The sequence below is a fragment of the Manacus vitellinus genome, unplaced genomic scaffold (genome assembly GCF_001715985.3).
Source record: "Manacus vitellinus isolate BGI_N305 unplaced genomic scaffold, ASM171598v3 scaffold_66_pilon, whole genome shotgun sequence".
Lineage (NCBI taxonomy): Eukaryota > Metazoa > Chordata > Aves > Passeriformes > Pipridae > Manacus > Manacus vitellinus.
In genome coordinates this window covers 2,882,586-2,953,978 of record NW_021940729.1, presented here as the reverse complement: position 1 = coordinate 2,953,978, position 71,393 = coordinate 2,882,586, and the positions used below count along the sequence as shown (strand labels likewise).

At 41.3% G+C, this 71,393-nt stretch overlaps 3 protein-coding genes and 1 long non-coding RNA gene across 4 annotated transcripts in view; 3 read left to right on the top strand and 1 right to left on the bottom strand.

The window, feature by feature from the left end:
* Positions 1 to 4,872, top strand: part of LOC108641519 — a 7,643-nt gene extending 2,771 nt beyond the window's left edge. The window contains exons 2-4 of the long non-coding RNA XR_001922037.1: positions 1,113 to 1,193; positions 3,014 to 3,157; positions 3,917 to 4,872. This is a non-coding gene — a long non-coding RNA (uncharacterized LOC108641519). The remainder of the gene's footprint in view (positions 1 to 1,112; positions 1,194 to 3,013; positions 3,158 to 3,916) is intronic.
* Positions 4,873 to 14,766: 9,894 nt separating this feature from the next.
* On the top strand, positions 14,767 to 37,319 carry ARFGAP3 (ADP ribosylation factor GTPase activating protein 3). The gene is made up of 16 exons (XM_018083681.2): positions 14,767 to 14,893; positions 15,513 to 15,631; positions 16,536 to 16,608; positions 19,837 to 19,968; positions 21,129 to 21,215; positions 22,428 to 22,509; positions 22,900 to 22,956; positions 23,553 to 23,599; positions 25,645 to 25,790; positions 28,283 to 28,408; positions 28,866 to 28,988; positions 31,246 to 31,380; positions 32,379 to 32,502; positions 33,485 to 33,575; positions 35,184 to 35,305; positions 35,973 to 37,319. The coding sequence occupies exons 3-16, from the start codon at positions 16,582 to 16,584 to the stop codon at positions 35,988 to 35,990; spliced, it is 1,317 nt and encodes a 438-aa protein (XP_017939170.1). The 5' UTR covers positions 14,767 to 14,893; positions 15,513 to 15,631; positions 16,536 to 16,581; the 3' UTR covers positions 35,991 to 37,319.
* Positions 37,320 to 56,972: 19,653 nt separating this feature from the next.
* Positions 56,973 to 59,713, top strand: A4GALT (alpha 1,4-galactosyltransferase (P blood group)). The gene is made up of 2 exons (XM_008931073.3): positions 56,973 to 56,988; positions 58,602 to 59,713. The coding sequence occupies exons 1-2, from the start codon at positions 56,973 to 56,975 to the stop codon at positions 59,711 to 59,713; spliced, it is 1,128 nt and encodes a 375-aa protein (XP_008929321.2).
* Positions 59,714 to 61,901: 2,188 nt separating this feature from the next.
* Positions 61,902 to 68,030, bottom strand: ENDOU (endonuclease, poly(U) specific). The gene is given in 7 exon segments (XM_018083627.1): positions 61,902 to 61,975; positions 61,978 to 62,146; positions 62,566 to 62,719; positions 64,105 to 64,217; positions 64,303 to 64,424; positions 66,534 to 66,645; positions 67,890 to 68,030. Coding segments are annotated over 7 exon segments (885 nt in total).
* Between the last annotated feature and the right edge of the window lie 3,363 nt (positions 68,031 to 71,393).

Sequence of the window (71,393 nt, the reverse complement as noted above, 5' to 3'; positions counted from 1 at the left end):
AGCTAATCTGGTGATTGAGCTCTTTTGATAGTCCAGCAGACGAGAATTCTCCACTACTGAGGCGAGGAAGGCAGAGAAAGTAATTTGCCAGGCATTTTCAGACTTTTGAGGAAACCCACCCTGACAAGATTTTTTGTGCTGTTGGTTGTAAAAATCTTGTAATACACAGTGAAGCACTTTTTTTACTGGGTGCAACCAGGAGTGTCACAACCATTCCAGTGGTTACTGGGGCATAGGAGGGTTTTCTACTCATTGACCACCAGAAAGGGAATGGGAAGATCTCTGTCCTGTCACATTTGAAAGCCTGATGTAAGACTGTAGAAAGTTCTGAAGTGCCTGCCTCAGGCTCCATGCATGGAAAGCAGTGACTGGAGGAAGATCATGTGATGACCAGCCATTAATAAAAATCTCATTTAAACACATGGAAGGATAAAATTGAGGAAGAAAAATCCGTGGATGAAATGAAAACAGTATGTTTATATTTTACATACATTTTAAAATTATGTTTCATTCATTAGGGATGGGAAAATAGCCTGTCTTTGCTCTATGCACATGCTTTGTTCCAACAGGAATTGTGCTCTTCTTTGTGAAAGAGGAAACAAGACAAAAAGCATATTTTGTAACCATGTACAAGATCTGAATTCAGTAGGAAAAAGTTTATTGAGAAATAAACAGGAGAAAAAATTAATTCACTGAAAAGAAGTTGTCATTGATTAACTTCTGCTTAGAGGTTGACAGAATGTATATATGTGTGTAAAAGAAGAAAAAATAGAATTATTATTAGAGTAGATCACTGTGTGACAACCTATGGTCACCTAGAAGGGTTTTTTAAAATTTTCATAGATTTAATGACTGAATAATATTGCCTTATTTTAATTTATTTTGAAAAACTGCACAGTAAGGCAATTATATGCATGAAGTCTCCTAGTAATTTCTTTTTAGCACATTTACTCAGTGACAGAAAAAAAAAGTAATAAAGCAACGTCTCTTGCATGTTGTTGCTCTTCTCACTTTCCCAGAGAGGGTCTGATGCTGCAGGGGATTGAGTGCAATGAGCATGGCAAGGGCTGGCCTTGGGCAGGTTCTAATTGCAACACTTTTTGTTCCTGCAGGTGATCCAATCACATATGCTGAGGTGAAGGTGGAATGGAGATCTGACAGACCTGACAGCACATCCAAAATTACACATTCAGGTACTGCAACACCGCAGGACACTTCACCTTTTCTCATTGCATTTTATCCTCTTTGTATATCTCTTTGTATTACACACAGTGGAGGAGTTGCTTAGGGCTAAGTGCCCAAAGAGATGTTGATATTAGGAAGAAATTCTTCTCTGTGAGGGTGGTGACACCCTAGCACAGGTTGCCCAGAGAAACTGTGGCTGCCCCATCCCTGGAAGTGTTCCAGTCCAGGTTGGATGGGGCTTGGAGCAACCTGGGCTAGTGGAAGGTGTCCCTGCCCATGGCAGGGAGTTGAAATGAGATGATCTTTATGGTCCCTTCCAACCCAAACCGTTCTGTATTTAAAACAAAACTGAGTTACTTTTCAAAGTGATAGCCAGGAAGCAAAAATTCTGGACAGTGTTTTGACAAGTGTCAGAAAAAATGTGTCTATCACTTCTTAAGTTAAAATTTTAAGATATATTAAATTTTCTCAAACTGTGTAAGTAAATTTTGTTCTGCAAAGTGAAATCATGTCTTGGATATGAGTTTTAGCTCTTGTGTGTGAGGTGAAAATGAAGTAGAGAATGAAAGAAAATATTCCATTCATGCAAGGTAATAAGAGCATTTAAGATATTTATAGAGAAAAGCGGTAGCTGCGGCAAATGCTAGTGGGAACAGGTATTTCCACTGGGGTTTTAATTTGGCCTTACAACAAGGAAAAGAAACTGAAAGCTTCAGATGGTTTTTCTGATTAAAAGTGGTGGTTGGGCAGATGAGAGAGTAGGACAAGTGGAGATCTCAATCTGGCTGTTACAAAGGCAAAACCAATTCACTGCTTTCATTGAAATGCATTTCATTAATAATGATTTTATCCCAGTGAATGCAGGATGGGACTGCAGCATGAAAAGTGTGGTCACTAATACAGTTTTGATATATGGCCATCGACCCATCTGGTTTTTAGCTGCCTTTTTATAGCCCTCAGTCCTCACTTCCTCCCTCTGATTCTGTCTACACTGTCCAGGTTTTCAGAATTTTGTTCAAGGAATATCAATATATGCTATAAATATGGAAAATTTTTATAGAAAAGCTCTGTCCCTTCACATTCTTCACTACAACCTCTTTAAAACCACTGAAGTCAGATGTATGTTCTAATTCTCCATTAGATTAGGGGGTGGTTTACATGGAAAGTATGAAGGAATGGGGATCTAATGAACACAAAGATCCTAGTCAGGATTACAGTTGGAGCAGAAAATGATGGAGACAGGGATTTAAAGACCATAGAAACAAGTGTTTCTTTGTTGTGCTTAAAAATTATGATAATCTGGAAAGAGTCTCTAGAATTTCAAATTACTTATAACACCTTTTTAAAGCCTGAATGTGAACTACAAGATTTCCCTGTGGGTCTTCAGTTTTGTAACCTCAGGAAAATAACACAACCATTGCAAGGCATTTTCCAAGGAAAAGGCAGGGTATATTTCAGAGTGGGAAGCACTGGCTGTGCTGTGTGCACATGGCAAAATGTTGACATGACAGGGTTGGCAAATCTGTGCTCTGCCACAGAAGGTAAGAGGTCACATTTTTAGGTGTTTTCTCAACAGCTATGATGATAAAAATTAGGAATGGCCAGGAAAAGGGCTCTTCTGCCCCTGAAAACATGATTTTATGTATGCACACAGGTTTGTATACATATAAACCTACATACATATACAGGTGTTAGATCTACAGCACCCAGTGTAACACACTCCTGCTGAAGGCCTGGTACAGTGATTTTGTATCCTCCCATAACTCAGAACAAAAGTTGACTTGCTTTCTGCCTGTGGTGAGACTCATGTCCCTTGTCCCTTTGGCAGTGACCTGCTTGGAGAACTCACACTGGTGTTATGTTGTTTTCGCTCTGGTCTTCACTGCAGTGATTCTGTTCATCACTGTCATCCTCTTGGCAGTGAAATGTCCCAGCCTCTCAGGTGGACGCTGACGTCTTGTTGACACACAGGGTAAGCCATTTTTAACCGTGTCCTATTTTCATACAACACATTTGCATTTATCAGATGAGGTGCAAGGAAGCTCCCAAACCAAATGCTGGGTTGTTCAGAGAATCACAGAGGATGCTGAGTTGGAAGGGACCCACAAGTCCAAGTCCTGGCCCTCCTGGCCCATCCCCAAGAGTCACACCATGGGCCCAAGAGTATCATCCAAACACTCCTTGAGCTCTGTCAGCCTTAGTGCTGTGACCACTGCCCTGGGGAGCCTGTTCAGTGGCCAGCCACCCTCTGGTGAAAGAGTCTCTTTCTGATATCCAACCTAAACCTCCCCTGATACAACTTCAGGCCATTCCCTCAGGTCCTGTCACTGATCCTCACAGAGAAGAGATCAGTGCCTGCCCCTCCTCTTCCCCTCACAAGGAAGTTCAGTCTGGGATTTGAAGGCAATCAGGATAACAGTTGTTCAATTCAGACTAGGAATGGCAGTGGACAGAGAAATCCTCAGAGAAATCCTTCCCATCCACATGTAGCCCTTACATAGAGCCACAAAACATGTTTAATCGCTCTTCCAGGTCGCTCTCCCTGGAAGTTGTCACTGAGTGGCTCCCTTGTGATAGCTACATGACCAGACCTCCATCCCAAAGCATCCCAAGTCTTTCTATGGTTCTCATGGCACAGAGGTACCCTCTCTTTACTCATAGGACCCTCACAGCAGGTTAATCTTCAGTGAGATTCTCTAATTCTAGTAACTTTTGTCTCTTTTATTTCCAGATAACTCAGCCCAGGAGGGTTCTGCTTGTTCAACAGAACAGGACATAATGCTTGTTTTCTTTTACATGATTTTCTCTGAAGAGACTTGTATGAAAGAAGACGTGCCATCAGTCCAATCACTCTTCAGTTATGTCATCCCAGATCTCTGTTAAACCTCTAACCTCTCCATATCTGGGCAAGACATATATTAACTTTATTTGGAGTTTTCTTAAACCTATAATACCAGCAACCATCCAATTATATCAATGTGTGTAGCAAGGCCTGGGTTCAAGCTGCTGCATCAAAAGTTGGATTTGGGTCTTGTTTAGACTACAAAAATGACCCGATGGACTGCTTGGAGACCTACATTTAATTTACATCTGATTTGATTCTGCAATACTTTGCAATACAGATAAGCTTTTAGATTGCATTATGTGCAAGTGCAAAAATTCATGGACAAAACAGGGAATGTCAAAGGTTGCACTGATCTTTTTTATAAAGCCCAGGTTTAGACTTGATTTTTCTTCCCTTGACAGCCTTCAGTGATATTTGTATGAGAGGGCTATTGAAGATGCAAGAAACTATATTCATTTAGTAGAGAGGTCTCAGTCTCATCCCTTCATTGGCTTGAATAAAATTATTCTGTTCTATTTGTCCAGAAGAGTGTCTCACAATATATTCATTCTGTCTTGGGGCAATAATTAATTTTGTATTCATTTGGGGTTTTTTTTCCCCAAATGCTGTAGCTTCAGTTAAAACAGAGTCCTCCTCTGGATGCACCCCAGGTTCAGATGTATTTGTTGGTAATTATTATTATATTGTCTGGTTTTATGTTATTTTCAGTTCTTATCCATTATAACTTCTTTGGGGCAGGCTGATATCAATGATTTGCAGACCCTGAGCAGGAGGAGGCTGCATAGCAAATATTTCTATAATTGTTCCTTGCATCTAAGCTTATCTGTACTTAACATGTGTTGTTGCTGTTGTTAATGTACCCCATCTCTATAGTGAAATCAATAAAGGGATTTAGTCAAGCACTTGATACGCTGGTGTTTGTTATTATGTTAGTCAGACAGGAAGAAAAATAACATTTAGTATTTGTATGACCTTCGAATTGTTGTCATGAAGGTCCTGGCACCTAAGAGCCAACCATTTGCACTGGGGGGACAATGGGGTAAGCACCGACAATGGGGTCTGCGCTGGTTTAAAGGTAAACCAGCAGGGAAATGAACTCAACTCAAAGGAGAGATTATAAGTCAGAATAACAATTTAATAAAATAATACAATAAGTACAATTATACAGATAAACAACTGGTTTTAACCCACAAAACCCAAATGTATAACCCAGCACCCTGGGCCATGAACAGAGTGGTGTTCTTTGGGCCCCCTGAGTCCAAAGTAAAAGGAGAGGGGAAAACCTGTTGGTGAGAGTGCTGGTGCAGTCTGGTCAAGAGTGGTGATTGCAGTCCAGTCGAGAGTGACAGTTGCAGTCTGATTGAAAAGTGGTGGTTGCAGTCCAGTCGAGAGTGGTGGTCTGCAGTCTGGTTGAGAGCGGTGATCTGCAGTCTTCCTCTGGATCCCACGAGTGGTTCCAAAGGTCCCAAGACTCCAAGATTATATTTTCTCCAGTTCAGGCAGGAATGCTCAGTACTTCCCTCAGGGCGGGGAGTTCCACAAAAGAGTGTGAGGAGAGGGAGGCATCCTCCTATCTTGCAGGCCTCTTAACACCTAGTTTGTAGCCTGAGGAGTCAGGCTGCTCTGGGCAGAAGGTGTAAATAGTCTGTTGATACCAGTTTCTGGGAAATGGCATGGAAGGCTGTAGAATACACAGTTTTGGGTTACACCCATACAGTGATGAACTGATCCCAGCTGTTCTAACTAGGACAGGGTCACTGGCCACAGATATGACATTGGGCATATTACACATGACATCAAAAAATAAACATGTGATTGTAAATCTGCCACTGAGGAGCTGTCTCTCAGCTTTGTTTCTTGCCCCTGGAGGTTCCTCAATTTCTTATATTGCATTCTCTCTTCCTCTGGCTGCAGGCACAGCCTGGAGCTGTGAATGACATTGATTGCTGCTGCCCACGCTTGGCTGGGTTTTTTCCCCGGCCTTTCAGCCATTCTCTCATCCCCTGGCTGAGAAGCCCCATCCCTTTTATTCCTGAACACAGTAATGAATGTGTTAATTAATTTAATTAATTAATTAATTAATTAAAAGAATGCAAACAAGCCATTAGATGTGTAATCTGCAGGACCAGCAGGAGTGACAAAATCCCTTTGTTTTGACCGGTTTTGCAGGGAAGCGAGTTTATGGCACACCTGTTTTACAGATCTTGCTACTCACCCTCTTTTTTTTTCAGACTTAACCTTGCCCTTCTCTCTTCAAGAAAAAGATACAGCCCAGAAATCCCAGAAAGCCAGAAGCTGGAGCCAAGACACAGGCAAAAATAAGAGACTTGACATTTAGCAAGTGGAAGGTGAGCAGGTAGAAATATTAGGTGGGCAGTAGAAGAAAGCACAAGGTGAAGGTAACATGAAGCAATCAGTGAGGTGTCAGAACCAAATACTTTTAATAATCCTACATTTTTTTAAATAGTTGAATAAGGCTCTATCACAGAGGAAGACTCCATAACCAGTATGTCCAGAGAGTACCATCTCTTTTACCCTTCTGCTTGCAAATATCTTCATCCAACAGCCTCTCAGTTACCCTGGGTCATGCACTCCTCAGATTTATACAGTCTGGAGAGAGAAGAGGGGAAATTTTATGGTAATTTCCAGGATATTTGCTTCTTAGCTTGTCCCTTTGTCAAATATAAAGACAGATAGGACTAAGGGGTTTTATTGTTTCTAGCTTTTTTCATCATCCTAAAAATACTAAAGATTTCATGTCTGGTCTCCTAGTTTAGTCAAAGAATCTCTTGGAGGTCTGAGAGATGAGGTAGTGTGCTATATTATGCTGGAGGTTGGAGAAATAGCTAAGCTTTTATCCATTTCCATTCTCCATCTGTAAATATACTATATAAATGTACTATGGAAATGAAATAAGCAGAACCCCAGCCCCCTGTTTAACAGTATCCAAATATCCTTCTCATTTGACATATTATTCTTTTTGGCAAGTCAAAGATGAATGGGAATGAAAAGCAACAGCTCTGGTTGATCACCAAGACAGTGCTTCAGCTCCCCAGACACAGACTAAATATGCTGGGACCCTGAAGAGCATTGCCTGACCTGTCTTCTTCAGTGCCCCATCTCACTTGGTTTTCCAGTGTGACATGTTTTTCTTTGCTATTAGCTCCAAGCTGCTGTCCCAGGCTGAAAGCCATGTGAGGACAAACAGAATTGTGGGTCTAGATAACAAAAAGGACCAAAGGAGATTACACACAAGAGAAAGCCTTTAGGGCTATAGGCCGCAAAAGTAGGTGCTTTGAGCTGTAGGAGCATTTTGTGCCCTTTAGGAATGGCAATAGAAGAGGAATGAGTAGGCAGAAGGGGAAGGGAAGATAGTAAAATCTTTCAAGATGCCAAGATGCTGCTACACTGGTGGCTGTGAGTGAAGGTTACCACAGGTCCTGTGACAGATCTGTGGTTTTTTTTCAAATGCGAAAATCACAAAATGTGCCACCTAGATTTGAGAAGAAAGCCCTTCTAAAACTGGGGCTTTCGCGTGTTTCCAAGTTGTCTCTGTTTGGTTTCTTTGGATGACAGCAACCTTTCTATCACCAAAAAACTGCTACAGAATCGCCTCCACTGATGAATCCTTTTGACTGATTTCTTTCTGTCACTATTACCTGCTAGTGCCTGCTATCACTGTTACATAGCTTATTTTATATGGTCACCAGAAATACTCTCTTCCTGCAACTACAGGTGTAGGCAGAAAATAAGTGATTGTTTCACTCCCTGGTTATCTGCTGTGTGACAGACCACCACCTTCAGTGGTCCCTGAACATCCCAGGCAAGAGGGATCTTCTAAGCCCCCCACTTTTCCTATCTTTGCCTTTCACTGCATCCCATTTCATACACTCTCCAGCAGCTACAAAACCTGACAGAGAAAAGGTAGGTCAGCGACTTACCATTTATCTGCTTTTCCTTCTGCAGGTCTCAGAACTCTTCCCAGATGTGAACCACTTTCTAAGACAATCATTTAAAATGACCCAAATAATAGCTAAATGTCGAATGAAACTCTCTTTTTTGTAGGCATGGAATTCCACTTGGACTCATGATTCCTCGCTATTCTTCATATTTTATGACCAGAACATGCACCAAGTGTTGATTGCCTTAACGCATCACCACAACCTGCATTAGGTAATGAGTGTAAGCAGAAGATGAGAGCAGAAAGTGTAGTGTACTTAAATATCCATTTGTACAGAGACTGTAAGACTGGGAAGAGATGTGGAATTTATACTTTAATATCAGTGTGCATGAGTTAATTGAAACATCTGAATTTGTATTACAAATTTTTCTGTTGAACAGAATAATTATTCTGCTCTTGTTCCAAGAGGCTTTACAATTTTAGATTTATGACCTGAACATGCTGCTTTTTAAAGCAATTGAAACCTGGAGTCTTTTTCTTCTGCTGGTTTGGCAATGCACCACATGTCCCTGGGGGAGAACTTCAATGCTATCAAGGAGAGGGAATAATGGTTTCAACTAAAATTACTACAGAGTGCTTGGACCCTACTTGTTAAGTTCAGGAGCAGACACAGGTCTAGTCACAAGCATAAGAGTGTGCCTTACTTATCACCTGCTTCAGGGGAAACAGGGCTGACTCACATTCCCATATCCCATAATGTGGGATCTGGACTAGATAAACAGACCGAGATCAATGGTATCAGGTTCAACAGCTGCCGGGTCTTGCTCTTGGGTCACAACAACCCCCTGCAGCTCCAGGCTGGGGCAGAGTGCCTGGAAAGTGCCCATTGGGAAAGGCCCTGGAGTGCTGGTGACAGCAGCTGGACATGAGCTCAGGTGTGCCCAGGGGGGCAAGAGGCCAATGGCACCTGGCTTGGATCAGCAATAGTGTGGCAGCAGGAGCAGGGCAGGGATTGTCCCCTGTACTGGGCACTGGTGAGGCCACACCTCAAATCCTGTATCCGGTTCTGGGCCCCTCACTGCTGGAAAGACATTGAGGGGCTAGAGGGTGTCCAGAGAAGGGCAATGGAGCTGGTGAAGGGTCTGGAGCACAAGTACTATAAGGAGCAGCTGAGGGAGTGGGGGGGCTCAGTCTGGAGAAAAGGAGGCTCAGGGGGGACCTTCTCACTCTCTACAACTTCCTGACAGCAGGTTGTAGCCAGGTGGGGGCAGGCTCCTCTCTGAGGTAACAAGTGACATGATGAGAGGACAAAGTCTTAAGCTTCACCAGAAGAGGTTCAGATTGGACATTAGCAAGAATTTCTTCTCTGAAAGTGTGATTAGACATTGGAACGGGCTGCCCAGGGAGGTGGTGGAGTCACCGTCCCAGAGGTGTTAAAGGGCAGACCAGACGTGGCACTCAGTGCCACGGTCCAGTTGACACGGTGGTGATCGGTCACAGGTTGGACTCGGTGTCCCCAGAGGTCTTTTCCAACCTAATCGATCCTGTGAAGGGAGCAGGTGGTTGCTTCTGGGTTTTTTTCTTCCCCCATCCCCACACTCCCTGTGCCCACCACACACACACACAAACACACACAAACACACACACACAAACACACACACACAAACACACACACACGCACACACACACACGCACACACACACACGCACACAGACCACACCAAAGCACGCACACAGCGCACACGCTACACTACGCACAACGCACCACACACGACGCAACGTTCCACCCACCTCACCCAGGCCGCCTCACACCCGGGCCAGTCTCGCGAGCAACCGGGCGTGCGGCGGTGGCGGGCGGGCAGCGACAGCGCGCCCCTCGCGCCAGGGCCGCGGGGCCGCCCTCGCACCGCGGCGGGACGAGCGTCTCGGCAGCACCGGCTGCTCGGAGTGTACCGGCGGCCGCTTCTCATCCGCCGCGTCTCTCCTGGGCCGCCGGCTGTCCTCCCGCCCCTGCCGCCGGCGCCATATGTGGCGAGCCCAGCAAGCAGCGAACGATCGCGCCATCGTTCAAGCGGCTTGTCGCTCAGTGCCGGCACCAACAGGTTAGAGGCCGCGGCGGGGGCGGGCCGGGTCGGCTTCTGCCGCGGTGAACACGATCGCACTTGTCCGGCGGGGCGGGGGCGGTGCGGTGCCCGCAGCCCGGGCTCGCCAGGCCCCCGGGAGAGCGGCTGGGAGAGTCCCTGCGAGAGGGGGGAAAGGCCAGGCAGCTCCCCGGGAGTGGGGGAGTCCTTCCCTACGCGCCCTCCCTCTCCTTAGGGAGGGAGGTGCAGCGCCCGCCGTGTGCCTCAAGGTTCGCTGCGAGCTTCAGCTCTGCTGCCCATAAAACCCCCCTTCCTAACCAGCGACAACACAGTGATGAGTGTGTGTTTCTTTTTCCTCTCCTTTTTTTTTCTCCTTCTTTTCTCCTTTTTTTCCTCTTTTTTTTTTCTCATTTTTTTTCCTCCTTTTTTTTTCTTTCTTGTTTAATCAGCCCGTTGTGGCACAGCCACTTCTGCGGTGATAAAAAAGTTTGTTGTTTTCTCGCCGTGTCCCGTGCTGAGTTGGGTTTTTGCCGTGTTGTGAAGCTGTTCCTCTATCGTCTGTGGCATGTGGAGGTGTGAGCTGGGAAAGGTGCCTCACCAGGTGTTGGGTGCCTTCAGCACCTCTGTGCTGCTTGTTGTGTTGGCCCTGTGATGTGCACTGTGAGCTTAATTATAAAATACACCAGGAGAAACACCTTGGGTTTGTTTTCTGGGAACAGGCATCTGGATGTCTGTCTCTGTTTCAAAACCACACTTTGAACACGAATCACGCTAAGACTCTACAGGTAACGGGCACGTGTCTGGTTTCTCAGAACTTGGAGGTGAACACTCAGTTGGTTTCTAACACAAGGATTGCTAAAACTTGCCTCTGTAATGGGGTAAAAAGGTTATCAAGGAAAGGTCCTGGTCCCATCAAGGAGGGTGAGAGAGAAAATCTTTTACGAGCTCCTGAAATTCGCTGGCACTGTGCCTAAAAGTTGAGTAGTTCTGTATGGCTGTTGTGATGCTTTTTCTCTGTTGGGATCAGAGGAGAGTTGGAAAGTGCTGTTGTCCCTACCTGGCAAGGATGGAGCGGATCGAGCAGTTCCCTGTACTGGACTCCTTGTTACCATGCTAGATTTAATCAGGTGGATTAAATCAGGGACCTGTGGTTGCTCATGCGGATCTGTCTCTCCTTTGCAGTCATGTCAGATGCTACATAGAAATAATGCAGTGCCAGTGTTGACAAAGCAATGTGGGCACAATGTTGCTGCCACTTATGGTGGGCCAGCGGGAAAGAAGTAGCTCAGGCACAGAAAACTTGTAACACTGCGGTGGTTGTTGACCTGTGAAGTCAGAGTGGGAAACTTCAACAGCTTAGACCTCACAACTCTCCTGTGCCCATCCGTCTGATCGTTCTCTTAAAGTAAAAGTTGTTTATACAATTAGTTTATCCTCTCGTGTTTGATTACATCGCTTTGTTTCCTTTTTTTTGTGTTCTCCTTAAGCAGTCCTCCCCTTTGATTTGTAGGCCTTGTCTGCTGGGGAAGAAACACGTGAGAAAGTGCAAATATTGATACGGTTCTGTATTAAAAGCTTAGTAATTTGCTTTGACTGTAGTTAATGTATAGAGTTTGGGAAGATTTGGTGTCTCTGCAGCATCTGGGCTTTCTGACTGCCTAGTCTATTTAGATATGTGCACATACACTTTGCTCGCTCTTAGTGTAAGCGAGCTTAGGAAAAGAATTCTCAAATAAATGTGTGGTTTAATTTCTGAATTATAGCGTGTTGAAACTGATACTTGAATAATTGTCTTGAAATAAACATTTGTAATCTGATATTGGTTTCTTTTACTACCAGGAATAACTTTTTGAGTTCTTGGTGTGCCTTTAGTTGTTACATAATATAGAGCTGCCTGGTGACATCAAGCTGGTGATCAGCTGCCTGATGACTTAAGGAACATGTTACAGTTATTAAGTAGGATGTATTCTGTACCCATAAAAATGTTCGTAGTCCTTAAGCTACCTAATACTGTTGACTTGAGTGTTTGAGCTTTATAGCTCTCCTGTTTTGAAGGCTTGCAAGCTCAGGCTTTATTTTGGCATAGATCTATTCCTCTGAAACTTAGTTTTTCATTCCCTTCTCCCCGGTTCTTTGCTTTGGTTGATGATGGTGTTCATGTCTGTGCTTGGACTCCCAGATCAGGGATCTGAACTGAAAACTAAGTGTGTATGTTGTGCTGGTGGTTTATCAGCTGCTGAGTTTATTATTGCAGTGTGTTTGTGGGTGTGTTGGAGGGTGGGTTGGGTTTTGCCCCAGGGTAGACTGGAGTTTATCTTGTCTCCCTTAAGTAATTTTAAGATCATGACAGTTCCAAAGTGGGCAGTCTCGTCTTCTTCTCATGGCAAACACTCCTGTTCTATCCCTTATACTCTCTTATGTTGGTATTACTGGTCATGTGACTGTGGTGTGAGTTGGACCTACCTTTGCTCTGAGTCCATATTTCTGGGCAAAGCTCGTTCCCAGTGGGATCAACAGATGTGATTATTATTGCTGATGCAGGAAAAGTAGGAAAACACGTCTGGGTATGTTGACTAGTAATGAAGAGAGTAGCTTATCCGTACCCAATAACAATGTATTACATATTTATTTATTAACACAGAGGTCTTGTGCCAGGTGGATGTTGTCCGATTTAGTGACTCCTGCTGTGGATTATACCCAGATCTCAGTATCTGCTCTTCTACAAGCATCTCAGTAAGGTCTTTGGCTCTTTTATCCCAATGTGACTCTTACTGAATCTACACTGTCATGAAATGCTTTAACACAAAATAAGCAAAAAAAATGCAATCATGTTTTAAAAACAATAGATTACTTAAGCATATCCTTCAAATTGATTTTATTGTTATTTTGATATTCTAGTTGTACCTAAATGAGTACAGAAGATACACTTTATCTGCTTTTAAAATGGAAACGATTTCTTAGGCCAACTCTGAAATTGATTTTAAATTTTTGCCCCCCAATTCTTGTTAGCATTTACATAGCAGGAAGCACTTCTAGCACTGAGAAAACTAAACAAAATGAGTCTAAATATTAATGAAACATCTATTTCTGTGGCATAGCATGATGGAAATGGCAATTTATACATTACTGTCGTAATAAAATTAGATGTCCCTACTTCCATCCCAGTCTTACAATCTACATTTTTATGCACATGAATAATTTCCACAGGTTGACAGGGAGTCCTGTAAGATCCTGAGCTGTGCTGCTTTGTGGCAACCAACTGCCAAGGTGATGCAATTGCCTTTAAGATGTTGAAATTGTGCTTATAATTGTACCAGGGAAAGGAAGAGAATCTTCAGGGATGTTTAGAACTGAACTTTTTAATACATGGGCATTTTTTTAAGCCACCTGCTCAAGAGTCTCGTTTCCCATTTGTACTCCAGGGAATTCCCTGGCTCTAAGTCTCCTGTATAAGAAGCGAGACCAGGGCTCTTCTGTTAACTTTGGTTTCAAGCAGAATCTTCTCCTTTTTTGTTGTCCCCATCGTCCTTTTGGCCTTGTAAAAAAAAGCCTAAAATAGCCAATTTAAAATGAAGTTGAGGCACTTGTTGTTTTTTAAGGAATTACTTCAAATAAAGCAGAGAATTGGGAAAAAGAGAATGAGTTCTGACTGCTTAGGTATGTGTTTTCTTAGAATATGGTATATGTGGAGTCTTATTCTTCTTTTTTTCCTGACTCTCTGTGTATCATTCTTTCACCTGAGTTTGTTTCAGGGACTCCCTTCAACCTCTCCTTTTGTCACACATTCTGTGTAGACTGTTATCTTATTTCTTTCTGCTCTATGTCAGTGAATGATCCATTTCCACATACATGGAATATGTAAATTACTTACATTATTATTTATTAAAATTAATTTATTATAATTTATTAAAATTAATAATATTAATTCTCTATTGAGAGGGTTAGAGGGGACTTGGATGTGCAGAAGCTGTGACCTCCATGTTTTCTGTGTTGGCTACCAGTCATGAGCCAAACTGAAGCTCAACCTTAAAATGTTCAGATGTTGGAAGAGTTAATGCTGGATCTGCTGGTGAACTGTGCATGTGCTTGATAAATTTGGACTGTACAAGCTAAATGGACCTACACTAAAGCAAGGAGTTTAGCCTCAAACTGCTCCTGGGCGTGTACTTGAAGCTAATTTGGGTGGATGATGTGTGAGCTGACTTGAATGCTGACTCAGGGCTTGACTCTGTGTGTACAAAAAAATAGAGGCAAAAATCTCTATTTAGTTCTATAGATGGAGTTCTTAACTTTTTTTTCAGCCTGTGCCCTGTGTGTCTTGTGTTCCATACATTCCCAGCTGACTTGGAATAAATCTTTTTTTTTGCTATTATCTACATAAGCTAGAACTTCCCTTGCTATATGAGGATGCATTAGATATATAGGAGAATATTAAAGGATAAAGCTGCAGATTGGAGCACTGTCAATTTGTGTGTAAAAGCTTCTCTTTGTGGAGTTATTTCTTAATAGATGCCACTGACTGTATCTATAGGTGGATGCTTTTATTGTGGAGGTACTTCTTTGCAGCCTTGACAAATACCACTGTAAAAGCATTGGTCAGATAATGAAGTGATGTCATATAGGAGTAGATGTGTGCACATGACATTAACTAGGAATAGCTGTTTCCATTTAAACTTGTATTCTTCCCTGCATTTGAAAGCTGATTTATATCAGATAATTTTTTTGGTTCTTGCTTTCCTGGGCCAGAGAAGCACAAAACTCAGAACAGCTGGAAAAGGACTTGAAAGTCGTGGTGTGCAGACCTGTAAAGTGTGTGAGATGTAGACAGACACACCTCCTGTAGGTTTGGCTGAATCTTGGAGGTCTGCCATGGTGGCAGAGGGTAAGAAATACGTGGGTTTGTCTGTGAAGTAATTGTGGACCTGATTTATTTTTAACCAGCATGTCATGGACAGTCAAAGGCTGATGTGGCAGGACGTGTGTGATGAATTATCCCAATGTCTGACAGAGGGAGGTGGGATAAGCCCTGCACGGAGTGGAGGCTTCCTTCACACGGCTGGATTTGCCTGGCTGGCCCTAAAGGTCAAGGTTTCTCTATAGGAAAGTAGATAATGATGTCATTAGCACTGCTGATACCTGCCCTGGTGTGTCATGAGCAGAGCCTGCCCTGGGGAAATGTTTCTGGAACATTTTAGTAGTGGTGAAAGTGCTGAGTTAAACCTGTGTTTGAACTAGATTGATGTGGGTTCTCTGACCTGATTTCCCAAACTGTGTACACTGGTTGGAATTGGAAATAGAGAAGGCACGCAGTCATGTGGGCAGATTATGGAACTCCTCTTGGTATTTATAAAATTGGGATAGCATGGAGTTGTCATGTCAACAAAATCTGTGAGGGTGAGTTAATTAAGTTCCATCACTGCAGGGGTGTTGGAATGACCTATAATACAACTATAAGACCTGGTTGTGCTCAAGTCCTGTCACTGATCTTTATTTTCTCCAAGGTGTGTTTTGACTGTGGAGCAAAGAACCCGAGCTGGGCCAGCATAACCTATGGAGTGTTTCTGTGCATTGATTGTTCAGGGACCCATCGATCCCTTGGGGTTCATCTGAGTTTCATTAGGTAAGCAGTTTGGATGTTCTTACAGCAAAAATTGCACCTTTTAACGATTTTGTTTGTTTGTTCAGGCACATGCTCAGAGAGGAAAGCCAGTTCTTCCCTCAGCTTCCTATTCAAACCTTTTTAGTGTTTGCGTTGGCTTTGACGTATCTGATGGGAATTGTGTTAGGTTTTGCCATCTTTGCTTCCTGAAGTTGTTCATTGTGGTGTCACCTGAGTTCTGGGCCCTTCCAACCCAAACTATTCTGTTATTCTGTGATTCTTTACACTTGGTTTAGCTCAGTCAATCCCTTGGTGCAGTAAATCTGCACCCTGAGCTTGTCCTGTTTCAGGCGAGTGTCCTCACTGCTGCTCCTTTGGGCCTTTTTGGTCTGATAAATAACTGCATATTTGAAATGTGAGGTTCTGCTTGATGTGAGTGAGAGCAGTGCATCCAAGAATGGATTGAAGGTAAAACCAGACATTTTCCATCAGCCAAAATTCTTCCTCTACTGCCTTTTTACTGTGTACAAGAGTGTTACAGGAGGCCTCTCAAGAATCCATTCCTAATGATCCCAGTATTCTCATACTGAGCCCCAAATTTTTGTTGTGCTGTGACATTCCAATTGTCATTTTGTCATTGCATGTGATTCCTGGAAATGTACCTTGTTGGTGCTTTTAAAAAGGGAAAACCTGTCAGCCAGAGGGTGCATTTTCTTTCAAGCTGTGACAGTTTGAAAAACTTGCAGTTCTACATGGCTTTATTAATTTGTTTTGCACATCACGTATTGTCACAGATTTTTTTTTTCTATAAATGCGTGTTTTTCATGTTACAAAAAAAAAAAGGAGGGGAGAGAAACACTTTGCAAAAAAAATTAGAATTTAAATGGCTTTGGAGATAACATTAAAAAGATTTCCTTCTGTTTAGATCCACAGAACTGGATTCCAATTGGTCTTGGTTCCAGCTGAGGTGCATGCAGGTTGGAGGAAATGCAAATGCTGTATGTACTCCTGAGTATTTGCTTTGCATATTGAAGCTTGGTAGGCTTGGAAGTTGTTGTCTGTCCTTATTGTCTCCCATCCTGGAGAGATTTTTATTTTTCCAATCTATTTTCTTCCTTACACTCCCCATCCCCTTGTTTTTTAAAAATTCCTTTGAATGCTAATTTCATCCTTGTACTTTTTGCAGCTTTCCCATCTCGGTATAATCTGCAAATGTTTTATTTTTTCTTATGATTCTTCAATGAAAATCACCAGAAAGGCCAGATCAGATTCTTTGTTTTAGTTTTGGCCAATTCATATTGGCTGTCACTTTTTTTTCATGTGCTTACAAATAAATTGGTTACACAACATGTTTATAAAGTGAAGTTATTTTGACAGCTTGTGGCAGTTTGAGCCACATTAAAAATCCAAAATCCAATTTCCAGGCTTCCCCCACCCTTTCCCAGAATTTATCCCAACACTCCGGAGATAGATCCCAACTTTCAGGCCAGAGGCTTCTATAGGGGGAAGGGGAAGTATATACAGTATATATTTATTTACACAAATAAATACTATACAAACTAAAGGCAACTATATACATATAGTATTACACTTCTATCAGTCCTTTTAGTCCTTTTAGTCCAGGAAGAGCCTTTCAAGGCTGCTGGGTAACGCAGTCTTTCTCTCGTGGGAGTGTTCTGGGCCCTGAACACTCCCTAACCAATCTTCAGCTGTTTGCGGAAGTCCTTCCTTCCTCACGAAGTCCAAGAAAGTAGCTTTGAGTCCTTTCTCCTCAGTCTGTGTCATTTCTGCTGTATGATCTTTCTCAGTCTCATACCTCGGTTTGTAGGCTGCTGCAGTGTAGCTTATCAACCTATGCGTCCTGGAATGTTGATTCCTCCTCCAGGTTTTTGGCTGTCCTCCATTTAGATCACGGCAGAGACATCCTCCGGGCCTCTCTCTTCGGTCCGTCTCCAGTTTCGCCTGGGATTGCTTTCTGTGGCTCTGAGCTATATTTAGCCCGTCCACTTCGGCTCTGCTCCAGTGCTGAGCCTCTCCTCCACTTTACAGCGGAGGGAAAGAAAAGGCCCCCCTCCACAGTTTAACTGCAGAAAGGGGGGGGTGGGGTGGGGAAGAGGGCTTGGCTGCAAGGCCTGCCTCTCTCCTCTTATCTCAGGTGCTGTGAGTTGCGTCCCTCACAAACACTCACTCTAAATGCTGCCTCTAACTCTGTCCTAGGCAGAGTTGGGGGGCCGCAGGGCTCCCCTCTCCCCCCGGAGGGGGAAAGAAGGAGCCCAGCCACCCCCTGGCCTTCTCCACCCACACGCAGCAGACACCAACAGAGAACTGCCAACAGCTTCCGGTGGCTCTGTATATTATGATTTTTAGCAGAAGCGAACAACATAGACAGTGACTGGCTCTCCAGGGAACACTGCCCTGGCACCCAATCACCTCTGAGCCCCCGACTCCTGGGGGGGCCAATTTCAAACTATGACACAGCTGTTCTCAGTCTCCTTTTTAAAAAGGGGTGTTTTCCTTTGTCAACTCTCTGGGATTCTTGCCTGTTTTCCCATGTTTTTTCAAAGGTTGACCCCAATAACTGAGGTTGCTTCCCTAAGTTGCCCACCCAGTGTGGGAACTTGCAACTTCCATAAGTGATCTCTGCTTTTCTTCTAATTCCCTGAGTGCTTATCCTTTATCTTCCTTCATTTGTGCTTTGTCTTTAATGTAGTTTCTTTAAAAAACTTTCCTGAAGTCTAACCCTTTAATATTCTGTTGGGTTTGTTTATTTTTTTTCATATTTACATACAAAAAATGATGGGTTCAGGATCATTATTATTTATTTTCCACTTTTGCGTATTTCAGTTAAATATTTTTCTTTGAATTAGGGATTCAGCAGGTCAGTGTCTCTAACTTAGAGCTGCATGGTGTCTTCTCCCTCTTTTTATTCAGCCCGTCCTTTCTAAGTTATTCCTTTCTATATTAATTATCCTGTTACAGGAATTTACTTGCTGAGTTTCTCTTATGCCACTTAGTACACAAAACCCACAGTTTTAAATGAGAAGAGGGAGATTTTGCATTAAGAATACTTTCTTTTTTAACCAAATGCTTAAAAGCTTTGGTTAAACTATATAAATTTTACTATGCAGAGGATTTAAGGCAGCTGGAAAAAAAGAGATGGCAAAGTTTGAGAAGTGTTTCAGTTAACCTTAGAAAGCCTGTGAGCAGAAGAATAACAATAAACAGTTATTATTTAATTTTGGGAGTGTTTGTCTTCCTGATTGGATGTTACTGTTTCCTGCCATTGTACCAAGAGGTGCAATATACCCAGAGCCACCCTTCAAATACCTCACACTCTCCATTGCCTGTTTTGGATTAAGTAAGATTAGTATCTGAAACTGGAAAGACCAGATTAGTAAATTGTCTGGACATTTAAAGTAAAATTAACAATTTCTTTTAATTGCACTAAAAATCCTGGTTTTACTAACTATTGGCTAGAAGTACTTATAGAATACAAATTATTTATATATATAATTGCCTCATGAAGCTGAATCCTGGATAACAGCAGTCCTGGCCTTCCTGCTGTGTATCAGATTGCTAAAAAATCCAAAGTGTCCTTAGTTCCTTTTGTTTTCAGATTAAATCTCTGCAATGGAACTAGGATTTCTAAAAAACCTTTCTGAGTATCAAGTTAATAGGTTCATATAATTAAATGCAGAAATGCACAAGCTTAATTTATTCATTTTATATATAAATACACAAGCCTATAAATATATGTATACCTACATATATATGTTAATAAACACACTTTTTTGGAGGAAGACCGTTTTTGTATTTTCATTTTGATGCCACTGAACATACATTGTTTTCTCTAGCCAAGGAATGCCTTTTAAAATATCAGGAATGTCCTGTGAAGCACAGGTATTGGCAATCAATTTTCCCCTCTTCCTTTCACTTTATCACTTAATTTCAGAACTAGGATTCTTCATATATGATATTGTATATACTTTTAAATATATAAATACATATATACCATGTATTTGGGTTTTTTCTGTTGTTTTATTTATATGTAAAGAGGTTGCCAGAGTAGAGTTTTATTTGTGTTTTGGAGCTTGTACTTCGTAATTTAAAAGATTAAATTTAGGTAGAGGAGCAGAGCATTTTTCCACGTCGTGATACATCTGCATGTTAAATGGTATTAGTTTTAAACCTGTTTCTCCTCACATTCCCTGTGTTCTGCTTCCCAGTCTGCCTTTTTCCATCAACATGGCTGCACAACAAATGACACCAATGCCAAGTACAACAGTCGTGGTGCTCAGCTTTACAAGGAGAAGATTAAATCTCTTGCAACACAGGCCACCAGAAAGCACGGCACTGATGTGAGTAGTGTGTGTCCTGTCTTTGGGATTTCTCCTGCCAGAGTCACTTTAGGTTTCTAATTCTCTGTGGTCATTTCTCCATTAACTATGTGGTGGTTTTGGTTTTATCCGAAACAGAATTATTAGAGAAGTACAGCTTGTAAAATTCTAATGGAATTACCTACAGAATATTTGTGATTTAAGTGGGATTTTTTTTGGACATGTAAATGTGTATTTTTGGGGGGTTTTCCCCCTACAAAAATAATATTTGAAAATAAGCAAGTCATTTATGTCCTGAACTGGCTGTTCTCCATTAAAAATGCTGAAAGAGTTCATGGAAGCTGTCAAAACGTTGGTAGGTTGCTGAGAGGAAGAAGTTACTAACAAAGTATCCAGAACTGGTTTGCTGAGGTGCTCAGTAAGTTTGACAACACTTCTCTTCTTCATGCTCAGAAAGCGTGTTTGGATTGTTTAAGTCAGGTTGTTAAAGTTCCTGACTGATTCATTTGAAGTTGATCAGATGAGTGGGAATTAAAAGAAAAGCAAGAAAGCTTGGTTTTTTTCCTCTGTGCATCAGATAACATGAAATTTAATGGATTACAATAATTCTGTATTATTCATGCTATAGACAACAGAGTTCACATCACTAACTTTGGAGAATATTTTTTTTACTTAATATAACAGCTTTAGATGTAAAATGTTGTCAAGTAAATATAGTATACTTTATGTATTTAAGTGGATGGAAGTGGGTGGTAAGTTTCCCAGATGACACTCTGAGCAACTGTGATTATCTTGCTTCAATTACGTATTCCATCCAATTGTTTGATATTAATTATTTGAAAAATATATGTTTTTCGTTGTGTACTGCAAACTTAAGTTTACAGTTTATATATACATTGTAGTTTATAGTCCTGTCCTGTGGCACTGTGGGGCCTCCAGGCTGCCCTGAGATCAGGCATTGCTCAAAGCTGTGAGCTGATGCACAAGGAACACACAAAATATGGATGAATTGAATAAAAAAAGGAATGTTATATGTTGAATGAATTTGTAAGGAAAAATTATGTATGAAGAAAAAAAAATCAATAAGTTTTTAACCTGAAAAGAATTGTTTTAAGATTAATGCATTTGATAAAAAATATATTAATGCACTTATGCTGTAAAATTCTGTCTCTTCATTTCAGCTGTGGACAGATGAATGTGGAATACCACCTACATCACCTCAAAACAAAGAGGAGGAAGACTTTTTTGCATCCCAAGTTACTCCCAAGGTATAGATGACCTGGATTTAATTCTCGTTTGCTTTCTAAACCCTTTGGTTACCTCTGCTCTATGGGGAAGATTAAAACTGAAAGAGAACCTGATAGAGAAAAGGTAGGACAGTGAGAACATTTATCTGCTTTTCCTTCTGTGGGTCTCAGAATTCTTTCTGGATGTGAACCACTTTCTCATACGATAGTTTAGAATGACACAAGTAGTAGCTAAATGTGGAATGAAACTCTCTATTTTTTTGTAGGCATGGAATTCCACTTGGACTCAGTATTATTTGCTTGGAAGTGCTCTGATTTCAATATACTGTGTGATAAGTTTGGTTTTTAATCAGTGAAGTGTAACAGTTCTTTAAACACTTGTTAAGCAGAAGCCTTTTTTCTTCCTCCAGAATAGTTACAGCCTCTTGGAAGATGTTAAAGTAACTTTCTGAAGGCTGTTGCCAGTGTGGGGTTTTGTTTATTTGATCCTATCTCCTTTAGGGTGATAGATTGATGTGTATTTATTTCAGAGATTGATGTTTCAGAGACTCAAAATTGAGTCTGGAATTTAAAAAATACCAGTAAAAACAACCTCAGTGATTTTGATCTTCAGCTTAGAACAATTAAGTTATTAATACCCCTGATATTCCTAAATATTGCAACAACAGTAAGTCTTGTAGCATAATTGCTTTCTAATACAGTGTGTGCACAACTAAAACACAAGTGTGATCATGGAGCTGATATTGTGACCCGGTCACAAACCTGCCTGTTGAGGAGAATGTGTCTCAAGGAAGTGGGAGGACTCCTCAGGAAGACTTGAGAAAACTGCTCACAATCAAAAATTAAGTGTTAGGAAAACTAGAAAGGCAAGAGCTTCGAGTGGGGAGAATGCTTGGTGATATATGTAAATCAGTCATCCAGCATGCAACACATAAAGCACATTTAAAATGCAGATTGTTTTTTGGATGGTAAACATACTGAAATTCCTGAGAGGGGAAATAAACATGCTCAGGACTGGGTTGAAACCTGCTTGCTTTTAATAGAGGTAAGCATTTCTTGTCATTTTAATAATTACCCTTCTGACTACAGGTTTAAATCCTAAAAGCTGTAATCATAAGAATCCAATATTAATAAATAAGTGATGCTTACTTAGGCAGTCTTTGAGCTCAGTGCTCCTGTTTATTTGCTATATTCTATTTTCTGTGCACTTTTCATTTTGAGATTTTTTTCAAGGCAAAGAACACAGAGTGGATGTCACCAGAAGCAGTTTCCCTCCAACAGAAAACTTCAGAAAATACTCCAGAATCCAGTGCAGGTATGACTGATTCTTTGTCAACAATAACTTGCATATTTCTGGTAGTCTCTTGTTTAGACTCTTTTTACCCTGCTTTAATAGTTCAACAACCTAACCATGCTAATAACACAAGGATTTTGGAGAGGAAGGATTTTACAGAAGGGTTATGCTTGATTGTGTGGGATTACATCTTCCTTTAATAATGTTTTCTAGAAATCCAAATCAAAATTTGAGTCAAAAGACTTCAGATGAATCTCTGCTCTCTTAGTAACTGGTAAAGGTGTGATGGAAATAACATTTTATGCTGCGTCTGCCAAGCAGTTCCTTGAGTACAGTGAGTTGTGTTTTGGTACTTTGGGCATTCTGAAGAGCCTTCTGATATTCTTACCCTTGTTATTCCTTATATTTTAGGAGCAGAACATGGGCCAAATGTTGATTGCCTTAGCACATCTCCACAACCTGCATTAGGTAATGACTGCAAGCAGCACAAGAGAGCAACAAGTATAGTGCACTTAAATATCCATTTGTACAGAAAATAAAAATTTAGACTGGAAAAATCTTGTATTGATAATACAGTATCTTTAGTGTCCAGGGTCTTACGCTTAACACCGAAGAGTTTATCATACTGTAAGTACAGTAAAAAAAGCTGATGGAAGTAGAATAGAATAAAATACATAAGTGACTTGACATTTTGAGGATCATCCTGCAGAAGCAGGTTGCTGAGAATGAGTAGCAGCAGAATGATTCTCAGCAGCACAGGGGTAGTAGAAAAGTGGTGTCTGGGGATAACTCAATATGATCTTCACCACTGTTTTTATATTCACGTGGTTGGGTTTGGGGTTGTTTTTCTTTAGAGCTGGAAACTAGTAAAAACTGCCTACACCTCCTGGTTTTCTCATTTGTACCTTTAACACATGTTCTCATAAAACAAGTGCTTTTCTTGGTTGCTTTGAACATCACAAGTTCTGTCTTACGTGAAGAGTCTTTGTCCCATTTCAGCTCAAACCAGTTTTTCTGCAGTTCTGGAATTAATAAATTAAATAATGTCCATTTAATCCTTGCAGAGAATACCACCTTCATAAAAAAGAAGCCAAATCAAACTAAGAAAGGGGTAAGTGTTATATTATAAACAATGAGTATTTTTAACTGGATTATACATCTATGGAAACACGTATGTTACAATATATGGCAATGTACCATGTAAGTTAGCACCAAACACTACTTGTGTTGCTACCAATTTATGAAAGTATAATGGAATTAGAAGTGGTTTCTCTGTCAAAACAGCCAACTGCCTGTTTGAAAATGGATTATTGTTAAGATAACTTGTCTAACAGGATATTGTTATTATGTGGTAGAGTGCTTCAGCTCTGTGGGTTGTTTCTGACCTCAGATAAATTCTGTTTACATGTATGTTTAGCTCAGTGAATGGAGTGACATTTTCTTTGTGGTGTCTCTACCTAAACAGCAGGTGATACTTTAAAAAAAAATAAGGAAAATGAAAAAGTCAAAGTCTGTATCCCCTTTTAGTTCTTTTCACTGCTGTTGTCCCTGCAACTCCTCTGATGCCCTATAACCTTTCTTCTCCCTTGCTAATAGTTGTTTTCAGGGCTGCTTCAGGCTTTCATCTTGGGTAGTTGGCACTGAGATCTTTTTGTAGCAAAGCCTGAGAACAGAGGGAGTTCCAGTAGCATTTTTTAGTGGCTAAATATGCATGGGGTATGATCTGTCAGTGCAAGATGAGCTTGAGACATTCAGGTCTGTATTTCTGGAGGAGTCCTCATCTCACACCACACAGCAGTATGGATAAATATAGGAAAGTTATATAAGATATCGATAAAAATTTTATATATATATATATAAGCTATAAACAAAGTTGTTTATGCAGCTGCATTTAGTTCAATTTTAAAGACAGTTTACAGACTTGTTTCTGGATGGGTCTTAGCTAAGACTTCTGGGTCTTAGCTCTTTCTTAAGCATCTGGTTTCTGTAAAAAGGCATGAAGAGAGTGGAGTGTCTCAAAATGATGGTTCAAGGAACATGAAAACTGAGGAAGACAGCTCAAGTTAGCCAGGAAAAAGTAGGTTTTGAATGTATGGCTCTTGAGACTAAAGAAAATAACCTATTAGGGTGACAGTATGTTACAGGGAGTCACTCCTTTTAAGTCTGGACTATTGTAGGACAAAAGATTTTGAAGGTTTATTGGAGCAGGTTAATTTAGATTGTCCTATGATTTTGTGCTTCCACTAGAGGGCCCTGACACACAAGAGGAATTTTTTATTCCAAGTGGTATCTGCAGGTATGTTCCCCTGTGGGTTCACAGGTTCATGTACAGTCTGTGAACTGTAGTGTCAGAGCCTAACTATGTGGAAATAGGCCAGAGCTTTTCCATGAAGAGTTTAAAGCATTAAAAAGTTAAGATATTTAATTGCATTGTGAAACTTAATGTTGCTACAGTGTTGCAGGTTAGGAATTAAACACACAAGAGACTCAGAACAGCAGTTTGAGCACTGTGCCACCATTTGAATCACCATGATTGTATCCATATTTATACTATTAAGTGAGTTTTAAATCTTTTCATCAAAAAGAAAGAATATATATATTCCTATATTGAAGGAATATGAACTAAAAATAGAATTATTTTTAAAAATAGTGCAGAATGGAGCCTCTCATCTGATGTGTTTATCTAAAAGAAGTTTGAAATGCTGTCTCGCATGTAAAGATTAATCACATATACACAAAACTTGTGCATTGCTCTCCTACCACAAATCAGTCAATACCCATGTACATGTTTATTAAAAATATGAATAAATCAATATTTGAGATTACACACTAGCACTGACCAGTGAGAATTAATTCAGGAATCTTTGCCACTCTAAATGTAAATTGTGATTGAATTGATTTAAACACCAAGTGGTTCCATTGCAACAAATTTTATTATGTTATTCTTATACAACAAAACAAACCTGTCAGAGATAGTAGAAACAGCATGTTTAGGATCAAAACATGGAAAAAAAGTATTTTCTCCCTCCAAATTTTCCTTGCTGTCTGCATATGCTCCCAAACAGAGTGTGGTGTTTGCTGTTAAGTCAGTCAAAGTGATTGTTTGAATTATAATATTGGGACTTCTGGGTTTTCTTTGTTTTTCAATAATTCCAGCTTGGTGCCAAAAAAGGTGGTTTGGGGGCCCAAAAAGTGAGCAGCCAAAGCTTTAATGAGATTGAAAAACAAGCACAAGCTGTAGATAAAATGAAGGATCAAGAGGATCCTCACAGCAGCAAGAAAACTGAGAAGGAAGAGCCACTGTAAGTATGAATTAAATGGTAAAACAATGAAGCCTGATTTGATGAGGTAATTAACAACATTTTAAATACTACCATAGATTAACTTATGTAAATAAACTTTCTGTTCTTACTTTAAAAAAAACCCAGCAGATGTGGATAACATGAGCCAAACAGTAATTCTCCCATTGCCTTTTTTTGGCCATTAATTATATATTTCTACAGTCGATGATTTACTGTAGATATAGTCCAGTGCTATCCTTAAAAACAACCTTAGTATTCTTCTTACTTAACAAATAAAATAAGGAGACAGTCTACTGATACACATGTGAACTAAGTCTAAAATATGTTAAATTTATGTTTTAGACTGAAACTGCCTTCATTTTCACCAAACCCTTTGAATAATTTTGTCTGAGGCCTCAAACCGGTTAGTCCACCTTAATTAATAAATACTCAGCCCTAAAGCTCAGAAGGTGCTGTTCCTGGTTCTTTCCACATTTCTCTACTACCTGTTTTTGGGTTTTAATATTTTATTAGTTGTCACCAAAATTAGACTACTAAATAGCTGGTTAGTGTACACTTTTAGAGTTAAAAAGCTTAACATGCTCTCTTAAGTGCTAGAGAATCAGTCCTATTGTTAAGAAGTTATCTGAATTATTACATAATTACAGGATCACTTGGAGCTCATGACCAAGGTCTTTGGTCTATCATCTCCTCCCTACTCCTTTTGTTCACTTTTATGTTGTATTTGCAGAAATTGATGTTTTGTTTTCATCCAAAAATATGAGTCACAAGAGAGTAATTTGTTTTTCCTGAAGTATTTTAATGACTGTCATGTTTCTCAGTGATTGCCAAAAACTATCGGTAGAGAGACTCAGCAGTGACTACTAAATAACCAGAAAAAGGATTGTCCACTATTGTTTATTATTATTATTCTTTAAGGATACTGTGTTTAATCATATAATTCAGTTTTATTTGAGGTTATTGCAGCCTTTCGGCAGTGGCCAAAACCCTCTAAAAATGTCTGTAAACACGAGGGATACACATACACTTCAATTTATGGATCCAATCCCAGTGGAGACAAGATAACTGGATTTCCCTTGAGATTAACCCGTGGGAATTTTAACTGCAGAGATGAATGAAAGAAAGGGGAATACTTCTAAGAATACATTTGCTTCCAACTAATTTGTGTGGTGGTTTTAATTTTAAAAGCTTGAGTAATGAGCTTTATTAAATTAATTTAATGTTACGCAGCAGGAATGGAAGTGATGCTTTTGTAGTCTGATGTTTAGGAGAAAACGTTCTGAGACTTGAAACTTTAAATGTGATTTTATAATTGGTACACAGTTTCTTTATTATCTGTTGTGCACTGACAAGAGAATGACATGGCTTTAAAAAATTTGATTAGTGTCCCTATTTGTTTTAATCAACAGCAAATCAGATTTGGATGTTCTTGGAACAGATTTCTTAAGAAGGGCTGCTAATCTTTCTGCTTGAAGTGCTGGGTAGATTTTACCAGTTGCAGTTTAAAGCTGAATTTTAGAACATTTTCAATTTTCTGTGTAACAGTTGGTCCTAAGCTGTAAGAATTGATTTGAAACATCCTTGAACATAACTCTGTGCTCTGAAGATATATCTTCCTGATTTTATTGGTTTCAAAAGTTATTCTGCAGGTGCATCCTGGTTTGTAACCAACTTTTATTGTTATGTTTTTTTTTTTTCATTCCTACTCCTACACAAAATGGATGGAAAATGACAAGCAATTTCAGGCTTAAGTACTTCCTTCCTGCTTAGAGCACATCTACCAGGAGCGTCCTAAATCTCATTCACCTTTCTTCTGATAGTTCACTTGGACTTCATGCCAGTCAGGACTTAAGAATTAAAATATTGCTGAGTTGCTCATTAAAATCAATAAAATTTGTATCCCTTTTGACCTAAAAAATGAAATGTAAGCAGTATTTCAGCAATTCTGTAATCAAGATTAGAAAGATTTTGTTTAGAGGTGAGGGATGGAGATGTAGCTGTGGCTTAGGGGAAGACATTATTGTCTTATATCATGAATACCACAGGACAGTAATATTTTAGAGTTGGATAATTTTGGCAATTATTTGGTATCATATAGATTTAGGACTGTGGAAAAAAAGACTCATTCATGTTGACTTAATGGTGATGCAAAACTGTGTCCTGAACTTCAGCAGTTCACATTTGTTCTGAAAAAGACCGCGTCCCTCATACACAGAGTGGGGTGCTGCTTAGACCATCCTCTCTCCTGGCTTTCTTCCATCCTTATAGTTGGAATTTAATCCAATTAATAATGAATAACCTGAAAAAGCCTGAATACAAACCATCTTCAAACACAGATGAGGCACAATGAAAATAATTAATATTTTCAGTAACTACAGAGCATAGAAAATACAGTACTACAATATATATGGGTAATTTTCTACCAATATTAGGGGGTTGGTTGTTCAGTGTAGGATTTTACATTTCTATCTTAACTGTATGTTTTGTTTTAGTGTGTCATCTTTAAGGTTGGCCTACAGAGATCTTGATATTAAAGCAAGAGAAGAAAACTTAAATTTCTCTGGTAAGAAGAAAGCTGAATTGGAAAGGCTTGGCATGGGATTGGGCAGCAACAGAAGGTATGTGAAGGTCAATAAACTGTATTTAAAATTCTCTCTGGCTTTGTGCAGTTATCCTTTATTTTACTCAGGAAATGAAAAAAAAGCTCTATTGGAGCATGTTGTGGAAATTTAATATCATTAAAGAATGATATTCTTTATATACTATAAAGTATTTGTCAAGGGGAAGCTTCTGGTAGATTTAAGTTCTAACCTGCCAGACAGAGGTTCACCTAAATTGTGTTTCCCAGCTGTCGGAATGGGCGTTGTGTTCAGAAGTTGAGTCACTGCTTCAGAGAGCTACAGTTTTCCAAGGCTTTTCTTTATTTGGTTTAATCCCTCCTCTTTCTTAACTGTTTGTAGAGCTTGGGCTTTATGGGTAACGTTCAGAAACTAGATTTGGGCTTTCATTTCTTTTTTTCTTTTAGGGTGTGAGCTTTGTTATCTCTTGACATACTTGTTTTCTTCCTGTCCCCAGTGGCATTTCTCACTCAGTCACCTCAGATATGCAAACAATAGAGCAGGAGACACCTGTAATTGCAAAGCCCAAGAAAAGGTACACTGATGATGTGGAAGACTCCTATTTCTCTCCTAGTTCAAGGTATTGTATGAGCTTTTTATTTTGAATGGGTGTAGAGGTATAGGCAGGGTACAAAGTCAAATATACACAATATATTGGAAGCCTCAGTTCAAAGCAGAAGGTACACAGAAGGAACCTGTGTACACATGCAGCACATTATTAGGGGACATCTGAATCAGAAAAATTGTGAGAAGTTGGCTTTACCTACTGACAGATGTATTTATAAAGAAGAAAAGTTAGTTTTTATGAGGAGAAGGTAGTCTGAACTTAGTGTTTATAAGTTTTGTCTTGTCCAGGGTCTAGTTTCTAGTTGCACACACAATTGACAGTGTAAGCTTTTATTTGCTGTATTCCAAATCCTATCAGAATGACTTGTGTTCGTTCTCTTTTTGTTATTTATTCATTTCTTGTGGTACTGTCTTCAACTTCCAGTTTAAAATGAAACAGGTATTAGAGTGTGATATTAGATATGCTACAGTTGCATTACTCTTTTGTCTGAACACATGTAAAATGCAAAAACTTCAATATTTTTGAGGTGGTGTGTGTTGGGTGTATTGTCTGCAGTCTTATTTGATAGACTTAAGTGCATCTGGACATAAAATGTAAGCAAAAAATAACTGAAAAATATTTTATCAGAGTATGAATGCAGTACCGATTATCAAATACTGCTGTTGGGAGGGAGGAGAGAAATAATTAGTCCTACAGTCACTAGTTGCAATGAAACAGCTGTTTCTGGACTGAGAGATATGAAAAGGTATTGCTTTTATGAACTGCCTTTATTGGATCAGTGACACAGAAACATGAAAAATTGTATCTAATTACTTGGGGGCAGGCAAATAAAAGCACAAAGACTTTTGCGTCAGTGCTTTGTAGTGTCATCAGTAGCAGCAGAAATGCAAATGTGGTCCCAAGTAAACTGGCAGCAATCTTGTAAAATAAAACGTTGCATTTCATTGCGTCCCTGTTTGTTCCTGGACCACAACTGTCACTGCTCTCAAATTCTTCATAGAAGGCAAAGGATAAATTATAGAAAAGGCTTGTAATGTGTTTTGCTTCAACAATTAGAAGATAAATTTTAACTTAGTTGTTCCCTGCTCTTCTACTATAGCAATAGTAGAATCTAATTGGAGTTGCTATACAAGTTCATTCTCTTTCAAGTATAAAGTCAGATTTGGGCTTGTTAAGGTTATTATTATTTATTTCAAGCTGTGAATTTGAAATAGAAGCACAGTAATTTTAATATCTTTGTAGCATATGCACAAAAGCAAAATAATCATACTGGATATTAGAGTGCTGAGAAGTATCTGTAAATTAAGCACATTAAATGTCTCAAGGTTTAGGTATGTAATTGGAGCATCTGAAAATACTTAGATTATGATTTTTCTTTTTGCTACTGTTAATAAAACCTTTATTAATGTAACAATATAAAATTTTATTTTCTCCTAAATGCACTTTTTCTTTCTCTCCCCCACCCCAAATACTGAAGAAATATTTTTGCAACGTTACAAAAATGTGAGAGGGAAGGATAGAGAAAATAAATTATTTTATTCAAAGTTAAGTTAATTTTATTCATCAGCTCCTGCCCAATGCCATGTTTTTGATGGCCACTGTGAGACTGGAAAGCTTCACATCCATATAAACACCTTGGCTGTTATTACACCTTGACGTGGAATTTAGAGAGATTGCTGTGGTTCCCTTTTGTCTGTCAGGAGAGGGACTGCTGCTTTTTGTAGAAGTTCATTAGTATCCTGGTCATATCCAAACTTTAAGCAAATTTTCTCAAGCACAAATCTTTGGCATTTTAATATTTTTTGGTGATTTTTTTTCCTCAAGTATTTCCCATATATGCTTAGATGTGTGCAGATAATCAAGAGGAGGAAAGATCAAGATAATGTACTAGAACTGACAAACATGCTTCATTTTTTATCCTTTTTTTCTGTTTAGTGTTTTCCCTGCAGTTCTGATATGCAAGAGAAGATTGTCTTCTTAAAATTAAGAAGTACATTTTTAGCATTGTTTTAATAGAACGTGTTACAAAACTCAAAGATAATTAATATTTGGATTAAAAAAATACACAGAACCAGCAACAAGGTCTTTCCTTACTGTTCTGAGCCATTGGATTCAACTGTACTAACCAGGATTATGAAATCCATATTATTCACTGACAACTATCATTTTGCTGAAAACATACCACTTACTATAGCAATATAATTATTATAATAATCAATAAATATAATCCCCACTTTTCAAAAGGTTTTTTGCCCTTCTTTTATTCTAGGTACTATGATTCTTCAGATTTGAGGAGCAGCACTTTCTCTAAATGGGATGACAACTCAGATTCTTTTTGGAAGAAAGAAAACAGTAGAGACACTGATATAATGCTAACTTCAAAAAGCACAGGATTTTCAGACAGGTATACCAATATTTTTGTGCACAAAGCCCAAGTTTGTTAATGTGAGTTAAGTCCTGGTCATATTACTGGGATTTTTGTCAGTTTGTAGCAGGAAGATTTGGCCATAACTTTACTTGAGGGACCCTGAGGCTGAATTTCTTATTGACATTTTAAGCACTGGCTGTTTTGCTCAGTGCCGTACAATGTATATGTACTGGAGATAAAATTCCAAAGCCTTTCAACCAAAAAAAAAAAAGTAGACAAAAGATGTGGAGAGAAACTCAAATATTTGCCTTGTTCTGAGCACATACTTGCTTTGTTTATTGTGTAATGAACCAAAGAAAACCTAGTTATCAATTGAATGAAACTGTAGGTGCCCAGCTCTGAGGATGGAGGTACTGGAGGCACTTAAAAACAACAGGTCTGATTGTTTTGATGATAAAAAATGTCTTTCTTCTCTGACAACTGTGTTTTTATCTTTAACCAAGTAGAAAATAGAAGAATGTGAGGGGTTGTGTGCTTGGCTGGTGTTTTCTGCATCTGTTCTTCTGAGTTAAAACCATATTTTTCATTTACCTGTAAAATACAGGGTTTTGTGCACTTAACTAAAAGTTGGTTCTGTTGTTTGATAAAGGGTGGACCAGTGATGCATATTACACAAATAGGTGTTCATGTCCATAATAACACTATTTCTTCCTTATTCGAGTGCCTTTAAAACAACAAAAAAAATGGGCAAGTGCTGAATGTTTGAGGTGGAAGGATGCTTAATCTGTTTTGTGCTATTGCATTTAAATCTGAATTTCACTGACATTGTTTGGGTTTTTTTGAGGTGTTGCAGAAGTATTCTGTTCTTGTTCATGTAATTTAGCTTACTTTTGAAATGAACTCTGAAAATAAAGATACAAGATTAATGAATTTGAAACACTGTCTTGTAAAAGTGTCATCAAATTTTGATTTGTTGCATTCTGACATGTTGTAACCAAAGTTACACTCACTAATTCAGTTTATTTTTCTTTTAGACCTGCATCTCGGCGTAAACCTGAATATGAACCACCTTCAAACACAGATGAGGCCCAAAAAAAATTTGGCAATGTAAAAGCAATTTCATCAGACATGTATTTTGGAAGGCAAGATCAGGCTGATGTAAGAAAGCAGGGATAAGTATTTTTGAATGTAATAATATTCTTTGACTATAAAGAGAAGATTCTCTATCAAGTTTCTTTCTTGTATAAAGTTTTATTCTTGTATACAGAGAATATATTTATATTATATATAAATAGTCAAAATTGGTAGAATTAGTAAGCTTATAGAATTATGTCCATTTTAATATTTTTTATAGAAATGTACAGATTTCTGTTAACTGATCATTTAGTATTAATTTTAAGGAATTGCAGTTGCTTGTGGGACCAAACCTCCATCATTCTTCTTATCTGATTGAAATTATAGACTATGATTCAGCACTCTTATTTTTGATAGAATCTGCTTCATTAATTTGCTCTAAATACGCAAAGTGATGTCAACAAACCACTGGTAAAATATCTACCTGCTCTCTGTTTGTTGCAAGGAACTGTAAATAAATAGATAAGTAAATAAATTGTTCAGCAGTTAAATCAGCCTAGAAATAAAAACCAGATTAATACTATATTGTATTTTGGAGGTGAGAGATCATGTCAAAAGATCTATTTCAAATGAATAGTGTAAAGAGTAATGTAAAAAATAGAATTACCATTCCCAGGGAACTTGGAAAAAGTTGGCTTTAAAGTGATTAGAAGGGTCAGCATGGTGTTAACTGCAGTGCTTTCTCCTTCTCCTACCCACTCACTCCATTTGATGTTTTTTAGGTGTTGTTTTTATTAGTTGGATAGTTTTTTTAGAAATTTTAGGGTTACTAACAGTGAGTTGGTATTGCAATGGTAAATGTCACTCTTTGATAACTCAGAAATGAGTTGATGACAAACTCAGTGTGATGTGAAAACCATGAAATAGGGACAACCTTCTGCATGGTCAACTTCAGCTGGATTTGTATGTTCTAAAACTCTGTCTGTAATCTCTTGAATTATCTGAAACAACCTCAGAAGGTGAGAGCATGTAGTTAAAATACCTTTTATTCTCCATTCTTTCCAAGTACGAAGCAAGGGTTCGACTAGAAAGGCTTTCTGGAAGCACATCCATAAGTTCAGCTGACTTGTTTGAAGATCAGAAGAAACAACCAACAGGTACATATTGAACAAATGAAAAGTAATATTTGACTATCAAGTAGGGTTTTTTGGTAAGTTACCATAAGTAACTTATTAGTTGTCATGAGAATGTTGGATCTAAGAAAAATCATAACTAGCATGTTATGGCTTTAGAATTCCCATGTAATCTGTTGCATGGCACATCCACTCATCAGGATATTTGCTTCTAACACTGGTCTTGCCACATTATTAAGGAAATTTTTCAATTGGCTTGTCTGTTTCAATGATTTGTTGGAACCCCTCACATTAGAGACTATAGTTCATCAAATTAGAAAGGATTCTAATTGTTGTTTTTTCCAACAATAACAATTCCAACAAAGTGCAATAATGTGAAATAGAAAAGGTAGGAAATACTGGAAGATTTTATTGGTTTGAGCAGTTGAGTTTCATTCCTTAACTTGTGAAGAAACAGGGGGGAAAAAGAATTACTGAAGAACTTGAAATCTGTGAGTAATTATTAGAATAGACTGAAAAAACAGTTCACAGCATCTGATTTTACTTTGTAAGAGTTAGAGGGGAAAAAAAACCCCAAAACGTGACTGTTTAGTTTTGATCCCTTGAAAGCAAGTTTTTTAATACAGTGGCTATTGTATTAAATAGAGAAATAATTCCTGTTACCAGTTACTTAAGCAAAACTGGGGTTTAGTAATTTGAAATGTGAAAAAGAAATTAAGGAGGAAAAGAGATTTAAAGCAGAAATCACAGTAACTTGCTTTAGCCACTTGAAAGAGCATTTGCAACATGGGCTTACAAGAGGTGTAGAAGTGAAGAAATGGTGTTTGTGAATTTTTAAACTTGTGGAGAAATGGAGATACCTAAAGGTAGGCTGAAAAACCCCTGCCTGCAAGAGGTTACTTACTCTTTGACTGGCATGTAACCCAAATATTTCAATAAAGTATTTAAATATATATAAATATTTAAAGCAAATGTGAAGTTATATTATAAAGAATAAAATTCTATTGAATTTTGCAGGTTGTTACCTGCTCTTTAATAATAGTGAGAAAAAAATACAGCAGGAATTATTCATTATAAATTCATGCTATATTCAATGTACAGAACCTTCCTTTCCTACATGTCTTTCTGTTACACCCCTCTGCCCCAAAACCTGTCTTTTGACAGTGGAAATTAAAAACCTAACTTACATTTACTGTAATTTCTGTAGAATTTTCTAAGCCTCAGATGCAGTAATGCAAAATATATGTGTATACACAGCATGGAAATCATCCCTGTGCATGAACACAAGTAGGATTCATCGCTTCAGCCACCACTGAGTCACATCCATCTTTAGGTTGCAAGGGAATAACAGCTGTTCAGGATACAAGACAACATTGTCACAGGTTGGAAGTGCAGCATAAATCATCTGTTATCCAAACATCAATCGCTCAGCTGGGAATACAAAGTGTAGAAGGTTCCACTGTGGGTGGAATTAAGAAAAACTGGGGAAAAAAATAAAAAATAATACGGATTTAAGACATTGGAGATCTATGTTTAAGTGCTCCTGGTCATATATTATACTTCAGAAAGAAAAACAAATAATTTATTAATATAAAATTTTGGGTTTTTGTTTGTGTGTGTTTCTCCTTTTAGGAAGCTACAATATTACAAGTGTCTTGCCTTCAGCTCCTGATATAGCTCAGTTTAAAGAAGGAGTGAAATCAGTGGCTGGAAAACTTTCTGTACTTGCTAATGGGGTTATGACATCTATACAGGTGAGCAAAAATGGTACAATATATTAACCATCACTACAAAAGTTAAAGGCTTTTTGTAGGGATTTATTATCGTGAATCCTGCTGTTGAATTATTTTCAGGCAGAAAGGAATGAATTTGGTTTTGAGCTTTGTAGACCTGTCATAGTAGACAGCAGATCTTTATTTTTTTTAGCAATAAGTTGGATCTGTTAGGTCACCTTCATTAGAATATCTTTCTTGTCTTTCTTCCAATTAAAACAAAAATTCCATCATGGAAGAGACTTGCCGTCACTTTATTTTTAAAGTAATATTTGTTCCTAGCTGGGAATGGAGTAGTTTAGTTGGAAGGGAGCTTCAGTGACCATCCAGCCCAGCTCCTGTATTAGCTCTTTAATTAATTTGATTAAAAAGTAATACCTTTGAATGTTTGTGCACAAAACTAAGACATCCTGGCCTCAGGATTGTACAAATTCTTGGTGCTCCCGTCACTTGGTATTTCCTATAGGAGGGCATTGGTTCTTGAAATCAGGCTGAGTATCCTAAGTTTAATCCTAAACTCTAGTTCTTGAAAGCACTGGTGAATTTTCTTTAAGAATTAAGCTGCTGTTTGTTTTGCAAATGGAAGTAAAACTGATTTCATTCAGTGGAAAACAAGCTCACGTCTGGTTTTTTTTTTTTACTTTTCTAGGATCGATATGGTTCATAACCTAAAGATTTCTCTTCAGACCCACAAGTGACCCCATTGCTGATTGAAATGAAGGTGGCCTTAAGACTGATGATGTTTTGTTTCTTTGTGCAGCTTTCTGGCTCAGCCTCTTCTACTGCTGTTTCATCTTAACAGAGCAGAAATTTTGCAGCAACTTGTTACATTGCATAAGTTTTTTATTTTTTCCCCTCCTTTACAGTCTTTGTTTCTTAACAACCTTATTGTAGATGTTGGAAGCTTTATTTTATTGCTGGTTTTGTCTGTGAGGCAGGAAAGGGGAAGAGGGATGAACTCAAATGCTGAGGTGGTATCTAGTAGACTGTAGCAAAATATACACTTAGGTTAAACCTGTGCTTACCAGGAAGTAGAAGCTTCCATCGTGAATTGATGTGCATTAAAATGGTGGGGAATTAGTGTTTTAAAACAATATTCCAGCTAGAAAGTTGTATGCTTGGATATGAAGTATGGAGAAGTCAAAATGTTACTGAATAGTGGATTTCATCTTGTTATGGGAACAATCTATTTATTCCTAGTTTTGAAAGTTACAAAAAAATTGCAATATAAGATCCTTAAGTGCTTTTGAAAAATCTGTATTGTGTACAAAATTGAAAAAAAAACCCCTTGAAATATATAAAGGGCCTAATAGAGTAGGTAATGAAATACTTGTTAAAAATGTTTAGAACAATCTTAGATTTTTGATAAATTATCAATTATTGTATGAGGAAATAGTGGGGCTGTGTTTTAGACAGTCTAGAATTTATTGCTGATGACATCCTGCATAAAACTTAGTATTACCTTTAAAGAAAAAAACCCTCACAAGCAACAATAAATTCAAGGTAATTCTATTCTGTAATTTTGTTTCTTAATTCAAATTTGTAAACTGCTGATGTCTAATAAAAACAATTGATAAAAATTAAATTAAATTTCTATGTATGGACACCAGTCTCCAGCTTTTTAAGTACTGCCATCTGTATTTTGTCTGTACAATTGTCTGGTAAAATTAGCCTTTAATTTCAGTTAGTGAAAGTAGCTTTCTTATTAAATTGTTTTAGTGATTAAGATATCAAAACACTAAGGCTGGGGCAGATTATAAGCTACTGAACTGAAAAATACTATGTTGAAATCCAGTTAAGAGTGTAGCTGTACTTAGGTTTTAATTTCTAACTGCCTCATATTTAACTCTAAGTTCTGGTAATTTTCTCTTGTACCTATTGGGTTTAGATTTATTAATTAAATTTATTAATCAAAAATTATCTTTCTTTTTTAGAGCAGTATGAGTATTTGTTCTTCTTAACTGTAGAGCTTTACAATAAAAGACTTGCTTTGTTACTTCCTTTCCCACCCTATAGAGATGATTTCGGTAATATAACAAGAAAATATACTCATCTGCTTTGGTTTTCACTAACTATAGGTAATGATTTTTGGGTTTCAGTCTTCCTCATTTAAGTGTACACACAGTAGTAAATCTAAAACAAGTGATAAGTGGTCTGATTTTTGGAGTTGTGATACACCAACTGCATCCAGTGACTTGCAGAACTGCTACTCCAGTGACTAAGCTGCATATTTAGATTTTTATTTTATTTATAAATATAGATATTTATTTTATTTTAGATCGATGGATGATATTTGTGGATGGATGCAGATGCTTAAATTAACAGCAGGGAAGTCTAGCAAGGTGTAGTTCTGTTCCTGTTCCCTCTCCTGGTTTCTTGTGTGGCATCACCTACAGGGAAATAATTGTGTGTGGCGTTGCCGTGGGATTTAAGTGCTGAAAAAAATCTCCAGGAGCAGTTAATTATGGGTGAGAAAAGAAAGGGTTTATTTTGCCAAGGCTAAGATGTTACAAGGCTCGAGCAGCAGCCGTGCCTGAGATGTTACATTTTATAACACCATCCATCCAATCCCAGATGTGTCCACCCTGTGGCCTTTACTCTGGTCCGCCCCAGGGTCCACCCCCTGAGAAATGGGTCTGGGGGTTTTGGGACCCTCTGTTCATCCCATCTTCAACAGAGCACAAGGGGTACGTAGTTACCTCATTCTTGACCGTATTCTGTGGTTTAGGCCCTGATATGCTGTTCTGCTAACAATCTAGGCCTTGCCTTGACAAAAGACTAAACATTTCTGCTGTATTCAAGGGTATGAGTGATATAGGGAGCATAGAATGGGGTAAGAGGTTAAGGAATGTGTAAACAAGGGTGCTAGAGAGAAAGGGAAAGGGACAAGGGACAAAGGAGGGAGGGGTTGCTGCTTTTAAAATCCACTTATAAAACTTATAAGGCTTACCAGTATTAGAAAAATAAAAAACCATTAGGGGCTTAAGGCATCAGTGGCCTTTATGCATCATTGCAATTCAGCAAACCACTCACAGATGGAAAAACACAATAAATTTATATTTTCAGTACAAAAGAAGAAGAAATTCTAGGAGGAAAGAATTGTGGGGTTATCTTAAATGCCAAAAAAGCTTGTGCAACACTGTGACTTTTTCCTCTTTGCTGGAGTCTGAAAATTACACCACAGAATGTTAATTGTCCACTCTTACAGGTGGATAACAATTCAATATTTTCAGGAATATTGTGAAGTTCATCAGTTGGAGTTCTTGTTGCAGATTCTCTCTGGCAACCTATGTTCTGCTAATGCATTCCCTTGGCAGGGTGAACAGCTCTTGACCCCCAACACACCTGTTTTTGTCTTGAAGGAACCCATGAGGTGTTGCTGCATTTCGTCCAATACAGGTGGGGAGGGGCTGCTGAGAACACTGGAAGAGCTTTTACTCCTCTAGTCTCCTGGGAATTGAGGATTCCATGGCAGGATTTGATTGGACTGGGTCAAAGGGAAAAACACTCTGAACCTAAAAGTAGGTTCGCTTTCCTGCCTTCTTGTGTGGCCTTTTTCCTTCCTCTCATCCGTTGCCTTCACACATCTGTCAGTCCCTGGTCTGACGGGCAAAGGACTGACGCTGCTGCAAGGATCACAGGCTCCAGATCTGCTCTGGGGACAGGTTTCCAAGTGAAACTTGGCACTGGTCACCAGTTGTGTTTTGTTGCAGCTCTTTTTCCCTTAATTCTCTCTTCCTACCTTTCTACACCTTGCTTTTTCCAAGCTGGAGCTGAATGACAGCAGCAGCACCTGTGAACCGTTCAAGTTAAGCTTTCCTCCTTCTTAAAATCCAGTAAGGATACTGCATATAAGGGGAGAGGGATTATTTAATAATACTTTGTATTTTAGAGATGGCTTTTTTGTTGATTAAATTGAAACAGTTAAAAAAAATGTTTTAAATCAGTCATTAAAACACCAGAACAAGCATTAATTTGATGCTCCCAACTTTACAGACACGCAGTACCACTGCCTTTGTCTTCCTGCAAGATCAGCGGGGACTGTCAGAGTGTGTTACTTCTAATTTTAGTGCTTTGAATTTAAATTTGCTCTTGGTGAATTTAAATTTCTCCCTTCAAAGGGAGCGCAGCCATCAGGTCTCCCACAGAGAGAGTTATGATCTCGTGATTCTCTTCCAGCTTTGATTTATGTGAGACTTTTCCTTTACATGGAAAGCAACACTGGTTTCTTCCCAAGAAGATGTGAAAATAGAGAAGTGTAGCCCTGCTGCAGCATTCCAGGGAGCCTTGTGGTGCTTGGGGTTGTGTCTGTGCTATTTGCAAACTATGCAAGAAAAGTCTGGCCTCTGGTTTGCAGACCTCCTAAGGGTGCACCTTCTTCAACAGGCTCCCTGCTTTCAGAGAGAAAAGAAGGAAAGGAGTGATAAAAGGACAACGATAAGTTTCTACCACTTCTTCATTTGTAGTTTTGGATTTTGTATGGTTGTTCTGGACCTTTCTGTTCTCCTCAGTTTTCTCTAAGAGGGGTTTTGATATTAAAGATGGTCCAAGGGGTGTACCAGGAGTGCTGGAGGTGTGTCCAGCTGCTCTCCAGGTAAGTTCTAGGTGTGTTCTGGATGTGTTCCAGGTGTGCTCTAGATGTGTTTGAGATGTGCTCTGGGTTTGTTCTAGTGTCCAAAATTGGGAAGCTAATAGCTAGGAACCAGAGATGTCCGCATACCTGGAATTCCCAAAGCCCCAGGAGGGCAGGAGGTGTTTCCACTGTTAGTTTTACTTATTAGCAGAGCACGTAAGTGTGCAAGAAGGCAGCTCTGGACTCAGTGACATCTCAAAGCACTGGCTTCTGCCTCTGACATGCCCCAGCCACCTCAGTGCCCACTGGGAAGCTCCTTTGGAGCTGGCATGGTTCTCAGGCTCTTCCAGGTCAGCTCCTGTTTGCTTTAAGACACTTTGGAAAGAGCTGCAGCTGCCTTTATTAGGACCTGTGGCTTCTCTTGTGGACTAGAAGGGCTGGGAAGACTAGAAGGGATGGCTCCAGGTGGGAAATCTCAACTGTCAGTGCTGATTCATTGCGGGGAAGTCCCTGCTGCCACTGCTCCCAGAGTGGGACAATCCCTGCCCTCGACCTGCCGGCAATTCCTTCTCTTTTTGTTGTCATACCAAGGGCTTAAGCCAGACCTGGCTGCTGTCACCAGTAAATACACAAGTTACCCACTGGCCAGGACTAAGAGCCACACAGTCCTGCTGTGTTTGCTGACTCTATGACAACTATGTAAAACCATTCTGGATTTCACGCCCGCTCCTTCCTTATCAATCCCGAGGTGCCTGGGATGAATAATTAGAGGTAACAGCAAATATTATGCCTGTGCTACCCACTCTGCTTTTCAAAGAAAAACCAAACAAAATTAGGCCTGACACAAAGCCCAGGAAGGATGTTGGGGCTGTTGAAAGACCATTAAAGTTCAAGGAGAGGATGATTTGCAGAAAATATTCTGTAATTAACATCAGCTACCCCCAGCCTGCTGGAGACCGGGAAAACCTCAGTAAACATCAGCAGCAATGTGCACTTTATTTTGCTTGTTAAATACTTACCCTAAAACTTGGTAAGTGCTGTGCTGGCACTGGTTGCCTCAGGGGGAGTGAAAATCTGCGGCCCTGTTTTTCCCTGGCACTTTGGTGGGTCTGTTAACCCTGCCCCATCCTAAAGATGGTTAAATTTCACTGGGGATGAGTAATTTCTGCTTTGTGTAGGTGGTGTGGGATTTTTGGCTTGTCCAGCACCTCTAGCACATGGCAAGGTCAGTGCTTCAGCATCTACTTCAACAGGAAACTTTTAAATGAAAATGTCCAGCTCCCCAGAGCTCCAGCCCTCAACTAGACCATCCTGTTTCTGGAAGGTGCATTAAGACCATGAAAGAACAACTCCAGGTCAATAAGTAGCCAGGCCCTTCTGCATCTATGGTTGTAATCCTAAATGTGTTTTACTTCCAAAAAGCCTCTGAGTGAAAAGGCAGGACCTCTGATGGCACATCAAAGCCCATCCCCCCTCTGCCAATCTTGAAAGGTGGGAACCAGGCCAGACACATAAACTCTGCGCAGGGCCAGGAGAGGTCGGAGGCTTGAGGCGTGGCCCGTGACACTCACCGTGGATATAATAACTCATAACTTCTTGGAGTGTGGGGGCTTCCCTCCTTCACCCCCAGCAGATCAAGGCCACCACTTCAACCGACAGACATGGAAGCGGCAACTACCAAGCGTCATCGCTGGACCCCGTAGGCGGTGACTATATGCGTTTTTCCACTCTCATCTTTTCTTTTTCCTTACTCTCCCTTACTCTTATCGTGTCTTTCTCTCCCCTATGGATTTTCTCCTCCCCACACAAAGGTTATCTCTATGTCACATCGTTATATGACAACACCCAAAATGCTAGCATACCTGTTGATACAGAATTGTTAAAGTAAACCTTACCAATATATGTTTTCAAACACCGATTATTCAGTTTCTTTTCACTCTAATCCACTCCAAGGGAATTATTGATAAAAACCTAGGTTACTCCCCCTCCCCTTTTCCTGGGGCGAGTCATAACATTTTTGACATAGTCGGCAGGATCCTTTAGATGTGGTGGAGTAATCGGTGTAGTCTAAAACTGATACCGAGGGCGAGTCAAATGGTGATCGTCCCCTCGTTGTAAAATTATAGTAAGAATTTTTCTTCTCTTGGTGTGACCCAGGCACATCAGACCTGTTGAAAGGTTTCCTGGTGTGGCCTGGACCTGTTGAAAGGTTCTCTGGTACCTGGACCTGTTGAAAGGTTTTCCAGGGGAGAGTCAAGTCGACCCTCAGAGGGTTAAGGGGGAGAAAGACAGTAACCCGAGCTGGGCTAATGATTTAGTCAAAAGGAATGACACCCCAGGTTGAGTTATATGGGGATTATTCCCTCCTTATGTTTGTCTTTGGTTTAGGACTGCTTTTTGTAGGTGCTGTTTTAGGCGTTGTCCTTAGAACTGTGTGAAAAGAAAGATCGGCTATTCAGAGATCTACAGGTGAGGTGATAAGATCTCTTCAGGAGTCAATGAAGGCATTACAGGAGCAATTAGAAAAAGAACGCTTGCAGTTAACTGCTGAGTGTAAGGCAGTTCGTGGAAGAGAGAGATTAACTTGTTGCTTCGGTCAGCCCTGCAAGATGAGGAAGAAAAAAATGAAAGGCTTAAAAAGATACTGAAAATGAAAAATTGTGAATTACGGGACATCAATTTAAAATACCATAGACCGGTAGATGTTAACAAATCCCTGTATCCCTCTGGGGAACTGGAAGAACTTAAGCAAAGTTATCCAGAGGACAAGGTAATACATATGCGTCCCCTCATTAAAACCGAAACCACTGGCCAAGGAGCAGATCGGCAAACTACCACATGAACTACCCCATACACGGGGGAAGCACTGGCCAAAATTCAGGAGAAATACAGCCGTAAGGCCAGCGAATCAGAGACTGAATATGTGTGGAGGGTGTCCCTTACCGGAAGGGATCGGATTTTGTTGAGTGAAGATGCAGCCAGAGAATTTTGGGGCCCAGGGGTCTTCCTGACCACAAATGATAACCGAGCACCCGTGGTCCCTGACCCAAAGAGCTGACTACTGGGCAGGCAGGTTAGACCTTATAGAAAGGGGAGATCCTCACACGATTAAAACGCCCACAACTGGCCACATTGTAAAAAGTGTACAAAAAAACGCATGTCTCCAATTACTGCATGCAAAATTATTAGATCCACAACGAAATTCCCCAGTGGAACTCGAGGCGGATCCACAGAGATTTCCGGTCTTAATTCGAGGCCTGCCTGATGCACTGAAAGTTTATGCTAAACAATTACAGGAGTGCATAAAGGCAACCCCCAGACCTAGAAGATGGGGTGCTCCACTAGAGATAACCTGGTTGGAGATAGCCCAAGAATTAATAGCTACTGGTCAGCAGCTGGGGCTCTCTGGTACGAGTGGCCAGAGAATACACAGCAGGAGGGCAGGGAAGGTCCAAAAACCTGCCTCGCCAGGTATTTTTCATCAATATGTGTCATCTAGCAGGAGAAAGAGATATAGTTTGTGGGTGGAAGGTATTGCAAAAGGAATTCCTCGAGAAGTGATGGATAAATTACCCACTGCTAATTTGGAACACTTGATAAAGCACTGGGATAAGGTCAAAGAGCACGAGTCACCCCCTAGGGGCAGCCCCCCTAAGGAGTCCAACACTGTGATCCCCTCAGCCTCTCCAGAAACCGGACTAACCAGTTTGACCAGTTCTGAGTCAAGAAACTGGATTTACTGCTCTCAAGTAAATAAGCCAAAAAATGACCAGTGGGTTAATGAGAGAAAGCTTACAGAAAACAACCAGGGAGATATGGTAATCACTTTTCCTCTTGGCCCTTTTAAATCTTTGGTTACATTCGTAGTAGACACAGGTGCACAGGTCTCAGCACTCCAAACTGAAGCTGCTACTCATTGTGGCATTAAGCCAGACAAAAACGGCGCGCCCATGGCGCACCCTTTGTACCTTTGGCCATCTAAGATGTTGAATATTCAACAGGTAACAGGTATTTTACCTTAAAAGGTAATTTTTCAAACTCAGGAGGGGGGTGTCGCCCTCCTGCCTGATTGATTGATGACGTACCCCCCTGTACAGCACAGGGGGGTCTTTTTGCATACAAAAACCTACCATGCGGCCAGAGTAAATTTTTCATTTTTATATATTGTACCCTACCTCGACCGCGAAATTCCCTTGGTGTCAAGCCCTGATGGGACTTTTTCACCTTACAATCTTCACGAGGCACCTAAAATTCCTGAAATTAAACGAAAGATGCAAAAAAATTCCAACATCCCCTGCTTTCCACTTAAATCAATTTACTTATAATAAAACCGGATTATTTTATTTCTCATAGGCAGGCAACCCAAAACCCTTGGCATGTGCTTCCTCTGCTCCAGCCTGTGTCCTTTCTCTTCTACCTTCTCCTCCCACCTCACTCCTGACGTAGGACATCACAATCTAATCACCACATCACCTTCCACAAGCCATTTATGTATGTTCCAGGCTAAGAGACCAGTGGCGTGATTATGCTGCTTTCATAGGAATAATTCTTGTGGAAGCTCTTTCCAGCACCAGCACCTGACACGCAGACCTTTCCAGCAGCAGGGCTGCCCAGGGCTGAGTCTGACCAGCTCACTGGCTTAGTTTAAGCAGAGATGAGGATGAGCCACCTGTAGTGTCATAGCAACCCTCCCCGGGGCTCTCCTCTCCCAGTTCAAACTGAAACCACCTCCTTGACTGAGAGATGTCATAAGAAACCACTTACCAAACCAAAACCAGGCGAAAAGCACTTGAAAACTGTTTACTCGGGTGACTCGCAGCTCTGAAATTAGCTCACAGATGATGATGCTGCTGTTCTGCCGGTGCTTTGGAGGGTGATTTGCATGTTGCTGTCTCTGTAGGGTGGCTGGGGGGGAGGTCATTTGCCTCCCACCTCCCGTCTTGCTCTCTGAGACCTCCCAGCTTTGATCCGTGAGAGGGGCTGGCTGGCATCTTTGGGGTTGCCCCTGCAAGCTTCAGGAAAGAATGATAAAACAGCCCAGAGGCACACATGTGATCTGAATTTCACTGCTTAGATACATCTCCGTGTCCAGAGATTGATTTTACAATCCCTGCTGTAGTCGTCCCATAGGAGATAAATCCTGGCTCTGGCAACCTTCTGGAGCGATCTCTGGGCTTCAGACACTCCCCCACTTTATTACCGTCCCACAGTAACAAAGTGCAGGTTCTGTGCCTGCGCCACCAGCTCTCACAATCCATCTGCTTGTCCCTGAATGCACCAGCCCAGTTTCACAAATCCCAGTCCTGTCTCCCTCTTCATCCAGTGACTGCTCTGACCCAGGGACCAGGTGAAGAACAGCATCCCTGGGCTCAGCACAACGGGCTGCTGAGGGTGCTGCCTGCGCAGCTCAGAAATGCAGAAAGATTGAGATGGTAAGGGATCTCAGGAGATCATCTCTTCCAAACGGTCGCTCCAAGGAGAGTGAGCAGTAGCAACTTTGTCTCATTAATTTAAATTCCACTCAGCTGGGCAGACAAAAACATCTTGAAATCCATTTTAACTTCAAAGTTGATTAAGAGCTGTTCTTACAAAAGAAATAGTTTAACATTATTGGGGGAGGCAATTTCAGATCACTAGACTGCGGAGAAAACGTATTTTTTATTTTGGTTTTTTTTTAGTGACTCACGTCAGCTTTGTAAATTTTCCCACCTCGCCAACCGCTGTGAGAAGTTGCCACTCTCCCCAGCCGCTCCTCCTGCCCGTAGTTTAGCAGCTCCTCAGGTCGGGAGGTCTCTGACCACGGTGTGTTTCACCCCCCTGCCCGTCCCACCAGCCACCGACAGGTGCACCACCCACGACGACAAGTGCAATTGCAATAAGACGCGTTGGTCCGAGGACAAATTCCTTGAGGTGGGAAGGAGACAGCGAGGGGGGAGGGGAAAGCCTTACGGCAATTTTAAGTGATACGTCGTGAATTAAAAACGCCGAAAGCGGCAGTGCCCGGGGAGAGGCTGCCCCTCGGTGCGGTCGCGGGGGTGACGCCGGGGAAGGGGGCGGCTCAGTCGGGTACCGGGGACATTCTCGCCGGCTCTCTCCGATCAGACTCGGCGGGGCGGTCCCGGGAGGGGCCCGTCCGGAGGCGGGATCGGGGGCCAAGGGCGGAGGAGGGTGGAAGAGGGGGGGTGTTGTGATGCTCGGGCGGTGGATGAAGCCGCTCGTCTCGGCAAGCACGGAGGTGAGCCCGGGGCTGCGGCAGGGACGCGGGTCTCGGGTTGCCCGTGAGCCGGGGCTGGGCGGCTTCTCCCTCCCGTCGCGCTCGGGAAAAGGTGTATTTTTCCACGGGGAACTTTTCCACAAGCAGACTATGTCTTCGGCCCCCGGTCGGAGCCGCCTTGCCCGCCGGAGGGGGCAGCGGGAACCCCGGGCTGAGAGACTCCCGGGCAGCCCTGAGCTGGCTCTGTGTTGACAGTCAGGGCTCTGCGGACAGGGAGGGCTCCCTCCTGGAGAGGGCGAGGCATTTGGGCCAAGGTATGTGATGGGAAGCCCCTCTCGGGTCCCTGTGCAGCTCTGTGAGGGTTGTGGTTGAAGGGCTCCATCCTGCTCGGAAGGACTGGTTGGACGCTGGAGCTGTGGGTCCAGGAGAGTGGCAGCAGCACAGTGGGAGGACGAGGAGAAAAGGGTGTGATGAGACGGAGAAATGTGGGATTCTGCTCTGCCAGCAGTGACGGGCTGGCTTGGCTGGGAGGGTGGAAAGGTAGAACTGGTGAGCGGGGAGGGTGCCGTTGGCCGTCGTGCCCCCAGTCAGACGTGCCCTGGAAAATGATGGAGTCCGAGCAAGAAAGATCAAAATCGAGCTGTAGAAATGCTCGCTGTTGTGCTAAACAAAGCCTCGAGTTTCTGTAAGTTTTTGAATAATAGTTTATTATATGGAAAAAGGAAGCAGCCGGCTGGGTGACAGAGATGGGGACCAGTTTCCCAAATCTGCACACATACTACAGGGTACATTTAGTATTTATCTTAGCTCCTTCGTGCATATTAATTATATCATATACATATACATTCTACAGGTTTTTGCTAAGTATTTAATATATGGGTTTTCTTACAGCTAAAGCTAAAAGTGTTATCTCTACAACCGGTCATAATTCATGCATTCTTGGACGAACAGGCGCCTAAAGATTTAAAGTTCTACTGTATTTTATTCTTAGGATAGTAAGGAGGTTTTAGGCCTCTTGACCTTGTAAGGGTCTGTTTTATTTCTTTAGGGGAGTGTAATTAAGTTTTACAATCTGTTTGTTTTATTTTGATGTAATCACCCATTTGTTTCATTAATCACAATTATTTATTTATCACAATTCCCTCCCTTTTTTTTATTATTAACTTACTGATTTGTGACTTTTTGATTTTTATAATATTAACTTTGTATATTTTGTCTTAGTTATTGTATACAGTAATAGAGTCAAAAGTTTCAAAAATGTCTTTAAGTTTCCATTCGTCGGTTTATGTCAATTTTATTTTAAATTTTCTGTTGGCGATGTTGTCTTCGCAGATCTTGGCGTTTTCTTGACTTTGGTGTAATGTATTTAAGAAAGTTGCTTTTTTTAATTTTGATTGCAGTTTGTGTAATTAGCATCACTTGATATAGATTTTTCACTTCGGCTCCAGGGGTTCACCTGTAAAAGATCTTACATATGTATAATCTCTAGGTATAACAACGAATTGGCCTCTCGAGGTTACAAGCTTGTTTCGAGGATTAGCTCTTTAATATTTTAAGTTGTTTTTATAAATGTACAATATAATTTTTAATAGTACTTTTATTATGTTTCTGGCTAGATTAGTTTGACAAGGATACGCCAAGGATACCCTGAAAAAGTGTCAGTGAGAACAAGCAAATATCTATACCCCTCTTTTTCTGGGTAGTTCTAAAAATCGATTTGCCATTTCTGTCTTGGATAATTATTTTTTCTATTTGTCTTAGTTGAATTTTGCTATGCGTCTCCTGTCTCACAATGGTATAGAGATTTCATGTTACTATATTTTGGCTTAGATATTTGTATAGAGCTTCTGCTCCTAATGTGTTTTCTTGTGTTCTGTTATGATAAGTGCTCATAAAATAGAAGAGGATATTACTAACTTAGCCGGTGGTGTCTTGGCCCATTTGTTTTTCTTCTATTTTTCCTCTTAAATTCTGGATTAACTTTCAGTCTTCTTTAGAGTATCTAGGCTCTGTATTTGACTACTGAATTTTAATTTTACCATCAGGGATCAAATATTGGACTTTGCTTTCTTCTGCTTTTACTGCCCTTTTTGCCTCCGATCATCCATGGCATTTCTTCTTTCATGGCCAGTAACTCCCTTTTTTTTGGTGAGCTTTTCAATGCATAATAGCAACTTTTCTGGCAACTGAAGTGTTATAATCTCTGTTTTTCGAGTTAAGGTATTGACAGAGAGGGCTCTTGCCTTTATTACTTCATTTATCGTGGTTATTGCATATCTAGCTTTACATCCTCTTTTCTAGACAAAATTTTTCTGTGAACCAGAAGTCTTTAGCATCTTTCAGGGGTTCTTCTTTCAAGTCTGGTTGGCTGGAGTACGTTGCTCTTATTGTCTCTAAGCAGTCATGTGCAACTGTATTTTTGGTGGCTTCTTGAAGGAAAAGCTGGATAGATTTATTTTGTGGTTTGGTATTTCAGGAAGCACTGAGGTGAAAGCCAATGATTTAAATCAAGGGCTGGAGCCCTCATCAGTGTTGTTTTAGCTTATGAAAAGCTTTATCAGTTTCTTTACCCCAGGTGAGTATGTTGGACTCACCTTTATGAGTTCACAAAGTGGCTTTACTAGAAGTCCATAGCTGTAGATCTATACATGACATTATTCGGTTCTTCTGAGTAATGTTTGGAGCTCTTCCTTTTTCTGTGGCCAAGGAGTCTGGCAGATAGATTCTTTCTTTGCTGTTTTTAGGGTTCGTTGTCTTGCAGCAATTTCGTAATTGAGGTAGGAGACTTGTTGTATAGCTCTTAGTACTCAATTAATCTGAGACAGTTTAGCATGTTAACAGTTCACCCAATACATATTATTTTGGATTTTCTTTCTTGTGCGAGGATTTTCTCATTTAAAAGCGAATAGTGATTAACTTTCAGGGCTCCAGGGCAGGCAGAAGAAAGCATCCTTTAGATCCAGGACAGTAAACTATTTTAGCTCTGGTGTTAATTTAGTCAGCAGTGTATATGGATTTGCTACTATGGGGTGCAAGCCTTTAGTTATCTTATTTATTGCTCTAAGATCTTGCACTATCTTATACTTCCCATCAGGTTCTTTTACTGGTAAGATGGGAGTATTATATTTTTATTTATATTTTTTAATAATAACTCATGTTTAATAAACTTTTTTATATTGTGTTGAATCCTTTCCTGATTCTCTGTTTTAGGGGATATTGTTTAATCTTTATTGGCTGCACCCCTAATTTAACTTTTACTTCAATTGACAATGTTATTTTTGCTCTTCTTGGAGTTCCTGAAGCTCATACTTTGATCCGTTACTTCTTCATGTATGCTGCTTGAACTTTGAGTCTCTATTAGGGCAAGATTTAAAATCTCAATCAATTGCTCCTTTTTACTTTGAATTTTATGTTGTTCTGTTAAATTTAATTTCAACTTTCAATGGCTCTCATAAGTCTCTTCTCAGTAAACAAACTGGTGAGTTTGGCATGTATAAGAATCTGTGGATTTCAAATTGCTTTCCTAATTTGTATTTGAAAGCTTTCAAGAAATGAGCTTTTTCTGTTTGACCCATGGCTCCTCTTATCGATACAAAACTTACAGCAGTGGGTACTAAAGTTTGATTAATGCCTAAAATGCAGCTCTTGTATTGATTAGAATTATGCTTCCTGATTTTTGTTCTTTTAGCCTTTTTGTATTGGGGATCTTCGGGCTATTTATAGCCTTTTAGGACTCAGCACAGCCCCTTAGGATTCGGTCTAGCCCCCCCCTCCCCCACCCCCGGGTACAAAGGAGTTAATAAATTCTCTCCCTGCTCCCCTTTTCCCAGGATAGTTGTAGTAATCAGGAAGTATAAAAGGTTGTTAAACTGCCAGGACAGAATATTTACAAATCAGAAGATAACAAAAGACAAATATAATAGTCTTGGTATTATCTAGTGTTCTGACAGTATTATTCAAAATTGCACTTCAATTTTGTATATGCATCGCTTTTTGGAGGTTGGTATTTGTTCATTTTCGCACAAAAATCTTTTTCATCCATACCACCTCCAGTCCGAGTTTTGGTGTCTTTGCTTGGTTACCAGGTCTGTCTGCTGAAATGAACTTTTTATAAATAGTTAATTTCCAACCCATATCGAGAGTAAAGCAATGGTTCCCCTTCTTATTTCATTACAGCATCCCCCCCTTCTCATGTTAGCTTGTTTAATGAGTAAGGATCTCTAAAAGTGCCAAACTTGAGACACAGGGTTTGGGGCACTGCCCGGGCCGTTGTTGGGCTGATCCCAGCGTGTTTCATGTGGGCTGGTAGTGCAAAAGGGAAGGTCTAGTTGTTCTCTCCAGTGCTTGAAATAAACTGCAAAATTTAAACTTGTTTTTTGAGAGGTATTGTGAATCTTTTCTCTTTGTTCTAATCACTTTGATTGTAGTTTTACTAGCTTTATAATTTTGGGGAACTTTGGTTATATCTTTTGGATTAGATTCAGTCTTTACTATGAATTTATATTTTTCACCTTGAGGTTTTAATTCAGTTTTGTCTAGAGCTGGTTACAGTGTGTTATTCTTGGAAAACAGAGCTCTTGACACTTTTAATCTCATTTATTTTATTCAAATAGTTTCAAGTGTCTCTGTCTTTTCAGACAATTTCTTTTTAGATGACCTTTTCTTTTACAATAAAAACATTTTACTGCCTGGTCTCTTGAAACAATTTGTTGGGGTCTGCTTATATATACTTTTTGGGCTTCTCTCAGTAAGTCTTTTAGCTCCCCTTTCTCCCATCCATCTAATTTCTTTAGTTCTCTTTTAATATAACTCCAGGCATAATTTATAAAGTGGACTTTCAACAATATTAGGCCAGCTGGTGTATCAGGACTGATGCCTAAATATTGCTGTAAATTTTTCTTTAGTCTTTCTAACCAGGTAATAGGGTTTTTGGGTTTTTTTCTTGCTGATCTTTAAATGCCTTTTTGACATTTTTCTCATGGGGAACAGCCTTTTTGGTTCTTTGGGTCAAGGAAGTACAGTACTCAGTCAGGGCTGAGTTACATTCCCAATTGAGTCCTAAGAATTTGTTTATTTGTTCATCTACTCCCAAGAGGTCTTCTATCAGTTTCCCTATTTCTTTCGTTGTTTTTAAACTTTTGTCTTCTTCACCAGAGCTTTCTTGATCTACTAAAAAGGCCCTGACGTTTCTTACGGTTGTCTGTTTTTTCCTTTGGGCTTTAGTTCTTTTGGGACTTCCATACCCTTGATTTAATAAGACCGTGAGGTTTACAGCCGAGGGAAGTTGTGGAGAGGGAGGGGGAGTATTTCTTGGGGCTGTGGGAACTACAACTGAGGGAGTTTGTAAAAGATAAGAAGGGTTATAGGGGAGAGGTAAGCTACCTAATAGTTCCCATTTCGCTTCTCTTGATCTCTTTTCTATTGGCCTTTCTTTGGTTAACTTACTAATATTCTCAATATCTTCCCAATTTGATATCATTACCCCCAAAGGACTGGTAGGGGTAATATCCAGCAATGCCTGCTTGGGCAATGCCTGCTTGCTCCCTTTTCTCTTGAGGCTACCTTTCTTACTGAATCCTTGCCCCATAGTTTTCCGAGGTCCCTTCTAGAATCTCTCCATCGACTCTCTGGGATCCCTTCTAAATTCTCCCCACTGACACAAAGGTCTCTCCTTAAGACTTTTCCACCGACCCCAGAGGTCCAATCACCAATTCTCTCACTCCGCCGTGTCACTGGCTGTTCCGTTCGCGTGGAGACAGAAACGCAGTTAAAAGGGCTACCGCAATCACTTCGCAGCAAAGCTGCGTCTCATTCACTCTAACCTCTTTTATCCACCCAACCAGGGAATACTCACAGTCTGTTGTTCTTCCCTGGGTCTTTGTGCACGAGAATTATGGGCCCTTTTTGCTGCAGCAATCTGGGAGCAATCCTTGCTTTTACCATATAACCATATAACGTGTTACTCCAGTCCTGTGGAAAATTAGACTCGAAATATGCCGCTGAATTCAGCGGGGCCCCCCCCATTTTGACTACTAATTAACCCAGCAGGGCTTGGAGAACATCACGTCAGGAAAGTCACCAATTGTGATAAAGTATTGAGTTTCTATAAGTTTTTGAATAATAGTTTATTATATGGAAAAAGGAAGCAGCTGGCTGGGTGACAGAGATGGGGACCAGTTTCCCAAATCTGCACACATACTACAGGGTACATTTAGTATTTATCTTAGCTCCTTTATGCATATTAATTATATACATACACATTCTACAGGTTTTTGCTAAGTATTTAATATATGGGTTTCCTTACAGCTAAAGCTAAAAGTGTTTTCTCTAAAACCGGTCATAATTCATGCATTCTTGGACGAACAGGCGCCTAAAGATTTAAAGTTCTATAATGGTGGAGGGGGACGGACAGAATGCTCTTAGGTCAATGTGATCAGGCAAAATGTCCGCTTTATTAGAGGGAAGACAACTTATATGCTGTTTGTGACACAGAGACGTGATTCTTTTCCAGGTTACATTGGATACATAAGGAAAACACACTGAGCTGTACAGTACCAATTGGACCACAGCAGGTGTCCATAAAACTTGTTTACTTCTGCCAAAAAAAACTCCTTCTTCACCTTGGCACAAGGCCTGCAGCCATATTGGTGCAGTATTTTTTACTGTCTGCACCCAGCCATGCCAAGGCCAAAGGTCGCAGAAATGCAATAGAAATTGTTCACACAATTTCTGTCCTCCGACAGTTCTACTATATTTTATTCTTAGGATAGTAAGGAGGTTTTAGGCCTCTTGACCTTGTAAGGGTCTGTTTTATTTCTTTAGGGGGGTGTAATTAAGTTTTACAATCCGTTTGTTTTATTTTGATGTAATCACCCATTTGTTTCACAAATCACGATTATTTATTTATCACACTGTGGTGAGAGGGGGAAGAAAGCACCTACCGAAGAGGCATAAGAAAATACCAAAGAGGCATAAGAAAAAAGTCTTGCAACTGTAGTAACCTAAAACTAGTAATGCTGCTGAAAGAAGGGGAGTTTGGAAGCTTTTGCTAAAAATGAACTATCCTAGTTAAGTGAATGTGTTGTTTTCTAATGCATGACAGGTTTCTTGGAATAGACTGGATGCTTCTTAACCCTGAGGGAATGCTCTCTAGCTTCTGCTGAACTCAGAGTGGTTTGCACTGTTATTCATGGGGTTCATTGCAGTGGAAGTCAGAGGAGCGAATATTAAGAAACACAAATTTCCCTGTTTTGGGTTCTAGTAGCAATTCCATCAATGTCTTGAGTCACTGGCACTGTAGGAGGAAGCACTGACTAGTGAGTTGTATGTGAATGCCCTTTTCTTGTTCATATGCCCTGCTTGGCCACACAAAAATGGCAGGACAGCATGATGGTGACTGAGCAACAGTCTGCCTGCCAGGAATTAGTTTTACGTGTGTAGTTCAGGGAGCAGCTGGTACCTGTGCCCCAAGTTTTCTTTCTCACTTGATTTCTACTGACTCTCAAGGCATTTACCCCATCCATCCAAGAGTGGCTCCAATGAAATTTTTCCTGTTCAGGGCTTTCACAGGGCCAAGTTCTGCAGTGAAGGCCTTGGTGTCCAGTTTGGTGTTACCATGGAGCTAAGTTGGGTGACACTAGAATGATGCAGCCTCCTGGATGCCTGTTCTAGAATCTCTCTCTGTGCCAATATTTGTGCCTGTGTCACCAGTTTGAGGAACTAAACAAGGAAGAACATCAAAACCTTCAGCAGAACTGGCCTTTTGGTGCAAGGCCAGTCACAGCAGGTTCAGAGGAGCATCAAGAGCCTGAGGAGGAAGCGACTGGGGCCACTTGCTTAACAACAATTAGCCATCACCTTGCCTTTGTCATGACATCAGCAGATATATTGGCACAAGGTGCTTAGGAGTCATTCTACTTCCATCTTGATTTGTTTGGTCACTGGTACAGGGAGAAGCCTCTGTGCCAGTCACAGTTACCATATAAAACCATACAGATGTTCCATATGTAGAGGTGAGGCCAGATGGGTGGTGCCTAGTGCTGGGTGTGCCTTGCTGGCAGTGCCCTTGTGGTTTGGATCAAGGTCTAGTGTGTGACGGCAGGAGAGACAGGAGACTTTACCCTCAGTAAATCAGTGTAGCTGTACTGTCATTTAACTCCCTAAGGGTTGTGCTTCCCATGCTTGTCAAGAGCTTGGACTGTGTCTTCTGGCTTTGTGATTCCTCCCTGTGCTCTCATCTTGAGGTTGTGTTTTGGTTTTTTTTTCTCTCACAGACACTCCTGACCAAATAAATACTTTAAAACCGCTGAAATCTGAACAACCCAGCAACACAGGAACAGACTCACAATTCTTATTTTCGGTGGTGCTTTCACTGGGGAACAGGTGATATGCTACCAACTCACTTCTTTGCTGCCTCTCCTGGCTTTTAAAATTATCTTCGGCTGGGGCTAGGAACTCTGCCCAACACTTTAAATGCTGTCTGGTGGAACTTCAGATTCCACCACTGCCCTGCCAGCAAAGAATTAAGTATAATCATCTTTATTCAGATTTTTCTGTTAAAAAGCAAAATGTTCACATTCTTATTTTTTTGTACAATTGCATAAAACCTCCCATCTGTGCAAGGTGCATGGGTTAATGTCATCCAATCTTCAATATGTTGCTCTATCAGATAGGAAACTACTTCTTCAACATTAACAGGAGAAAGATTGTGTTAGAGACAGAAAAACAACCCCTGAAATCCTTGAAGAAATTCAGACATTGACTTCACTATCATTTCAAATCAGAGGTGAGACTACACATCAGTTTTAAGTGACCTGCTCCTTGGTCTGTAAGAAACTTGTTCCAGAACAGCAAAATAATCAGAAATCCCCTGAATCCATGTGTAGCCATCTTTCCTTTCTGGCATGTCTCTTGATTTTAAAAACAGAGAATAAAAGGATCATTCAGATTAGACAAAGTAAAAAAATTTCAAGCCTAATAGGCTTGAAGTGTTTAATCACGAATATGCTCCACTGCACTCTATCTCTTCACTTATTAATGCTGCTGGATGCCATGGGTGACTGACTCCCTGGAAAAGAGGACAGCATCTTCAGTGCAGGACCTGCTGTGAAACTCTTGCACAAATTTGTAGTTAACAGTGGTACTGTGGGGTAGCAAGATTTGCTGCCTTTGTGACCAGAGGTAATTCTGACGTCTTTATTCTCACAGTCTCCTCGGATGTGCATCTCCTTCCAAAGAGATGCTCCTCTTCTAGCCATGTGCCAGTATTCTCTCTTGAGCTGTGAGGGTTAAATAATGTTTAGACTTAAATTTTATGCACATACACACAAGGAGTGTGCATGGCTTTCTACAGACATGCAGTAATAGGAAACTACTGTTTGGTGGCACAAAGCTGTATCAGTTTCCTGGCTGACCCACGGATAACATCTCCCTTTTGTCTGGTTGCCCTTTCCAGAAGCTTTCTGCAGCCAAATTCTGCCTTCCCTTCCATCTTAAGTATTCATAAGGGGGTTATGTGGTATGCTTCCCAAAAAGCTAAAAGCTGTGAAGTGCAAAACTGCTCCTTTCAGGTAAAGAAGACCCAAAAGAGATTACAAAAAAACCATTGGGAAACTTTTCTTGACACGGTGCTGAATATGATTCTCCTGTATTAGAGTGGAAAGAATCTGACTGCAGACTGTACTGGGTTCCTCATTTTGGCAGCCTTTCTCTACCCAGATCTGTGTGTAAGTGCTCCTGCTCCCCTTTGTGCCTTGCAGTGCATCTTTCCTCCCTCCATCATGCTCACCGCGTTGCTTGGTGTTCCCACCAGGATGAAACCCTTCACAGCTCCATTCCCAGGGACCTTGGTTTGGCACAGTGAAGCCCCAGCATCCTGACACTACATGGAAGACATCAGGTTGTAGTGTTTTATTTGTGCTTATGGAGCTTCACTAAGAAATACTCAGGATCATTTGAGATCCTTGCAAGTTGGTAAATGATGAGATGGCACTTAGAGTCACCCATTTTTCTTCTTTAAAGAATTTGACAGGTAACTTTTGGAAAGAGATATTACCACAAAGGGAAGGGTGTTGCTAGAGGACCAGGTGATGTGTTATTGCCTAGAGGAAGTGTAGAAACACTTCAAAGTTGCCAATCTCAGAGACTGGAGGTGTGTTGGAAAAATCATAGAACAACAAGGCTTTTGTTCAACAGAGATTAAAAAAAATGACTGAGGAAAAAAAATCTCACTAGAGATTTTTCCTTCCCCCCCCCCCCCAGCTGAGGAGTGATTAATCTGAAATGGAAAATTCTGTTCCGCTACCAAACTGACCTATAGCTCTCTATAGCAAGCATAATATACTTCTCTGTTACATTTTGCACGTTTTTGGTTTGTCTCACGGAACTTCTGCTTTTACTATTGCATTGTATTTATTTTATTTCTTTTAAATTATGCAACCTTTTACCAAAAGGTAAAGAGAGATTAAAGCAGAGAAGACACTTAAATGTTTTGCACCTTTCAGACAGAAATTTCTTTAAAGAACATATTCCTTGTGAAAAGTTACTGCTTTTTAACTTTGTTAAGAACCTGGCACCACTTTCACTACATGGAGTTTGAGGGAGACATTGGCACATTGGTGACAGAACCCTTCAATTAAACTTTGTGCATTTGCACAGCTTATTTCACAATGTTAAAAGCTGTTGGACTTTTTGGAAGATAAACTCAGCTCTACTCTTTCATCTACTGTAATATATCTCATTAAATCTACACTTTGAGCTTCAGAGATCTACACTTGGGGAGTGACCAGGACAGTCACACTAGGTTTGTAAAAGCAGAAATTAAACACCTTAGAAGCAGCTCTCATCTTGCCTCAAATATTCACATGTGCTTGGTGTGCCGTTCCCTGCAAGGTCAGAAGGAGGAGCTCTAACGTTGTTGGTAAAACGCTAAAAACTAATTCCCCTAAATACCCCTGTTTGGCACCACTCTGTTTCTATTTGCCTGACTGATTAGTCGCCTATTGAATGCTAGTATTGCCAAATCTTACCTCTTCTACTCTTGTTAATAATGTAAATCAGGAGAAAATGGAGATCTTCAGCTGTTTTCTCCTGCTGCTTGTGATCAGTGATATTTATTGTCCCAAACCCCTCTACCTGGGTATGCAGCAGCACTTTGCTGGACCTTTTCCTCCTCTCTGGTTTTGTTACTGAATTTGTAGCAAATTTACACACCTACCACTGTGTTTGTCACTTCAGACTTCATCTCCCACCTTTTCTTTCCAGAAGAAGGAAGTGCCAGACCACAGAGTTGTAGGTGCTCTCAGAGACGCTGACCTGTTAAAAATCTTGTCCAGCTGAGCAGTGAATTCTCTGGTGTCTTGAAAGCAGAGGCAGGTGAGTCTCTTGCTTTCTTTGGGTCCAACCCCAAGCCTTGCTCTGCCAAGTCCACCACTTAACCAAGTCCCTAAGTGCCAGACCTACATGTCTGTTAATACCTCCAGGGATGGTGACCACTTTCCTGGGCAGCCTGTGCCAATGCTTGATAACCCAGTGAGTAAATATCTCCTAATGTCCTCCCTAAAGTTTCCCTGGCCCAACTTGAGGCCATTTCTTCTGGTCCTAAAATGCCACAATCTTCCCTTGCTGCTTCTTCATGTGCTTTTGTGCATTGACCTTTGGGGCCTCAATGGTGGGTCCAGAGGGTGCTGGTTATGCTTTAACTTCATTTTATGGGGAGGAAAGGGCAGAAATGCTGATGCAAATGCTGAGAATGCAGCTAGAATAATTTAACTGTTTGTTGCTGCATCATTAATAATCTATTCCTCTCCATCCCTCCCTTTTGCCAGAAGAAGAGAGAGAGTAAGGGCAGGAGGGTAGGGGAACTGTATATCCATTACCAGGATCCACTGGAAGAGCTGAGCAGGTCATATCCAGCATGGCCTTTGTAGGGTTGGGAAGCAGCCTTGAAACTCGCTTTACCAAGGCAGTTCTTGTCCTTAATTTTCTGCATCTGCCTCCAGACTTGCCTTGTATCCGTTCCCCTCCCACTATCCATCCATTCCACTAGGCTGCTGTGCCATGAAAAATGACCAAGGCTCTCTGTAGGGGTGGGTGGTTGGTTTCAAAAGGCAGCAACTGCTGGTTCAACAGCCTGGGAGACTGTTTGGTTTGGGGGGAAGGACACATTGTGGATCAGGAGAAAAAACTCATCATGGGAGATAGCTGTCAGGGCAGCAGCTCCACACAATGTCTGTTGACAGAGCTCCAGGAATGTTCATAAGGAGCATTCCTATTTCAGTAGCCCTAGGTCATTTTGCATATATATCTCATGTCCAGAATGGCCTGAAATTCTGGAAGATGATAGATAAGGCTTCTAATGCTCTTCCCAGAGTTTGTTATGCACCTATAAAGATGGCACCCGACCGTGAAGCAAGGCTTGTGGTCTGCTGCCGCATCTGTCAGAGTCTATTTCTTCTTTCCTTCCATTCAGGTCCTGACAGCAGTCTCAGGAGAGCAGGCTCTGGCCGGAGAGATGATGCTCAGGATGCCCAACTCCCTGCTAAAGCTGCCCAGGGTGCTGCTGAGCCACAAGCACAGGGCTCTGTTCATCCTCACCCTCATGTTGGTGTCCTTTGCCTACCTCACGTTGTACTGGAGAATCGCGGAGGACTCCTACGGCAGTGGCCTCTACAACCTGCCTGGGGAATTCAACTGTGCTCACTCTGTGCCTTTTTCCCTTCCAAATGCTGGGGAGCCCTCTCCTTCCAGAGGGAACGTGTTTTTCGTGGAGACCTCGGAGCGGACTAACCCAGGTTACCTGTTCTCGTGCTCTGTGGAGTCAGCGGCCAGGACACACCCCAGGACAAGTGTTGTGGTGCTCATGAAAGGCTTGGCAAAAGGAAATGCCTCCTTACCCAAACACTGGGTTTTCTCCTTGCTGAGCTGCTTCCCCAACGTGGAAATCCGGCCCCTGGACTTGCCAGAGCTCTTTTCTGGAACGCCTCTGAAGAAGTGGTACTTGTGGCCTCTGCGGCGCTGGGAGCCTTATTTCCTACCCGTCTTGTCTGATGCCTGCAGAATTGTCCTCATGTGGAAATTTGGTGGCATCTACCTCGATACAGACTTCATTGTGCTTAGGAACTTACAGAACCTCACCAATTCCCTCGGGATACAGAGTGAGGATGAACTGAACGGGGCCTTTTTGTCCTTTAAGCCCAAGCACAGGTTCATGGCGCTTTGCATGAAAGACTTTGTGAAGAACTACAATGCCTGGATCTGGGGACACCAGGGCCCACATCTCCTAACACGTGTCTTCAAGAAGTGGTGCCCCATCAGGACTATTCAGAGCATGAGCTGCAAAGGGGTGAGGGCTCTTGACCCAGAAGCAGTTTATCCTATTCCCTGGCAGGACTGGAAGAAGTTATTTGAGGCAATCAGTGCCTCGGAGCTTCACAAACTCCTTAAGAACACCTATGCAGTGCACATATGGAATCAAATGAACCACAGGACCAGGCTAGAGATCCCTTCCCAGGCTCTGCTGGCTCAGCTCTATTCTCAGTTCTGCCCTGCCACCTATGCAAAGATGAAACAGGACTCTCAAGAGCGGTCAAGGCCTGCAATGTGACCCGTGGACCCTTGGCAGCAGAGAAGTTCCCCAACCTGAAGCAAACTGAGTGCCTTTGACCTTCCACAGAGTTGTTTTCTAGACCAGGGAGCGGATGTTCCATGTGACAGCTCTATGATTTTGTACCATTTCCAATATCTGCCTCAGACCCTGAGGTGTTTCAAATATTCACCAGAGCCTGAGTTCAGCCTCTCTTGTTGTCCTTCAGGACACTTGGTGCTGCAGGGAAGGTTGTACCCATTCATGGTCCTCTGTTGCTATTCTCTCAGCTGTTCTCTCAGCTGTTCCTCCTGTGTATCAAGGCCTGAGCAGTCTCTCATGCAGTTTCAAGAGCTTTAGGAACCCTTGGCTTGGTCTCTGCAGCATTTACAGAATATCACAGAATATTCCGAGTTGGAAGGGATCCACAAGGATCATCGAGTCCAACTCCTGGCCCTGCACAGGACCATCCCCAAGAGTCACACCCTATGCCTGAGAGTATCACGCAAACACACCTTGAGCTCTGCCAGCCTTCATGCTTTTCCCACTGCCCTGGGGAGCCTGGTCAGTGCCCAACCACCCTTGGGGGAAGAACCTTTTCCTAATATCCTACCTGAACCTCCTCTGACACAACTTCAGGCCATTCCCAGGGGTCCTGTCACTGGTCCCCACAGAGCAGAGCTTAGTCCCTGCCCCTCCTCTTCCCCTCCCAAGGAAGTTGTAACTGCAGTGAGGTCTCCCCTCAGTCTCCTCTTCTCCAGCTGAACACACCAAGTGCCCTCAGTGTCCTCACACGCATTCAAATCAAGGCCCTTCACCATCTTCATTGTCCTCCTTTGGACACTCTAATGGCTTAATGTCTTTCTTATATTATGGTGCCCCAATATTGCAGGTGAGGCTGCCCCAGGGCAGAGCAGAGCGGGACAATCCCCTCCCTGGCCTGGCAGGTGATGCTGGGCCTGATGCCCCCCAGGACAGGGTTGGCCCTCCTGGCTGCCAGGGCACTGCTGACTCATGTCCCACTGGCCATTGACCAGGACCCCCAGGACCCTTTCCTGGCACTGTTTACCAGCATCTCATTCCCCCAGTTCCTACATCTGTGGTCGCCCCATCCCAGGTGCAGAATCTGGCACTTATCTTTGTTAAACTTCACAGGATTGGTGATTGCCCAATCCTCTAACTTATCAAGGTCTCTCTGAATGGCCCTTCTGTCTTCAAGGGAGTCAACAGCCCCTCCCAGTTTTGTATCATCTTCAAACTTGCTCAGTATCCCTTCCAGTCCTGTGTCCAAGTCATTTATGAAGATGTAGAAGAGCACTGGGCCTAAGACGGAGCCCTGTGGAACCCCACCAGTGACAGGTCCCCAGTCCAATGTCACCCCAGTCACTGTCACCCTCTGTACAGGACTCGTGAGCCAATTGCTCACCCACCACATGATGAGTTTATCCATCTCTGGAATGGACATTTTGTCCAGAAGGGTACTGGGAGAGACAGTATCCAAAGCTTTATTGAAATCCGAAGGATTACATCAACTGGCTTCCCTTGATCAACCAAGTGGGTTACCTTGTCCTAAAAGGAAATCAGGTTTGATCAGCAGGACTTTCCCCTCGTGAAGCCATGCTGGCTGTGACCAATGACTGCATTGCCCCTCAGTTGTTTTTCAATATCTCCCAGAATAATCTTCTTCATAACTTTACCAAGCACTGAAGTGAGACTAACAGGCCTGTAGTTTCCAGGGTCATCCTTCTTGTCTTTTTTGAAAATTGGAACAACACTAGCCAGTTTCCAGTCAACTGGGACCTCTCCAGATTTCCAAGACAGTGCAAAAATCATCGAGAGAGGCCTCGTGGTGGCATCAGCAGCTCTTTGAGCTTTCTCAGATGAATCCCACCAGGCCCCAGAGATTTACAGGGACCCAGCTGGAGCAGCAGAGAAGGCTGATGTAAATTTAAAGTAAATCTGATTCAGCCTTTAATGTCAGCAGCAGTATGTTTCATGGTTTGTCAGATGCTAAGTCGCAGCACACTTCTGATTTAACACTACATTGCAGACCAAAAGAGAGTGAGTCATCAATTTTTACTTAAAATGAGTTGTATAAAACAGCACATTAACTTATTCTGCTGTCTGGTTCTGTCCACCCCCCATCCTTTCCTCCCTTCCCCACCACACCACACTTCTTTGGGAAAAAAAGGAGTGTGGACTGTTCTAACTACGAGTCTTCACTACTGGTGCTGAGCAGCACAGGATATGCTGTTCCAATGTGGTGCCCATGGCACCAGACAACTCATCTATTTTCACTGTTTCATGGGTGACTTTTTCTTCAGACAGCAGGAAAATGACGATGTAAAGGGCAAATTCAAACTCCGGGCTCACACCAATAAAGGTGCTTCCAATCAGCTTGACTGAGCCCTTCCAGCTGAACTGGATGCTTAAAACTTGGACATCTTTGTCAGGCTGAAAGCATAAAAAAAACAACAGGATAATCTCAAACACAGCTGTGAGAGGGCAGATAGAATTTCTGATTCCAGGTTTTTGAGAGCTTTGAAAGATTTAGTCATGCTTGGTGTACCAGGGTGCTATAGCTGGAGCACAGTCTTCTCCCATACCTCTGGACCATATACGATCATTTATTTCAATTAAGCCCCAACAGTGTTGCAATTCTGTAAACACCATCACTACTTTTTAAAACAGTTTTTGCAATAAAGGAAGCTGGACGGCAGGGTGGTATTTATTCTGATTATCTACAGTTATATACTGTATATACTTATTACTGTTCAAAACAGTTGAGCCTGTGATTGCATCACTGAACCTTCTTTCATTACCACAACTGGATCCATTTGTCTTGCTTGCAAAGGCACCCTGCTTGTTCTTACCCTGGTTTTGTTCTTCCAAGCGACATATCCCTTGTAATCAATTTGGTTACACTTTTCCTGAAGGTAGAATTGCACCCAGTTATGCAAACCTAAGATCTCTTTGCCATGCCTTGTTTCTCCAACAAAAACATGCTCAAAAACACAAGAATCGGGTCTGTAATAAACAAAAGAACAATATATAGGTCTTTTATGTGTTTAAATAGTTCAAATTGGCAGAGGTAAAAGGTAAGAAGATGCACAATCTTGCTTAGGTTGATTAATGAGTAGTTTCTGTCTGGATTTGTTGGGTTTTCTTTCTCACTGTGCTCAAAACTTGCAATAAACTTGTGCAAGTTTCGAGCTGGCTTCCCGCCAAGTCCCTGAAACTCGACGACAAGGACCTGCTTCCCAGAGAGGGAAGAGAAAAAAAAACGACTTAAACAGCCAAAGCTATAGCAAAAATATATATATATTTTATATATGAGACAGATATATACAATGAGAATACTATGCACCACAACTCCAGAAATCCCAAACAGTTCCCCAAAAAGGGAAAAGGGGGAGGGAGAAGGGAAAAGGACAAAAAGGGACAAAGACCAAACAAGTCAAACCAGCCAACTGAAGGTAAATTAGCAAAATCTCACCACTTCCCTTTGAACAAGCAGGATGGCCAGACACGGCCCAGCACTCTCCCCTCATGCGTGGCAGATAACGGCAGTCACTGTAAGCCTTGGCTCCAGATAAGCCAGACCGAAACAGGGACCCGCCGTTCTCGAACCTCGCCAGAAAGGAAGAGCGCGAGGTCCCTCCTGCTGGCTTTATTTATACCTCAAGTTACGTAAAGGAATAGCATGGAATACTTCCGTGATCATTTTCCTAGTTCCTTCCTCGTTACAAGCTGGTCTCCAGGAAGGCCTAGAGTGAAACCATCACAAAACTCCAGCCATGAGGACTGAATTTGTATTTGATGATGAAGGTTAATAGTAAATGCCACAGATGCATCACTGCTGCTCATCCAGATTTTATCAGTGTTTCTGGCACTGTTTCCTGTAACAGACTCATAGTCAAACTGATGAAGTAAGATCTGAAAAGTCTGTGGTCGAAGGCCTCTGATTAGGTTCACAAAGAGCAGCCGGAGGCAATTCACTAGCAATGTACCACAAAGGTCAACACTGTTTGTCTCTGAGCAGTAAGATTTCAACACCTAATTTAGGCAACATTCATAGAGTCATAGAATGGTTTGGGTTGGAAGGGACCTTAAAAATCATCTGATGGGCAGGGACACCTTCCACTATCCCAAGTTGCTCAGAACCCCATCCAACCTGGCCTTCAACACTTCCAGGGATGGGGCAGCCACAGCTTCTCTGGGCAACCTGTGCCAGGGCCACATCACCCTCACGGGGAAGAATCTCTTCCTAATGTCCAATCTAAACCTACTCTCTGTCAATTTGAAGCCATTCTGAGGATGTCTTCCAGTTCAGTGTGTAACAGACAGCACTCAGATACTTATCTAAATCAAACAGCATAGGAATGAACAGTGGCCATACCCATCAAACATACCTGTCTTTTTCTTTCCTGGCGTAGAGCTGGAACCAGATGTCATAGAGCTGATGCTTGAAATCGGTAAGGTTTGGCTTTGCTAGGTTTTTTTTGAGCAGATATTCATGAGCTCGCTGAAGGATAGAAAACCAAGACACAGACAGAGTTTACTTTTTAATTCAATGTTTTCAGTGACAAAAAAAGATCTGCATTACTTACCCTCATGACCTCTGTTGCTAAGATAGCATCAAGAAAACTGTTGTTTTCAGCTATTTCTTCTGGAGTCACTACTTCAGCTACACCAGTTGATGTCTCATAGTTGTCCAGTAAGGAAATAAAGGCTCCTCAGTGGAGGAATAATTCAGCTTAAACCTACATGAGATAGCTTGAGAAAAATTAGGGAAGGAAATATACATTCATGGACGTGCTTGAACTATAGCCCTGTCGTGGTTTGGACTTTGTTTTCCCCCAGAGGCTAAGAAAAGTGGTAGACCCCAAGGGGTGGAAACCCCTGGAAGTTTTGAAGTTCTGCCCAATGGGCGCTCCTGCAAAAATGTCAACATTCCACAAGCTCACCGGAAGAGATGACTTGTAGTTTTGGTTGTTGAGGAGAGGTGGCCATGTTGTAGAGCCACGAGGAAGGGGCCCCTGGCTAGGGGGGGGGACTGCAAAGACCTGGAACAGTGCTAGGCTGGACTAAGTGTCTGTAGTTAAGCTGGGAGATGTTTTCTCCATGGGCACAGAGCAGCAGCCGGCAAGCACCACAGAAACGGTGGCAGAGAGCCAGGACAGATAACACCTGAACTGAAGGAGCAGCAGAAGCAGCATGCAGCACCAGAAAAAGGACTCCTGGAAGGAGAGCCGGGAGAAAGAGAGCCAGCAGCCTGAGAGACAGAGTTCTGAGGGTAAGACTGTACCAGCCCCCCAAAACTCCTTTGAGATCCCTCTGAGAAAAGAGGGAGATGGACTCCTATTAAGGAGAAGAGTTTTAGACACGCAGCACCGGAGAGAGAGAGGAGCTGAGAAGCTCAAAGACGTCCCGGAGCTGGACCGGGACGGCCAGATGGAATGCAGGGGGAGTTGACCTTGGCTCTCCCCTCGCACTGCTGCCACGGTGGCAGCCTGAAGGCAGGGCACAGAGGCCCTGCAAGGAGCTGAGTCTCCTGGAGATACCAGACCGTCACGAAGACCCCCCTGAGTCTTCGTGATATGACGTGGTGATACGACCTTGTCTGGGGTTACGAAGCCCACGGAAGACCCCTCGGTTGGAGGCGATGGGGCCGAGAGAGGTTGGATACATCCCTCGTGGATGCTGGCAGAAAGCCAGCCACAGCTGCTGCATGCATGAGATGAGGAGAAACCTGCTGCCTTAGAAGATGCTGCTGCTTAAGGAATGGAAGGGATCTGTCCTTCTTTCCCTCCTGGACTTTATTTGGAGGGGAGAAGAGATCTGATCCATTGTAAATACTATATGTCATGGTAGAGATAGTTTGTGATCATGTGTATAATGTGATATGGTATTTATTTGTACAGTCATTGTAATATATTCCCTTTCCCCCACTTTGAGTCTGGTGTGTTTTGTCTGGAAAAACCCATCTCACATTAGGTTGAGATGTTGGGAGGGGGGATGGAGCTAGGGAATTGGATTTTTGGGGCTATCTCAAACCATGACAAGCCCCCAACAGCAATGCATGGAATAGCTATGGATGTAGAGCTGTCTGCAAGGGCTTAGAGGCTGTGAGCAAAGGAGGAAAGATGAATTTGGTGTATTTTTTAATATACAGAAACATAGAATCGTAAAATGGCCTGGGTTGGAAGAGACCTTAAAGATCATCTTGTTCCAACCCCCTGCCATGGGCAGGGACACCTTCCACTAGCCCAGGTTGCTCAGAGCTCCATCCAACCTGGCCTTGGACACTTCCAGGGATGGGGCAGCCACAGCTTCTCTGGGCAACCTGTGCCAGGGCCTCCCCACCCCCATAGGGAAGAATTTCTTCCCAATATCCAATCTAAACCTACTTTCTGTCAATTTGAAGCCATTCCCCCTTGTCCTGTCACTCCAGGCCGTTGGAAATAGTCTCCCTCCATCTTTCTTATAGCTCCCTTCAGGTACTGGAAGGCCACAATGAGGTAACTCTGAAGCCTTCTCTTTTGCAGGCTGAAAAATCCCACCTCTTTCAGTCTTTCCACAAGAGTCTCATCCTTTTCACTTTGTAGTGAAAGAATCACAGAGAAATTCAGATTTTGGCTAAGGCGTAAAAGGATGTTCTCCCTGACGCTAAGGTCAAAGGTAACCTCCATGTTATGAAAACCCCCTTCAAATGACGTGCAGCCTGATGATCCTCATCACCATCGAAATAATATACGATGCTATATTTTAGGCAAACCCATAAAACCCAACATGGATTCTTCCATGTCATGTCCACCGTTAACAAAAGAACAGGTCTCACTTGCAAAAGTTTTTATGCTCTTCAGGAGTCCTTCATTTACATTGTGGAACAGATGTCTGGCTGCATTGTCCCGGACAGCACTGTCCCCTGGCTGTGCTGGACCTGCTTCTCCCTGGGAGAAATACCAGAGTAAAACAATGTGGGAAGTAAGGTGTCCTCAGAGGAGACAGTGCCTGCCTTTGTAATAATCCAAACAAACCCCCATCAGGATTCTTTGTTAGGAATTGTCTTCCTATGAAACAAGAGAAGACATTACACAAGAACTGCCAACATAAAGTAAAAAAGGCATAATCTCTGACACTGTAAGAGCCTGAAATTTCTCCGTTGACTCAGAGATGACTGTGATGCACAGTCATCTCTGTGACAATGACATCCATGTGACAATTCAGTTCTGATCAACAGTCAGCTGTGTTACTCTGCTATATAAATGACAAGCAGAAGTAATGTAGAGCCAAGGGTCCCTCCCAACTCAAATAAATAAAAAGGACATTTGAGGACCCTCCTTCTCTGTGCAGTTGTGAGGAGGCTTTCCTGACAGCTTTCAAATTTCTATTTCATAAAGGGCATTCCCAAGGAAGGAGGATAGAAGATGAGTAGCAGTTTGTTAACATGGGCAAGGGTAAGTAGAGCCTTGTTAAGACAAATGGAGAAACCATATGGGAGAAGTTTCCCCCACGCATATTTTGGCTATATTTTGGTAACCCTATTTCAAATTTATCAGCAACAGAATATTATATGTTATAATGTGAGGCACCATTGGAATAAAACATTTGAGTAACATCGGAATAAAGTGAGTATTTGTGTGAGTACAAAACTGGATTCTGAATATTCAGTGGCCTCTTGCAGTCTGTGGCTAAAACACATGGTTGTTTTTGCACTACACTGAGCTAGAAAGGAGTGAAATGGCTGCCTATCAAATCTGATACCCACTCCTCCCTTACAGTTCCCTCAGACTGTAAGCAACAGCCCTGAAATCCTCTTCACCCACGCCTCTGTGCTATTCCCCACTCTCCAGGAAAAACCCAAGAATTCCTCAAATTCCTCCCTTATTCCCCTAAGAATGACTTGGGTTCTATCTCACCTACTGCAAGTCACCCAGACTGTACACACAAACCATCATTCACATGCTGAAACATCCATGGATGTCCAGGAGAGGACCTCAGGACTCTAGTTCTGCTCGAAGTGTGGCCAGCACTGAATTCAGACCATATTGCTCAGAGTATCATCTTGGTAGCTCTTGAAAATGGAAATTACAAAGCACACACAATTTTTTTTAGGAAAGGCACTTTTCCTAAAGCACCTTTTCCTACAGCACCACGCTGCCCTTAATCCTCATGTGACTTGGCAGCTGGTTACCTGAACATCAATCGTGTAGTCTCTCCCAGGCATGAGGCGGGGAACATCCATATCCTACATCTCACTGAAAAGTTTAGAAAGTTCATGATTTAAGGCCTTCCTGTCAAGAAATGCAGAGAAATACACATTAAAAAAAGACATGCTGTTACTTCTGTAAGTCCCACTTCTGGAGTCTTCTAATGTCACTCCATGTTCTGGATACCAGCTTGTCATCAGGAGAGGTTTCTCTTTCTCCCCACACCTTCCTGTCAGTGCTGGTCTAAAAACCACACATTCATCTTTAAGGAATGCAGGTAACCCATAAAGAAACTTGAGCCTCCCCTAAGGTTATGTTAGAGTTTATTTGAAAAAGTTCTTGTTGATAAGTCTTCTTGCAGTTTCCAAAAAACAAAAATGAAGACAGTGGTATTTCATTCTTGTACAAACCAGAGGCAAGCAGGAGATGTTACCAGTGTGCAACAGCACTACCAACAGAACAGGAAGTGAAGAATTCCCTCTACAATAAATATCTTTCATGCACTGATCTCTGATGCACATACAGACCTACCTAGACTGCTCCTTTCCTTGTTTTTAATGGAATTTTGCCCTGAATAGTAGTGTACAGCTTTCAGAAGTCTATTCATCCATCTATCAACAAGATTTAGGAAGTTGTTACTGTGATGAACCGCCCAGAGGTAGCTCCAAGTGCATCATGTCCACATCAATAGGATCAAGACAAAGAATAGAGTGGAGAAGAAAGAGGAATGGATTAATCTGTAAATGAGTGACAGTGGAATTAATCAGTTACAAACCAGCACGTGCACCAAAGCCCAGAGAAGAACCACTTGATAAGTTTGAATTCTCCTCCAAAGCAAAAAATAAGAAAAGTACTGAAATCTGTTAACAATAGGCATTTCTTTCAAATAGCTGTTTGGCCAACGTGCCATGATTTTTTAACTGGTTCTCCCATACTAAACTAAAGCACCTTCAAGTCCAGCTCTGAACCTCCTGATTCCTGTTATGTCTTCTGCTTCTGTGCTGCCCAGGATGGAGATAACTTGCTGTATCCTCCTGCCAGTGGCAAAATCCATGCTCTCAAGCAGGAAGAGCAAACAAATATTGTGATGAAGTCACAGTCTTCTGACATGGCAGCTTGAGAGTCAGGAAGTGCAAAAAGTGAGCCAGCATTTTATGTGTCCTCTCCTCTCTTCACTTTGTAGCAGGCTCAGAAACTGATGGTTTAAGCTCCATACTGGAAGAAACAGAAAGTAGCAAACTGTGCTTGGAGAACTGAGACTTTTTTCCCCTGTCACTGAGCAATACTTTTTCTCCAGATTCTCTGTGTAACTTTGGGATGGAACTCATACCCTAAGTTTAAAACCCTGAAAAGCTCAAGCAATCTGTGCTTAACTCTTTGAGAGCTTGATGCCCAAAGGAATTCACATCCCTGAGCTAGGAGCCAAAAGCAGGCAGTTTACATTAAAGCCCCAGAGGATGTACTGCAGCAGCTGAGGAGCATGAAGAATACATGTGATATTCACAGAACTATTTAGAGTGGGGAAAGCAGCCTCTTACAGAAGGGCAGGGCTGCCACACCTCAGGCTGCCTGGAGCTGTGAAGCTGAGCCATCATGTACCTCAGGAGGTACTGACAGATCCACAAGATCATTTGAATTTTGAACTAGGCTTGAAAAGGTACCTATACCTGAAAGAAGGAAAAAGACTTAGACTGACCTAATATTATTGGGTCACTTTTCTCCTGGGTTCTGGGCCCTCCTGCTGCCTGCCCCTCTGCCTCAGCTTATCCCATCTGTTTGAGCGCCATCATATTGTGTCTAATACAGTTTTTACTTTGGAAGTGGTGGATAGGAGTCTGCTGTATGCTGGACATTCAAGATATGTGAAGCATTATAGAGAGTGTCAGTTGGGTTTTATTATAATACTTTGTTCCATAAATTCAGTATTTTATACACACATATTTTAGTATGGATGTATTTTGGTAAAAGTCACCTACACAGGAGATCTGTCATCCCTTCAATACCTACTGTTTCTTCTTGGTCTGCTCTGAGCAGATTTTTCCTGTGTTTATAAAGCACTTTAGGGCTTTGTTGGACCTTTCCTCCTCTAGAGATGTTATGGAATATCGCATGAGCTCAATGGGTCTACTCAGGAGAGGGCTACCTAACAGATTTCAATCCTCATATTTGTTTCATAAATATACTTCTACTAAACGTAATCCTGCATTCAGAAAACTTGTCCCAAAACTCTGAATTCACCTAATTTTAGAAAATAAAGCCCTTTTCTCTTCTTTATCTCGGCTGGGTGCTACCACAATATCATTGTGGACTTTTCCATGTTTCTCTGTTTCCAAACAGAGAGCACCTGTACACATTGAAACTGAAGGTTAAACAAAAATACATCCTTGCCAAAGCAAAGAACTTGTTTAGCAGCTTACACAGTCACCTTGTAAAAACTCTTTTTGCACAGTATTTCTTTCAAAAAGGGCCATAAACTTTGCTTACACATATTAGGTGAGACAACTTCAATGAGAAGATGCTCAACACCTTCATGCAAATTCATGACACACCAGCTTTTAGGTAAGGTTGTTCTGGAAAAGAGTATTGTACATTTACTCTCTGGATTTCAATATAACTGTATGTATGACTCAACCCAGAGATTCTTATCATCAATTCTCAACTCCCTCCCTATGGTGAAAGCTCTCAGTTGTTAAATTTGTGCTTTCACATAGAATAAATTATTTCTGTGCAAGAAGTGAGGCCAATTGGATTTTGTCCAGTTGGAGCCTTGCTGGGCTGTGCTTTCATGAGCAAAGCACCACCCCAATAACAAGAACACTTAGTCTGCACTTCTAAGGCCTGAGACAACTTTTGGGGGAGGCTCTTTGCAATAGTAACTTGATGCACCAGCAGTATGGCTAGAGCAAAAGAATATATCATCCCCATTTTTTTATGGCTTTCAAGTGAAACATTCATGGTGTGCCTGATTTTTCTGAGTGATTTTCTTGTATGAAACCTTTGTTCTATCCAAAACAAGGAAGATTTTATTGCTATAAATCAGAAATTACTCAGGAGATGAAGAGAATTAAAGGTCAGCAGCAAATAACGTGAGCAAGTCAACAGTGTCAAAGCAAGAAAAACATGTGTTGCAAATGGGTCACACAGCTCTGCAAAGAAGGTTTGATCAAACATCTTCTCCAAAGTAAATTTACCTTCAGAGATCCTTTGAACAACATCCAATTTTAAACAGCCTTTAATCTTTACACAGAGAACAAGAGCATTTGGAACACCAGAACATCCACAAGAAGTTTCCAATCATTTTATAAAATGGGTTCAATTTTGTGAAATGCATGCATCAGCTTATATGGTTAATAGAGGATAGAAGCTATTATCTCCATTTTCCCCTTATGCTACTGTGTATGTCTTTTATTTGAGTCCAGTGACTTTTTTTTTTTTTTTTAAGTTTAAAGCTGTTATTTGAAATACCAAGGTTTAAGTGAGGAAGGTTT

Bases quoted from the DNA above. Each gene is read 5' to 3' on its own strand.
- ARFGAP3 (XM_018083681.2), top strand. From the start codon at position 16,582: ATGCAGGTTGGAGGAAATGCAAATGCT. The intron at 23,600-25,644 runs GTAAGTGTTATA...CAATAATTCCAG, and splicing joins CAAATCAAACTAAGAAAGGG to CTTGGTGCCAAAAAAGGTGG. The intron at 28,989-31,245 runs GTATTGTATGAG...CTTTTATTCTAG, and splicing joins TATTTCTCTCCTAGTTCAAG to GTACTATGATTCTTCAGATT.